Genomic DNA, 70,083 nt, shown 5'->3' with positions numbered 1-70,083 from the left:
TCTGGCATTCTGCAGTTCAGTCCACCGATATGGCCCTTTACACATATACCCATGCATATGTAGTGTAGCTCCTTGCTTGCGAGTACTTTGGATGAGTACTCACGGTTGCTTTTCTCCCTCTTTTCCCCCTTTCCCTTCTACCTGGTTGTCGCAACCAGATACTGGAGTCCAGGAGCTAGAGATCCCGAGGATGATTCTACGTGGAGTTCGGCTTAGTTAGGAGGTCCCATGCAGGAGGCCTTGCCTTTTCGATTGTTGCTACTTTTGTGCTAGCCTTCTTAAGGCAATCTTGTTTAACTTATGTCTGTACTCAATATTATTGCTTCCGCTGACTCTTGTGTTTTCGAGCTTATGTATTCGAGCCTTCGAGGCCCCTGGCTTGTAATATAAAGCTTGTTTTATTTTAATTTGTGTCTAGAGTTGTGTTGTGATATCTTCCCGTGAGTCCTCGATCTTGATCGTACACATTTGCGTGTATGATTAGTGTACGGTCAAATCGGGGGCGTCACAGCCACGTGACATTTTCCAAGTTCATTTAGCTGGGAGTGCCCCTCGGGTTGCATCATCCCCAGGACGCATGGGTCCGTCCCTGTGGCATGTATCCCTTTTTATGTCTTTAGCTTACCTTGTTGGGGGCGCCCCTCGGGCTGCATCATCCCCAAGCCGCTTGGGCCTGACCCAGCGGCATGTATCTCCCTTGCGTTTACTTAAGCCTGCTGCTTTCATGCTTAACCCATCTATGGCCATTACCTACTTGATCGCCACCCATCATGGGAGCCACGCTCCGGCTGTCTTTCTTCAGGATCCCTCGCGTGAGTCAGTTAAGCACGACGTCTATGCTCGGGCCCGTCCCTGCAGCGTTGATAAATCTAGCGACTAAGCTCTGTCTGGCGGGCCGGCCCCGTTCACGTCACCTCCTGGGGCCGTTGGTGCTTGGCTTTTTCACGCGATAACCTTAGGAGATTCGTTCGACACAGGTTGTCTGGCCATCTCGCAGGACTAACACAGCAAACAAGAGCCAAGACCAGCCGCAACCCGCCTTGAGGTAGGGCCTCGTGAGTCCCGCGCTAGCTCACGAGTGCCCAGATACACCTCGTCTAGCCCTGCCGTGCAAGCCACATGTCAGGGCGGGGCTGTACATGCCTCGGGGGCTCTGCGCAGAGGGAGCCCCCCTCCCACGCACAAGTGGAAGCACCATGCTCCGCGCTGGCCGTCGACACTGCCGAGGAGCGGCTATGCCCGTGCACAAGCGGAAGCACTATGCTCCGCGCTAGTGATAAACAACTGAGGGCGGCCTCACGGTCGTACCAACCTCAGGGAGCCCCAGAGCTCAGTGTTCGGCCCCGCCGCAACGCCTCCCCTCGGGAGAGCCGCGCGAGGGGGCTGGGCACGGGGGCTGCGCTCGGGTCACGCCCAAGCGTATGCCACCCAACCAGGTCTCCCGGACCTGGTCGTCGCACGCCCCTCCCGAGCAGAGCCTCGGTGAGGGAAAAGGTATGGAGATTGTTTGCACGTCAAGGGGGACTCCTGAGCATCGCGACTCAGGAGCCTAACTGGTCACGTAGCCCCTCACTCCTTGGTCCGTCCTGGTCTCCAGTCGGCCCAACGGCGGTTGAGGTATGCGAGAATACTTCTTATAAGCTGTTTGCGCGTCAAGGGGGACTCCTGTGCATCGCGACTCAGGAGCCTAACTGGTCACGTAGCCCCTCACTCCTTGGTCCGTCCTGGTCTCCGGTCGGCCCAATGGCGATTGAGGTATGCGCGGGGTCGAGCTCTGCCGACGCAGAACGCAAAGCAAATAGGAAGAAAAATCGCAAAATCTCGAAGCAACTATTACAAGACATATTGTTCTCACAATATCAAAAGAAAGTTTAACGCCTCCACGAGGCCTGATGCATACTACAGGGATAAAACAGGGACGCAGCCGCAAGAAATTCACCCCTGGACACCGCCATCGCCCACAGAAGGTGCTCCTCTCTTGGTAGCGTCGCCTTCACCAGCACCGCTAGCCGCAGGATCGGTGGCATCGCCGGTCGAGGGCGCGAGGATGAAGCCGCGGAACTTCTTCAGCAGGGCCTCCACCTGTCCTTTCACGGCTGCGGCGGCAGCCGCGCAGTGTTCATCAGCTACAGGCTCCAGCAGCTCGTCAGACGAGCATTGGGGTCGCGAAGGTACAGATGGCTGAAGACACGCGTCAGCGCAGCTGAAGAAAGGACACGAGCCTCTGCCTCTGCCATGGGACCGATGCCCTCCACGACTTCCTCAAGCGCCTTCACCAAGTGGGGAAGCAGCTGAGCAGGGCCATCCTCGTCGGTGGTCAGCGGCTTCTCCAAGCCCTTCTCGTACAGTGACTTCAGCGCCACGCTGGAACTCTTCTCAAGAAGCGAGAAGGCCACGCGGTCCTCAGCCAGGACCTTCGCCTTGGCGTCAAGATCGGCTTCCCTCGCCTTCGCCTCCCGCTCCAGCTCCTCCAGCCGGCCGCGCTCCACGGCTTGCGCCTTCGCCAGCTCCCCCAGCTCGGCGTTGCGGCCCTTGATGGCGTCCTCCCGAGCCTTCATCTCCTCCTCCCTCGCCTGGCGGCCACGTGTTTCTTCTCCGTGCTTGTCGCGCAGGCTCTTTAGCTCGTCCTCCAGCTCTCGGCAGCGGTCGCGGGCGGCCTCGGCGTCCTTCAGCGCCGCCTCGCGATCAGCCGCAGCTTTGGCGGCGGCCTACTTCTCCTTCTCGGAGGCCGCCGCGGCCTGGCTCAGCGACGCTCGAACTGCCGAGTCGGAGTGAAGCCAGCCAGAGGCCAACTCCAGGCGCCCGGCTACCAGGCGCAGATCCGCACCCACGAGGTCTTCCCGCAGCTGGGCCATCTCCGAAAGAACACGCTCCAAGACGGTGGAGGAAGCAGAAGAACTTGGGGCCAGAGGCGCAGCAGGATGAGGAAGCGACGTCGTTACTAGATCCTGGGAGATCAAGGGCTCCTGAGCCCTTGGGACCTCATCAGCCGAGCCAGGCATTGGCACTTCCGGAGCCAGCAGGGCCACGGGGGCTGACTCCCCTCGATGATGCTCCTCTTGGCCTCGCGAGGGCGACCGGGCTGGGGAGGTGCGGGTGCTGACGCCTCCTTTCTCTGCAGAGGGAGGCGCGGCCACTGCATCCTCCTTCCTCTTCTTTGTCGAAGGCATCAGCCTGACCAACCAAGGGTGAACGTCAGAAAATGGCAAGCACAAGCAGGAACAAGACGAAGTTCGAAGCACTTACTGATCCACCGCGACATAATCCACCCTCCGCTTGGGAAGCCTGAAGCCTGAAAGCGTCGAAGCATGAGGAGTGGGCACACGGGCTCTGGGAGCTGAAGACGGCGCGGCAGAAGGGCCAGAGGCAGCTCCGGGCGGCGTCACGGCGGAGGCAGCATCTTGGGAGACCAGCGATGATCTGCTCCTTGTCGGGATAACTGGCAGTTCTCCCTCCTCCTGGCGGGCGTCGATCTCAGCGTCGTCTGGTAGGGCGCGGAGGATGTCGGCCTTGCTCAAGGGAGAAGTCTCCCCCATTTCCTCTGGGGTCACCTCTGAGTCCACCTCCTCTTCTTCCTCCCCACGGGACTCGTCAGAAGACAGCTCCACCGGCTTCGGCGCCGCAGGGCCTCCAGGGGGCGTGGGCGGCACCAACCCGCGCGCGTCAAAGGTCAGTCTGGAGGCCACGATTGGCTCTCAGTCCTTGCGGTGGTACAAAGGGACGAAGGCGCTCGGCGGGTACTCCTAGTTATTCCCAACCAAGAGGCGCAGGACAGCAGTCAGCTCATCGTCAGGCAGGGCCTCCGGCCTCAGGCGAACCTTGTCTCCTTCATCACCAAGCTTCCACAAAGGGCGCGGGCGCGCCTGAAGTGGACCAACATGCAGCGTTAAGAATTCCCTCAGGAGCATGGCCCCCGTCACCTTGGCTGCCTTCGCGTTGCCCGGCTTCAAGTCGGTCTTCATCTGCTCCAACACCGGCAACGCCCGCTCGTCAGTGAGCTCTGCACGAGACCACCCCTTGTCAGACTGGGGCGCCTCCGTCGGCAGTACCAAGCGTGGATGGACGCACTTGGCACTCATCATGACCCATTTGGCCCTGAGATTGTCGACCCTCTTCCCGGTGTTCGAGATCGAGTTGGCCTTGCCGGACGCAATGAAATTGGCGCACCCGAAGATATGGCCATCGCTAAGGCGGAGGAAGAAGAAGTGGCATAGGAAAGCCACGGACGGCATCACGCCTAGATATGCCTCGCAATAGTAGGCAAAGATGGACAGGAGAAGGATGGAGTTGGGATGGAGATGCAGCGCCTGCAGCCCGTAGTGGTCGAGGACCTCATAGAAGAAATCGGAGAAGGGAGGAACCAACTCGGCGGCGATGCTGCTCGTGAAGAAGGGGAAGAACGTGCTCTCCTCGGGCTCCAGCTCGGCGGAGGCAACCCGAAGCTCCGTCTTCCCCCATTCGTTGCTCTCCCCCGCCGTCAGCAAGCACGTGGAGGCGAGGCTCTTCCCCGCGACGTTGGGCGCGTCGAGAGCAGGCTCGTACCAAGCCGGCGCTGAGGAGGACTTGACCTTGCACGGTGCCATTGGTCGCAGATGCGAAGCAAGGTTGGAGTAGATCTGGAGTTTTCGGCAGCAAGGAACGAGAAAGGGGATCTGGAGCAAGGCGAAGGGGAATAGTGAAGGCAAGCGTTGTCCGCGCCAGCCTTTTGTTAAGCCAGGCAGTTGCCGAGGCAGCATGGGGAAGCGGAGACGCTCACGTCCAATCAACCGCCACGCGTCAACCGAGGCCGCAGGCCTTTGGGGCCCGCGGCGCTCCGCGCTTGACCTTTGGCTTCGCCTCGAAGCCAAGCCCGAGCGCGCCTTGGGCCCGGGGGATACTGTCGTCGTTCTAGGAACGGGGGTCCCCAGACTTGCCTGCCTGCGGCCCACGGCGTGGCTGTGCAGGCAGGCCTGTACGACCCATCTTCATCGACAAGGCATTCAAGACCCTCGCGAGGGGCCAAGCCTCACGAGGCGGACGACGCAAGACCTCCTCAGGAGTGGCCTCGCCAGGCAGGCTCGCGAGGGGCGGAGAGATCAAGGCAAGGCAAGCCTCACGAGGTTCTCGTGACGTGAGCCATGACGATCGAGACCACGTAGGCGCCAGCGTGCGCAGCGTCCTTGTTTCCTCTTTGGTGCTAAAGGGACAAGCGTAGGCGCAGAGTACCGAGGCATCAAGCAAAGGTTTCCATATCGGTGCAACGAGACCAAGACCAGCAAGACGGCAAGACGGAGGTCACCTTGGACCCCAAGGCGGCGTCACCACCAGAGCCTTTTGCAGGCGAAGACTACTTTTGTCAGGATAAGCTGTACTAGCTGTCCCCTTTCAAATTAGCCGTTGTTGGCTCCCTTCCCGCTCAATATTTGGGAAGAGGACCAGGGGCCCTATAAATAGGACTAGCCACCACAGTAGGAGGTCAACAAGCCTGAGCTGATCGAATCCACACACACACAAGTTCGCCAAGCACAAGAACACCTCAACCTCAGGAGGCTGTTCTTCCCCTTGTATTGTTCATCATCAGCCCAAGAGGCAATCCACCACCACCACACTGGAGTAGGGTATTGCAATGCTAGGAAACAAGGCCTAAGGTTCATACTTTCACTAGTGCTAGTTCTCTCAACAATAATAACATAATTGGATCATATAACTATCCCTCAACATGCAACAAAGAGTCACTCCTAAGTCACTAATAGCAGAGAACAAACGAAGAGAGTATTGTAGGGTACGAAACCACCTCAAAATTATCCTTTCTGATCGATCTATTCAAGAGTCCGTAGTAAAATAACACGAAGTTATTCTTTTCGTTCGATCTATCCTAGAGTTCGTACTAGAATAACACCTTAAGACACAAATCAACCAAAACCCTAATGTCACCTAGATACTCCAATGTCACCTCAAGTATCTGTGGGTATGATTATACGATATGCATCACACAATCTCAGATTCATCTATTCAACCAACACAAAGAACTTCAAAGTGTGCCCCAAAGTTTCTACTGGAGAGTCAAGACGAAAACGTGTGCCAACCCCTATGCATAAGTTCACAAGGTCACTGAACCCGCAAGTTGATCACCAAAACATACATCAAGTAGATCACATGAATATCCCATTGTCACCACAGATAAGCACATGCAAGACATACATCAAGTGTTCTCAAATCCTTAAAGACTAAATCCGATAAGGTAACTTCAAAGGGAAAACTCAATCCATTACAAGAGAGTAGAGGGGGAGAAACATCATAAGATCCAACTATAATAGCAAAGCTCGTGATACATCAAGATCGTGCCAAATCAAGAACACGAGAGAAAGAGATCAAACACATAGCTACTAGTACATACCCTCACCCCCGAGGGTGAACTACTCCCTCCTCGTATGGAGAGCGCCAGGATGATGAAGATGGTCACCGGTGAGGGATCCCCCCTCCGGCAGGGTGCCGAAACAGGGTCCCGATTGGTTTTTGGTGGCTACAGAGGCTTGCGGCGGCGGAACTCCCGATCTAGGTTATGTTCTGGGGGTCTCTATATTTATAGGGATTTTTGGCGTCGGGAACAAGTCAGGGGGTCTCCGAGGTGGCCACGAGGTAGGGGCGCGCCCCCCACCCTCGTGGGTGCCTCGGGACTCTTCTGGCCCATCTTCGATACTCCGTGGGCTTCTTCTGGTCCAAAAATAATCTCCGTGAATTTTCAGGTCAATTGGACTCCGTGTGGTTTTTCTTTTCTGCGATACTCAAAAACAAGGAAAAAACAAAAACTGGCACTGGGCTCTAGGTTAATAGGTTAGTCCCAAAAATCATATAAATGCATATAAAACATCCTAGATGGACAATATAATAGCATGGAACAATAAAAAATTATAGATACGTTGGAGATGTATCAAGCATCCCCAAGCTTAATTCCTGCACGTCCTCGAGTAGGTAGATGATAAAAACAGAAAATTTTATGTGGAATGCTACCTAGCATAATTTTCAATGTAATTCTCTTTATTGTGGCATGAATGTTTAGATCCAAAAGATTCTAGACAAAGTTTTAATAATGACATAAAATAGTAATACTTCAAGCATGCTAACCAAGCAATTATGTCTTATCAAAATAACATAGCCAAATAAAGCTTATCCCTACAAAATTATATAGTTTGGCCATGCTTCATTTTCGTCACACAAAATGCTCCCATCATGCACAACCAGGATGACAAGCCAATCAATTGTTTCATACTTAGCCTTTTCAAACTCTTTCAACTTTTACGCAATATATGAGCGCAAGCCATGGACATAGCACTATGGGTGGAATAGCATATGATGATGATGGGGGTTATGTGAGAAGACAAAAAAGGAGAATGTCTCACATTGACGCGGCTAATCAACGAGCTATGGAGATTCCCATCAATTGATGTCAATGCGAGGAGTAGGGATTGCCATGCAACGGATGCACTAGAGCTATAAATATATGAAAGCTCATCAAAAGAAACTAAGTGGGTGTGCATCCAACTTGCTTGCTCACGAAGACCTAGGGCATTTTGAGGAAGCCCATCATTGGAATATACAAGCCAAGTTCTATAATGAAAGTTTCCCACTAGTATATGAAAGTGACAAAATAAGAAACTCTCTATCATGAAGATCATGGTGCTATTTTGAAGCACAAGTGTGGAAAAAGGATAGTAAGATTGTCCCTTCTCTCTTTTTCTCTCATTTCTTTTGGCTTCTTTGGCCTCTTTTATTTATTTAATTGGGCTTCTTTGGCCTCCTTTTATTTTATTTTTGTCCGGAGTCTCATCCCGACTTGTGGGGGAATCACAGTCTCCATCATCCTTTCCTTACATGGGACAATGCTCTAATAATGAAAATCATCACACTTCTATTTACTTACAACTCAAGAATTACAACTCGATACTTAGAACAAAATATGACTATGTGAATGCCTCCGGCGGTGTACTGGGATATGCAATGAATCAAGAGCGACATGTATGAAAGAAATATGAAGGTGGCTTTGCCACAAATACGATGTCAACTACATGATCATGCAAGGAAATATGACAATGATGAAGCGTGTCATAATAAACGGAACGGTGGAAAGTTGCATGCCAATATATCTCGGAATGGCTATGGAAATGCCATAATAGGTAGGTATGGTGGCTGTTTTGAGGAAAATATAAGGAGGCTTATGTGTAATAGAGTGTATCATATCACGGGGTTTGGATGCACCGGCGAAGTTTGCACCAACTCTTGAGGTGAGAAAGGGCAATGCACGGTACCGAAGAGGCTAGCAATGATGGAAGGGTGAGAGTGCGTATAATCCATGGACTCAACATTAGTCATAAAGAACTCACATACTTATTGCAAAAATCTACAAGTCATCAAAACCAAGCACCACGCACATGCTCCTAGGGGGATAGATTGGTAGGAAAAGACCATCGCTCGTCCCTGACCGCCACTCATAAGGAAAGCAATCAAAGAACACCTCATGCTTCAAATTTTTCATACAACGGTTACCATACGTGCATGCTACGGGACTTGCAAACCTCAACACAAGTATTTCTCAAATTCACAAATACTCAACTAGCATGACTCCAATATCACCATCTTCATATCTCAAAATGATCATCAAGTATCAAACTTCTCATAGTATTCAATGCACTCTATATGAAAGTTTTTATTATGTCCCTCTTGGATGCTCATCATATTAGGACTAAATTCATAACCTAAGCAAATTACCATGCTGTTCTAAAAGACTCTAAAAATAATATAAGTGAAGCATGAGAGTTCATCTATTTCTTCAAAATAAAACCACCGCCGTGCTCTAAAAAGATATAAGTGAAGCACTAGAGCAAATGACAAACTACTCCAAAAGATATAAGTGAAGATCAATGAGTAGTCGAATAATTATGCAACTATGTGAAGACTCTCTAACATTTAAGAATTTCAGATCTTTGGATATTATTCAAACAGCAAGCAAAACAAAATAAAACAAAATGACGCTCCAAGCAAAACACATATCATGTGGTGAATAAAAATATAGCTCCAAGTAAAGTTACCGATGAACGGAGAAGAAAGAGGGGATGCCGTCCGGGGCACCCCAAGCTTAGGCTCTTGGTTGTCCTTGAATATTACCTTGGGGTGCCTTGGGCATCCCCAAGCTTAGGCTCTTGCCACACCTTATTCCATAGTCCATCGAATCTTTACCCAAAACTTGAAAACTTCACAACACAAAACTTAACAGAAAACTCGTAAGCTCCGTTAGTATAAGAAAATAAATCACCACTTAGGTACTGTTGTGAACTCATTCTAAATTCATATTGGTGTAATATCTACTTTATTCCAACTTCTCTATGGTTCATACCCTCCGATACTACTCATAGATTCATCAAAATAAGCAAACAACACATAGAAAACAGAATCTGTCAAAAACAGAACAGTCTGTAGTAATCTGACTTAAACAAATACTTCTGGAACTCCAAAAATTCTACCAAATTAGGAAAACCTGAGAAATTTGTGTACCAATCCAGAGCAAAAAGAATCAGATCAAAATCACGTTTCTGTGAATTATCAAAACTAATTTAATGAGCGCAAAAGTTTCTGATTTTTAGCAGGATCAACACAACTATCACCGTAAGCTATCCTAAAGGTCTTACTTGGCACTTTATTGAAACAAAAGCTATAAAAACATGATTACTACAGTATCATAATCATGTGAACACACAAAAACAGTAAAGGTAAATATTGGGTTGTCTCCCAACAAGCGCTTTTCTTTATTGCCTTTCTAGCTAGGCATGATGATTTCAATGATGCTCACATAAAAGATAAGAATTGAAACATAAAGATAGCATCATGAATAATATGACTAGCACATTTAAGTCTAACCCACTTCCTATGCATAGGTATTTTGTGAGCAAACAACTTATGGGAACAATAATCAACTAGCATAGGAAGGCCAAACAAGCATAACTTTAAAACTTTAAGCACATAGAGAGGAAACTTGATATTATTGCAATTCCTACAAGCATATGTTCCTCCCTCATAATAATTTTCAGTAGCATCATGAATGAATTCAACAATATAACCATCACATAAAGCATTCTTTTCATGATGCACAAGCATAGAAATTTTACTACTCTCCACATAAGCAAATTTATTCTCATCAATAGTAGTGGGAGCAAACTCAACAAAATAACTATCATGTGAAGCATAATCCAATTGAAAATTAAAATCATGATGACAAGTTTCATGGTTATCTTTATTCTTTAGAGCATATGTGTCATCACAATAATCATCGTGAATAGGAGGCATGCTTTCATCATAATAAATTTGCTCAACCAAACTTGGGGGACTAAACATATCATCTTCATCAAACATAGCATCCCCAAGCTTGTGGCTTTGCATATCATTAGCATCATGGGTATTGAAAGAATTCATACTAACAACATTGCAATCATGCTCATCATTCACATATTTTATGCCAAGCATTCTATGTAATTCTTCTTCTAGTACTTGAGCATAATTTTCCTTCCCATAATTTTCACGAAAGACATTAAAAAGATGAAGCATATGAGGCAACCTTAATTCCATTTTTTTGTAGTTTTTCTTTTATAGACTAAACTAGTGATAAAACAAGAAACTAAAAGATTCGATTGCAAGATCTAAAGATATACCTTCAAGCACTCACCTCCCTGGCAATAGCGCCAGAAATTGCTTGATGTCTACACAACCATCTTCTTGTAGATGTTGTTGGGCCTCCAAGTGCACAGGTTTGTAGGACAGTAGCAAATTTCCCTCAAGTGTATGACCTAAGATTTATCAATCCGTGGGAGGCGTAGGATGAAGATGGTCTCTCTCAAACAACCCTGCAACCAAATAACAAAGAGTCTCTTGTGTCCCCAACACACCCAATACAATGGTAAATTGTATAGGTGCACTAGTTCGGCGAAGAGATGGTGATACAAGTGCAATATGGATGGTAGATATAGGTTTTTGTAATCTAAAAATATAAAAACAACAAGGTATCAAGTGGTAAAAGTGAGCGTAAATGGTATTGCAATGCTAGGAAACAAGGCCTAAGGTTCATACTTTCACTAGTGCAAGTTCTCTCAACAATAATAACATAATTGGATCATATAACTATCCCTCAACATGCAACAAAGAGTCACTCCAAAGTCACTAATAGAGGAGAACAAACGAAGAGATTATTGTAGGGTACGAAACCACCTCAAAATTATCCTTTCTGATCGATCTATTCAAGAGTCTGTAGTAAAATAACACGAAGTTATTCTTTCCGTTCGATCTATCCTAGAGTTCGTACTAGAATAACACCTTAAGACACAAATCAACCAAAACTCTAATGTCACCTAGATACTCCAATGTCACCACAAGTATCCGTGGGTATGATTATACGATATGCATCACACAATCTCAGATTCATCTATTCAACCAACACAAAGAACTTCAAAGAGTGCCCCAAAGTTTCTATCGGAGAGTCAAGACAAAAACGTGTGCCAACCCCTATGCATAAGTTCACAAGGTCACTGAACCCCCAAGTTGATCACCAAAACATACATCAAGTAGATCACATGAATATCCCATTGTCACCACAGATAAGCACATGCAAGACATACATCAAGTGTTCTCAAATCCTTAAAGACTCAATCCGATAAGATAACTTCAAATGGAAAACTCAATCCATTACAAAAGAGTAGAGGGGGAGAAACATCATAAGATCCAACTATAATAGCAAAGCTCGCGATACATCAAGATCGTGCCAAATCAAGAACACGAGAGAAAGAGATCAAACACATAGCTACTGGTACATACCCTCACCCCCGAGGGTAAACTACTCCCTCCTCATCATGGAGAGCGCCGGGATGATGAAGATGGCCACCGGTGAGGGATCCCCCCTCCGGCAGGGTGCTGTAACAGGGTCCCGATTGGTTTTTGGTGGCTAAAGAGGCTTGCGGCGGCGGAACTCCCGATCTAGGTTATGTTCTAGGGGTTTCTGTATGTATAGGGATTTTTGGCATCGGGAACAAGTCAGGGGGGTCTCCGAGGCGGCCACGAGGTAGGGGGCGCGCCCAGTGGGGTAGGGCGCGCCCCCACCCTCGTGGGTGCCTCGGGACTCTTCTGGCCCATCTCCGATACTCCGTGGGCTTCTTCTGGTCCAAAAATAATCTCCGTGAATTTTCAGGTCAATTGGACTCCGTTTGGTTTTCCTTTTCTGCGATACTCAAAAACAAGGGGAAAATAGAAACTGGCACTGGGCTCTAGGTTAATAGGTTAGTCCCAAAAATCATATAAATGCATATAAAACATCCTAGATGGATAATATAATAGCATGGAACAATCAAAAATTATAGATGCGTTGGAGACGTATGAGCGCCCCAATTGGTTCCGAATTGGACTAGGGGAAGGGGGCAACGCCCCCCTTTCCTTCCCTTCCCCTCTTCCTTCCTTCCCCCTCTCTCCCTCTTGGTGGATTCCTACTAGGACTTGGAGTCCTAGTAGGATTCCCCTCTTGGGGCGAGCCCTAGGGGCCGGCCGGCCCTCCCCTCCTCCCTCCTTTATATACGGGGGAGGGGGGCACCCCATAGACACACAAGTTGATCTTTAGCCGTGTGCGGTGGCCCACTCCACAGTTTTACACCTTGGTCATATCGTTGTAGTGCTTACGCGAAGCCCTGTGCCGGTAACTTCATCATCACCGTCACCATGTCGTCGTGCTGACGGAACTCTCCCTCGGCCTCAGCTGGATCTAGAGTTCGAGGGACGTCACCGAGCTGAACGTGTGCAGATCGCGGAGATGTCGTGCGTTCGGTACTTGGATCGGTTGAATCGCGAAGACATTCGACTACATCAACCGCGTTATTAAATGCTTCCGCTTTCGGTCTACGAGGGTACGTGGACACACTCTCCCCGCTCGTTGTTATGCTTCTCCTAGATAGATCTTGCGTGATCGTAGGATTTTTTTTTTGAAATACTACGTTCCCCAACAGTGTGATGTGATGTGAGGTTTCGGGCTCTGGTCGTCGATCACATTGCTTGAGTCGTCGATGATGAAGCAGGGGCAACTAGGACAAGGTGGGGGTCACTGATGGATCACTAACCAACCTATACTAAGCAGTTTAGGATAAGCCGGTAAGGTACAACAACAGGTACAAAAGCAGGCTATGCATCAGAATAGGAGCAAACAATAACAGTAGCAATATCTAATGCAAGCATGAGAGAATGGAATGGGCGATATCGGGATGATCAAAGGGGGGCTTGCCTGGAAGCTCCGATGAAAGGGAAGAAGGGTCGTCGTCGACGTAGTCGATCACAGGGGGATCAACAGCGGTCTCAGGGTCTACCAGAGAGAGCAAACAAGTGCAATACTATGCATGACAAGACAATAAGCAGCGCTAGGGGTGAACTAACGCAAGGCTACAAGGCTACACGATGCCAGTGAAGGGGGAAAACATCCGGGAAAGTTTTCCCGACGTTTGGCATTTTCAGATAGATGAATCGAAGGGGGATGGTTCCATGTTCGCTATGCTAGGGACGTGTGGCAGACGAACGAACCACGTATTCGGATACGTCTCGTTGTTCTGAGCAACTTTCATGTACAAAGTAGTTTCATTCGAGTTACAGATTATTTTATATTAATTTCTAAGTTTTAAATCATTTTTGGAATTAACAGAATTAATTTAAATGGAAAACAGGTTACGACATCATCATCATGCCAGCAGTCAACAGGGTTGTTGACTGGGTCAAACTTACATGTGGGTCCCGCTTTCATTGTCACCGTTTAACTAGCAGGTTAATTATTAGTATTAATTAAGTTAATTAATTCATTTAATTAATTAAATAATTATTTTAATTATTATTTACTATTATTTATTATTATTTTAAGAGTTCCTCGGGACTGGGCCCCACGTGTAAGTGGCCTAGAGGCCAACCGGGGCGGGCGCCCGTAGCCTGCCTGGGGCGGGGCGTGGTCGTGGCCATGGCGGGGCTTGCCGCAGCTGGGCGCAAGGGCCACGGCGGGCGGAGGCGGGGCGAGCGGCGAGCGCCGTGCGGGGCCGCGGTGGAGCAGCAGCAACGCATATGGCTACGGCAGCACGCGAAGGGGGCAGAAGCACGCATCAGCGGGAGCGGCGAGGCACGGCAACGGTCACGGCGGCCGGGCGACAGCAACAGGCGAGGTGGCCCGGTGCAGGCGGCAGCGAGCCGCAGCGGCAGAGGGAAGAGGAGGGGAGACGCCGGCCGCAGCGGAGCGGCGGTCGGGGTCAGAGAGGAAGAGGCCGGGCCTCACCGGCGTTGACGAGGAGTGGGTCGGCAAGGCTTGAGGGAGCGTATCGGGGGAGAGGCGGGCAGGCGACGCCGACGAGGTGGTGGTGAGCGGCGACGATGCGGCGTCGGGGCTCGGGGCGCCGCAGGGTCGAGCCCCCGATCCAGCTCGTGTCGAGGGGGCGGGCACCGTGCGGGAGGAGACGGAGAGGCGGGCGGTGGCGTCGGGCGGCGTTTTTGGGGCCGCGCCGGGGATGGGCGCCGGCGACGGAGGCGCGGGATCAGGCTCCTCCCCTATCCAGGCGAGTGGGAAGGGAGAGACGAGGGAGAGAGTGGGGGTCGTGGGGGATCTGGGGGAGATGGGATAGGGTTTGGTCGGGTGTGGCCTATAGGCCAGTGGAGCGGGGGAGTGGGCCGGCTTAGGTGGGCTGGCCAGTGGGAGTGGGCCGAGGCCCAGGGGTTCTTCTTCGTTTTGTTTTGTTTGTTTTCCCTTTTTTCTTTTATTTACTTTTGTTGTTTGACTTAATATTTAATTTTGAAATCGAAGGTGATTGAATCATCGCGAGGTTAACAACAGTAATCGCGGTGACGTGGCATCATTAGCATGGGATTTACTGTAGCTTAATTACCCGGGTGTTACACAAGGTATACATGTATTGAGAAATTATGCTTATGCTTATATTATGCTTGCACAAAATTGAGACATTATCTAGTGTCTAGTACTTGCACTATAGCTTGTCAAACCGATGTCATTAAATACATGTTGCATAGCCCAATTCTTAGTGGTAGAATTGGCAGGTGGGCTTATGCTTTAATTGAATATGATTTGGCTTATGAATCTTTGAAATCCATGAAAGGCCAAATCGTTGCTAATTTTATTGCTGAGCATCGGATTGATGGCAAGCATGATATTGATATAAACCTTGTCTAGTTAGTATCATGGAGATTATATTTTGATGGTTCAGTTTGTAGCAATGGCCAAGGTGTTGGTATTTTTTATATATCTACTCATGGTGCTATTTTTGAAGCCTCATGCCGCTTAGAATAGTTTTGCGCAAATAATCAAGCTGAATATGAAGCACTGTGCAACAAATATTGAGGCTTTTGGTGATTCGTTATTAGTGGTGCAACAAATATCCAAAGTACTTCAATGTTTTGATGAATCACTTAATGTTTATCTTGATAAATGTCTAGATATAATTTATACTTTGGATTATTTTAGTATTGCTGATATATCTAGACATGACAATTGGAGAGCAAATGAGTTGCCATAGCAAGCATCTGGCTATCATATTGATCATGGCATGTTTCATATTTCCCAAAAGCCGATGTCTAGTCTTGCCAACGTAGGGGAGGTTGAACCGGAGCCCACCGTTTCGGCCACTAATAAAAAATTTAATGCAGGAGAAAAATCAGGACTGAAGGAAACCCATTATTGATTATTTGCGTGATTCTATTAAAAGGGCGGACAGGACCGTTCGGCGTATGGCTTTCAAGTATACGATGAGAGATGATGATCTTTATCGATGAACGTTTGATGATGTTATTTTAAAATGCTTGGATAAGGACCCAGCATGAGTTTCTATGGGAGAGGTTCATGAAGGAATTAGTGGCACTCATCAATCGGCTCCCAAGATGAAATGGTTATTGTGACGGGCTGGGTTTTATTGGCTGGCGATGGTTAATGATTACTTCAGGTATTATAAAGGATGTGAAGCTTGTCAAAAGTTTGGCGATATTCAGCTGGCTCCTGCTGCTATGTTACATCTATTATCAAGCCGTGGCCTTTTAGAGGTTGGGGATTAGACTTTATTGGGGAGATTTATCCTTCTTCTTCAAAGGGGCATCGATTCGTATTGGTGACAACTGATTATTTTACTAAATGGTCTGAAGCAATACCACTCAAAAATATGACGCATACACAGGTAATTCAATTCATAACTGAGCGCATTATTTATAGATTCGGCATTCCACAAACATTAACTACGGACCAAGGTTCATCCTTTATGTCACATCAAGTTAGAGAATTTGCCGAATCATACAAGATAAAGTTGCTCAATTCCTCTCCATATTATGCCCAAGCCAATGGACAAGCTGAGTCTAGCAATAAAACATTAATCAAGCTCATCAAAAAGAAGATTGAGGATAATCCAAGGAGATGTCATGAGCTACTGTTCGAAGCTTTGTGGGCACACAGAATCTCAAGGCATGGCGCTACAAAGATAGCTCCATATGAGCTCGTATATGTTCAAGAGGCCGTTTTACCAGTTGAAGTGAATTTGAATGCTTTGAGAATAGCCAAACAAAATGATTTATCGGCGGTGGACTTTAATAACTTGATGATGGACAATATTGATGAAGTCACCGATAAACGTTTGGCTGCTTTGAAGGCCACGGAGAGAGATAAGTTGAGGGTGGCAAGAGCTTACAATAATAAGGTCAAGTTGAAGGGTTTCCAAGTTGGCGATCTCGTGTGGAAGGTGATTCTACCAATTGGTTTGAAAGACAGAAAATTCGGGAAGTGGTCTCCAAGTTGGGAAGGTCCTTTTAGGATTACAAGAGTAGTTCCTGGAAACTCATATTTGGTGGAATCTGTACAAGGGACATTGTTACCTCGAGCTCTCAATGAAAAATATTTAAAGAAGTACCACCCAAATGTGTGGCAAGAAGCCTAGATAGCCAACGGCCAATAAATAACTATCGCCCTTAGTATAGACATGGCCGATATATACTTATTGTCCTAAGAACATATAAATTACCGATGGAGTGTTGACATTGTCCTTAGAACAAACTTGATACAAGTTATTTTTCGGCACGCTAGCTATGCCGAAAAACAGGGAGGCATGTGTTGACGCTCAAAAGTGGCACAGTCATAAAATTAGCATAGGCTACATCAAGACTACTTCAAACTTATGATTGGAGGTCACCTCTGAATGGCTCTCTTTAAGAAGAACGAGATGGATATGAAGATGGTTTAAAACGGAGCTCGGAAACAATAGTTGTGACAAGTTCAGAGATGCTCATGTTGACACCAGATTAAAGAATGGCATGAAACTCAATTAATATGGCCTCTGATGGAAAATGTTTCAACACAAAAGTTGTGTGTCTCATCAAAACGGTTGATTTCGATATAAAAATTGTCTTAATCCGAGGTCGTATGCAACCTGTGGAGGAAAAACAAGGTCAGAAACAGAAGCTGCAGAGTCATTTCGGACCGACCGAGTTGACTTGACTCGGTGAGACCGAGTTGATCCGGGAGGATACAGAGAGTTGGCAACATTCACTCAGTGGGACTGAAGCAAACCAATCGGTGAGACCGAGTTGATCCGGGAAATAACAGAAGGACACAGAGAGTTGGCAACGTTCACTCGATGGGGCCGAAACAAACCAATAGGTGAGACCGAGTTGATCCGGGAAATTACACAAGGATACAGAGGGTTGGCAACGTTCACTCGGTGGGGCCGAAACGAACCAACCGGTGATACCGAGTTGATCCGGGAAATTACAGAAGGATACAGAGTTGGCAACGTTCACTCGATGGGGCCGAAACGAACCAATCGGTGAGACCGAGTTGATCCGGGAAATTACCAAAGATTCTTGTCTGAGTTAGGTTAGGGTTTTTGACGTTTTGGACGGAATTTTTGGTCCTTTTCTTGTACGGGAAGTCCAACTCCCTCATCATAAATAGATGAGAGGTAACGGCCAATTGAACAACACACAATCGCAAAAAACACATCTGCTACTTTTTCATCTACATTTTGTCCCTCCCCCGTTTTTGCTTCTCGTTCTTCGTCGTTCTTCGTGTTGGAGAGCTGCGAATCCCGAGGCTCTAGGGGCGGCTTGACCTGTTGGAAATATGCCCTAGAGGCAATAATAAAATGGTTATTATTGTATTTCCTTGTTCATGATAATTGTCTATTGTTCATGCTATAATTGTATTAACTGGAAACCGTAATACATGTGTGAATACATAGACCACAACATGTCCCTAATAAGCCTCTAGTTGACTAGCTCGTTGATCAATAGATGGTTATGGTTTCCTGACCATGGACATTGGATGTCATTGATAACGGGATCACATCATTAGGAGAATGATGTGATGGACAAGACCCAATCCTAAGCATAGCACAAGATCATGTAGTTCGTTTGCTAAGAGCTTTTCTAATGTCAAGTATCATTTCCTTAGACCATGAGATTGTGCAACTCCCGGATACCGTAGGAATGCTTTGGGTGTACCAAACGTCACAACGTAACTGGGTGGCTATAAAGGTGCACTACAGATATCTCCAAAAGTATATGTTGTGTTGGCACGAATCGAGACTGGGATTTGTCACTCCGTATGACGGAGAGGTATCTCTGGGCCCACTCGGTAATGCATCATCATAATGAGCTCAGTGTGACTAAGGAGTTAGTCACGGGATCATGCGTTGCGGAACGAGTAAAGAGACTTGCCGGTAACGAGATTGAACAAGGTATAGGGATACCGATGATCGAATCTCGGGCAAGTAACATACCGATAGACAAAGGGAATTGTATAGGGATTGACTGAATCCCCAACATTGTGGTTCATCCGATGAGATCATCGTGGAACATGTGGGAGCCAATATGGGTATCCAGATCCTGCTATTGGTTATTGGCCGGAGAGATGTCTCGGTCATGTCTGCATGGTTCCCGAACCCGTAGGGTCTACACACTTAAGGTTCGGTGACGCTAGAGTTGTTATGGGAAATAGTATGTGGTTACCGAAGGTTGTTCGGAGTCCAGGATGAGATCACGTACATGATGAGGAACTCCAGAATGGTCCGGAGGTGAAGATCGATATATTGGATGAAGGGTATTGGAGTCCAGAATTGTTCTTGGAGTACCGGGTGACGACCAGCGTGACCGAAAGGTGTTTCGGAGGCCCCGACAAGCGTTGGGGGGCCTTATGGGCCAAGGGGAGGGGCACACCAGCCCACTAAGGAGCTGTGCGCCCCTCCCAACCCCTCTCACGTAACCTGGAGAGGTGGGGGCGCCTCCCCTAGGGAAGCCACCCCTCCCGGCTTGGGGGGCAAGTTTCCTAGGGGTGGGGGCGCCCAAACCCATCTAGGGTTTCCCCTGTGGCCGCCGCCCCTCCCCTAGGGAACCCTAGGGCGCCTCCTCCACCCCCCTTCCCCCTATATATAGTTAGGGAGATAGAGGGCAGCCGCACCCTTTCCCTGGCGCAGCCCCTCCCTCCTCCAACTCTTCCTTCTCCTCCATAGAGCTTGGCGAAGCCCTGTAGGAATACCACAAGCTCCACCACCACGCCGTCGTGCTGCCGGAGTCCTCCCTCAACTTCTCCTCTCCCCTTGCTAGATCAATAAGGAGGAGACGTCCCCGGGCTGTACGTGTGTTGAACGCGGAGGCGCCGTCCATTCGGCGCTAGATCGGATCTTCCGCGATTTGAATTGCCGCGAGTACGACTCCATCAACCGCGTTCTTGTAATGCTTCCGCTTAGCGATCTTCAAGGGTATGAAGATGCACTCCCTCTCTCTCGTTGCTAGCATCTCCTAGATTGATCTTGGTGACACGTAGGAAAATTTTGAATTATTGCTACGTCCCCCCTACAGTGGCATCATGAGCTAGGTCTATGCGTAGATTCTATGCACGAGTAGAACACAAGTAGTTGTGGGCGATGATTTGTTCAATTTACTTGCCGTTACTAGTCTTATCTTGATTCGGCGGCATTGTGGGATGAAGCGGCCCGGACTGACCTTACACGTACACTTACGTGAGACAGGTTCCACCGACTGACATGCACTTGATGCATAAGGTGGCTAGCGGGTGTCTTTCTCTCCCACTTTAGTCGGATCGGATTCGATGAAGAGGGTCCTTATGAAGGGTAAATAGCAATTGGCATATCACCGTTGTGGCTTTTGTGTAGGTAAGAAACGTTCTTGCCAGAAACCCATAGCAGCCACGTAAAACATGCAACAGCAATTAGAGGACGTCTAACTTGTTTTTGCAGGGTATGCTATGTGATGTGATATGGCCAAAAGGATGTGATGAATTATATATATGTGTGTGTGTGTGTGTGTGTGTGATGTATGAGATTGATCATGTTCTTGTAATAGGAATCACGACTTGCATGTCGATGAGTATGACAACCTGCAGGAGCCATATGAGTTGTCTTAATTTATTGTATGACCTGCGTGTCAATGAAAAATGCCATGTAATTACTTTACTTTATTGCTAACCGTTAGCCATAGTAGTAGAAGTAATAGTTGGCGAGACAACTTCATGAAGACACGATGATGGAGATCATGGTGTCATGCCGGTGACGAAGGTGATCATGTCGCGCCTCGAAGATGGAGATCAAAGGCGCAAGATGATATTGGCCATATCATGTCACTTTATGATTTGCATGTGATGTTTATCATCTTTACATCTTATTTGCTTAGAACGACGGTAGCATAAATAAGATGATCCCTCACTAAAATTTCAAGAGAAGTGTTCCCCCTAACTGTGCACCTTGCGAAGGTTCGTTGTTTCGAAGCACCACGTGATGATTGGGTGTGATAGATTCTAACGTTCGCATACAACGGGTGTAAGCCAGATTTACACATGCGAAACACTTAGGTTGACTTGACGAGCCTAGCATGTACAGACATGGCCTCGGAACACAAGACACCGAAAGGTCGAACATGAGTCGTATAGTAGATACGATCAACATGAAGATGTTCACCGATGATGACTAGTCCGTCTCACGTGCTGATCGGACACGGCCTAGTTGACTCGGATCATGTATCACTTAGATGACTAGAGGGATGTCTATCTAAGTGGGAGTTCATTAAATAATCAGATGAACTTAATTATCATGAACATAGTCAAAAGGTCTTTGCAAATTATGTCGTAGCTTACGCATTAGTTCTACTGTTTAAGATATGTTCCTAGAGAAAATTTAGTTGAAAGTTGATAGTAGAAATTATGCGGACTGGGTCCCTAAATTGAGGATTATCCTCATTGCTGCGCAGAAGGCTTATGTCCTTAATGCACCGCTCGGTGTGCTGAACCTCGAGCGTCGTCTGTGGATGTTGCGAAACATCTGACATACACGTCTTGATAACTACGTGATAGTTCAGTGCGTAATGCTAACGGTTTAGAATTGTGGCACAAAAGATGGTTTTGAAACGTCGCAGAACATATGAGATGTTCCAAAGACTGAAATTGGGATTTCAGACTAGTGCCCACGTCAAGAGGTATGAGACCTCTGACAAGTTTCTTAAGCCTGCAAACTAAGGGAGAAAAGCTCAATCGTTGAGCATGTGCTCAGATTGTCTGAGTACTACAATCGCTTGAAACAAGTGGGAGTTAATCTTCCAGATGAGAAAGTGATGGTTCTCCATAGTCACTGCCACCAAGCTATTAGAGCTTCCTCATGAAGTATAACATATTAGGGATAGACATGATGATCCTTGAGCAATTCGCGATGTTTGACACCGCGATAGTAGAAATCAAGTAGGAGCATCAATTGTTGATGGTTAGTAAAACCACTAGTTTCAAGAAGGGCAAGGGAAAGAAGGGATACTTCATGAAATGGCAAATCAGTTGCTGCTCTAGTGAAGAAACCCAAGGTTGAACCCAAACCCGAGACTAAGTGCTTCTGTAATGAGGGGAACGATCACTGAAGCAGAACTACCCTAGATACTTGGTAGATGAGAAGGCTGGCAAGGTCGACAGAAGTATTTTGAATATAGGTTATATTATTGTGTACTTTACTAGTACTCCTAGTAGCACCAGGGTAATAAATACCGGTTCGGTTACTAAGTGTTAGTAACTCGAAATAAAGGGCTACGGAGACTAGCTAAAGGTGAGATGACGATATGTGTTGGAAGTGTTTCCAAGGTTGATGTGATCAAACATCGCACGCTCCCTCTACCATCGGGATTGGTGTTGAACCTAAATAATTTGGTGTTTGCGTTGAGCATAGACATGATTGGATTATGTTTATCGCAATACGGTTATTCATTTAAGGAGAATAATGGTTACTCTGTTTATTTGAATAATACCTTCAATGGTCTTGCACCTAAAATGAATGGTTTATTGAATCTCGATCGTAGTGATACACATGTTCATGCCAAAAGATATAAGATAGTAATGATAGTACCACATACTTGTGGCACTGCCATTTGAGTCATATTGGTATAAAACGCATGAAGAAGCTCCATGTTGATGGATTTTTGGACTCACTCGTTTTTGAAAAGATTGAGACATGCGAACCATGTCTATTGGTAGATATGCATGAAGAAACTCCATACAGATGGATCGTTTGGACTCACTTGATTTTGAATCACTTGAGACATGCAAATCATACCACATGGGCAAGATGACTGAAAGGTCTCGTTTTCAGTGAGATGGAACAAGAAAGCAACTTGTTGGAAGTAATACATTTTGATGTGTGTAGTCCAATGAGTGCAGAGGCACGCAGTGGATATCGTTATGTTCTTACATCACAGATGATTTGAGTAGATGCTAAGTATATTTACTTGATGAAACACAAGTCTGAATTATTGAAAGGTTTAAGTAATTTCAGAGTGAAGTTGAAGATCGTCGTGACAAGAGGATAAAATGTCTATGATATGATCATAGAGATGTATATCTTAGTTACGAGTTTGGCACACAATTAAGACATTGTGGAAATTGTTTCACAACTAATACCGCCTGGAACACCATAGTGTGATGGTGTGTCCGAACATCATAACGGCACCCTATTGGATATGGTGCATACCGTGATGTCTCTTATCGAATTACCACTATCGTTTATGGGTTAGGCATTAGAGACAACCGCATTCACTTTAAATAGGGCACCACGCAATTCTGTTGAGACGATACCGTATGAACTATGGTTTAGAGAAACCTAAGCTGTCGTTTCTTAAAAGTTTGGGGCTGCGACGCTTATGTGAAAAAGTTTCAGGCTGATAAGCTCGAACCCAAAGCAGATAAATGCATCTTCATAGAATACCCAAAACAGTTGGGTATACCTCCTATTTCAGATCCGGAAGCAAAAGTGATTGTTTCTAGAAATGGGTCCTTTCTCGAGGAAAAGTTTCTCTCGAAAGAATTGAGTGGGAGGATGGTGGAGACTTGATGAGGTTATTGAACCGTCACTTCAACTAGTGTGTAGCGGGGCACATGAAGTTGTTCCTGTGGCACCTACACCAATTGAAGTGGAAGCTTATGATAGTGATCATGAAACTTCAGATCAAGTCACTACCAAACCTCGTAGGTCGACAAGGATGCGTACTACTTCAGAGTGGTACGTAATCCTGTCTTGGAAGTCATGTTGCTAGACAACAATGAACCTACGAGCTATGGAGAAGCGATGGTTGGCCCGGATTCCGACGAATGGCTCGAGGCCATAAAATCCGAGAGAGGATCCATGTATAAAAACAAAGTATAGACTTTGGAAGAACTACTTGATGGTCGTAAGGCTGTTGGGTGCAGATGGATTTTAAAAGGAAGACGGACAATGATGGTAAGTGTCACCATTAAGAAAGCTCGACTTGTCGTTAAGATGTTTTCCGACAAGTTCAAGGAGTTGACTGCGATGAGACTTTCTCACTCGTAGCGATGCTAAGAGTCTGTCGGGATTATATTAGCAGTTACTGCATTATTTATGAAATCTTGCAGATAGGATGTCAAAACATTGTTTCCTCGACGATTTTCTTGAGGAAAGGTTGTATGTGATACAACCAGAAGGTTTTGTCAATCCTGAAAGATGCTAACAAGTATGCAAAGCTCCAGCAATCCTTCTAAGGACTGGAGTAAGCATCTCGGAGTTGGAATGTACGCTTTGATGAGATGATCAAAGATTTTGGGTTTATACAAAGTTTATGAGAAACTTGTATTTCCAAAGAAGTGAGTGGGAGCACTATAGAATTTTTGATGAGTATATGTTGTTAACATATTGTTGATCAGAAATGATGTAGAATTTCTGGAAAGCATATAGGGTTATTTGAAAAGTGTTTTTCAATGGAAAACCTGGATTAAGCTACTTGAACATTGAGCATCAAGATCTATAAGGATAGATCAAAAATGCTTAATAGTACTTTCAAATGAATACATACCGTGACAAGATTTTGAAGGAGTTCAAAATAGATCAGCAAAGAAGGAGTTCTTGGCTGTGTTACAAGGTGTGAGTATTGAGTAAGACTCAAGACCTGACCACGGCAGAAGAGAGAGAAAGGACGAAGGTCGTCCCCTATGCTTTAGACGTAGGCTCTACAGTATGCTATGCTGTGTACCGCACCTGAAGTGTGCCTTGCCATGAGTCAGTCAAGGGGTACAAGAGTGATCCAGGAATGGATCACATGACAGCGGTTGAACTTATCCTTAGTAACTAGTGGACTAAGGAATTTTCTCGATTATGGAGGTGGTAAAAGAGTTCGTCGTAAAGGGTTACGTCGATGCAAACTTTGACACTAATCCGGATGACTCTGAGTAGTAAACCGGATTCGTATAGTAGAGCAGTTATTTGGAATAGCTCCAAGTAGCGCGTGGTAGTTGCATCTACAAGATGACATAGAGATTTGTAAAGCACACACGGATCTGAAAGGTTCAGACCCGTTGACTAATAACCTCTCTCACCAACGAGATATGAACAAACCCCATGGGTGTTGGATTCATTACAATCACATAGTGATGTGAACTAGATTATTGACTCTAGTGCAAGTGGGAAACCGTTGGAAATATGCCCTAGAGGCAATAATAAAATGGTTATTATTGTATTTCCTTGTTCATGATAATTGTCAATTGTTCATGCTATTATTGTATTAACTGGAAACCGTAATACATGTGTGAATACATAGACCACAACATGTCCCTAGTAAGCCTCTAGTTGACTAGCTCGTTGATCAATAGATGGTTATGGTTTCCTGACCATGGACATTGGATGTCATTGATAACGGGATCACATCATTAGGAGAATGATGTGATGGACAAGACCCAATCCTAGGCATAGCACAAGATCGTGTAGTTCGTTTGCTAAGATCTTTTCTAATGTCAAGTATCATTTCCTTAGACCATGAGATTGTGCAACTTCCGGATACCGTAGGAATGCTTTGGGTGTACCAAACGTCACAACGTAACTGGGTGGCTATAAAGGTGCACTACAGGTATCTCCAAAAGTATCTGTTGAGTTGGCACAAATCGAGACTGGGATTTGTCACTCCGTATGACAGAGAGGTATCTCTGGGCCCACTCGGTAATGCATCATCATAATGAGCTCAGTGTGACTAAGGAGTTAGTCACGGGATCATGCGTTGCGGAACGAGTAAAGAGACTTGTCGGTAACGAGATTGAACAAGGTATAGGGATACCGACGATCGAATCTCGGGCAAGTAACATACCGATAGACAAAGGGAATTGTATACGGGATTGATTGAATCCCCGACATTGTGGTTCATCCGATGAGATCATCGTGGAACATGTGGGAGCCAATATGGGTATCCAGATCCCGCTATTGGTTATTGGCCGGAGAGGTGTCTCGGTCATGTCTGCATGGTTCCCGAACCCGTAGGGTCTACACACTTAAGGTTCGGTGACGCTAGAGTTGTTATGGGAAATAGTATGTGGTTACCGAAGGTTGTTCGGAGTCCCGGATGAGATCCCGGACGTGACGAGGAACTCTGGAATGGTCCGGAGGTGAAGATCGATATATTGGATGAAGGGTATTGGAGTCCAGAATTGTTCTGGGAGTACCGGGTGACGACCAGCGTGACCGAAAGGTGTTTCAGAGGCCCCGACAAGCGTTGGGGGCATTATGGGCCAAGGGGAGGGGCACACCAGCCCACTAAGGGGCTGTGCGCCCCTCCCAACCCCTCTCACGTAACCTGGAGAGGTGGGGGCGCCTCCCCTAGGGCAGCCATCCCTCCCGGCTTGGGGGGCAAGTTTCCTAGGGGTGGGGGCGCCCAAACCCATCTAGGGTTTCCCCTGTGGCCGCCGCCCCTCCCCTAGGGAACCCTAGGGCGCCTCCTCCACCCCTTCCCCCTATATATAGTGAGGGAGATAGAGGGCAGCCGCACCCTTTCCCTGGCGCAGCCCCTCCCTCCTCCAACTCTTCCTTCTCCTCCGTAGAGCTTGGCGAAGCCCTGCAGGAATACCACAAGCTCCACCACCACGCGTCGTGCTGCCGGAGTCCTCCCTCAACTTCTCCTCTCCCCTTGCTGGATCAAGAAGGAGGAGACGTCCCCGGACTGTACGTGTGTTGAACGCGGAGGCGCCGTCCATTCGGCGCTAGATCGGATCTTCCGCGATTTGAATCGCCGCGAGTACGACTCCATCAACCGCGTTCTTGTAACGCTTCCGCTTAGCGATCTTCAAGGGTATGAAGATGCACTCCCTCTCTCTCGTTGCTAGCATCTCCTAGATTGATCTTGGTGACACGTAGGAAAATTTTGAATTATTGCTATGTTCCCCTACATGACCGACCTAGGGCAGCCCATAGCCGCCGCACTCCCCGACGGGGTCCCTCCCGGGAGTGTAAGGTTTCGGGTCCTCAAAAGTTCTCTCCGGTTGTCTTGCGAATCGCGCTTCCGGTGAGGCTCCTTCGACGTGAGCTGCGGTGTATCAACCCCGGCGTCGAGGGTATACGTGACGTGTTAGTGTGCGAACACAAGACTGGACAATTCTCCGAGCTTGACACCGGCGTTCGTCACCTGCCTCTGGCACCACCACAACAGCCATCAAAGAAAAAAATGACGAATCACCTCCATACCCGAGCTCGATGCGGCTCCATCGTTGGTATGCAGTTTTGCGGACCTCTAAGATGACTCGCCAAAAATGAAACCATTATGTTAAACGAAGGGCGAAAGCCCGAACACGCCATCAAACTTCAAATCTAGCACCCCACACGACTAAGACGTGGGCGAGTCGCCTTTTCTTTCTTCGGAGGAAAGGAAAGCCAACCGGGTAGGCAGTCAAATCGTAGCTATGTTTTTTTTGGTCGAGATGATCTTGGAGCTTGTGTACATAACCTGAGCAAACTACGGTATGTGTAAATTGCGGCCAAGATCGGCTGGTGTCGCCGAAGCGCAGGCCGCGGGACTGCCGCGTGTGTCTTGGCAGCGGGCGTGCGGCTGCGGCTGTACCGCTGGAATGCTGATGCTGATAGACGCACACAGGCAGCATCGGAGCAGCGGGTACCCGTAACCCTGGCTGACCTCATTCACAGCGGTCCGCCTCCCCCTTCCCCCCTCCATGGCCGCCGCCACCGCCGCCTCTCGAACCGCCGGCCTCCTCCTTTCTCCCCGTCTCCTCATCGCCTCGCGCCATCTCCAAGCAAGTACGCGCGCTCTCCCCCTCTTCTCATCGTATCCTAACTAATCTCCATTAGCGTCACCCTCACTCGTGCGGGATTGCCTACCATGCCCGGCGGCCCGCAGGTGCCTCGGAGGGATCGGCGAGGGATGCGTCCACGAGCTTCATCCACCCTGCCGCCGTCGTCCACCCCGACGCCGCCATCGGCCAGGTGAAGACTCCCGCCTGCGCTCCATACACGCACACGGCACACACACCGGCACACGCACCGATCGCTCCCTCCCATCTCTCGCAGCTTTTGCTTCGGGGATGTCTGAGTGAGTTTATGGATACTCCTAGTGGTGCACGCATTACTTACTTCGGTATTACCCTCCGACCATCCCACCCATGAGCCGCTGTGCCTGAGCTGGTGGATCTGGCCCATGCGAGACTCGTGTTTACCTCTGCCTTCTAAATGCAATCCCCATAATTACTTTCTGCTTCCGTGGAAATATGCTGCTTTCTGGGATCTTCAGGCTGCTGGCATGCATTCTCTAGTTCGGCGTTGTATGGTAGAAAATCAGTGTTTTTTATGTGCTCTGAACTATTTTGTAGGGTGTCTCAATAGGCCCATTTTGCACCGTGGGGGCTTCAGCGAGGATTGGTGATTCTTGTCGGTTACACACAGGGAGTCATGTCACGGGACACACCGAGCTAGGAGAAGGATGTGTTGTTCACACGTATGATGACATCTCTCTCTATTTTCTGTTCCGGCTTTTCTCTCTTTTGGTAATACATAAAGGCTTGCACTGTATGATTTGAAAATTCAAATTGGCATTAAACCTGAAATAGACACGAGAAAGAACCTGTAAGCTTGTTCCAAGATAAACTACAAGCAAAAGTAAGTTAGGTATTGTCAACGGTACACTATAGCCAGCAGTACTCACATCTGAAATTTGCAAAGTTCCAGGATAGCCCATGTTGCAAATTCTAAGATATTTGAAACTATGACATGCCAGTAACATACTTTTACTCCTATTCATACTGTGGAATTTAGTTTCTGGCAGTGGTGCTATTCTTGGTGCAGATCTACCTGGACGAACAATTATTGGGGAAAACAATGTAATTGGGAACTATGCTGTGGTTGGTGTTAAGTGTCAAGATCTCAAATATAAGGTTAGCAGCAGCTTGACTTTGGTGTAATGATGTCAAATAGTGCAGTGTTTGATTAGCGTTTCCCGTTCATGCAATCTTATTCAAGACAACTTTGGTGTAATGATGTCAATCAGTTTTTTGCTGACACACGAACACTTACATTCAGAATGACGAGCATTTCATTTGGTTACTTGAAATCTTATGCTTTGTGCAGAACATTAATGCCCTTCTCCTCCTGTTCAGCCAGGAGATGAATGTTTTCTACGCATTGGTAACAACAATGAGATCAGAGAGTACTGCTCTATTCATCGATCTTCTAAATCTTGTGACTGCACGGTATTCAGGTTCCCTATGATTCAAATATATTTGCTGAGCTCATTTCTCCCTTTTTACGAGCAAGTATTCTTTTATAGGTTATTGGTGACAATAATCTCATAATGGGGTCCTGCCATGTAGCACATGACTGCAAGATTGGTAGCAATAACATCTTTGCTAATAATACTCTATTTGGTGGCCATGTTATTGTTGAAGTGAGTAATCATTTTACTGTAATAACCTCCACATTTTCTTAGTCGAGAGCCCACTTCTGCATCGTTAAGATTTTATTGTTTCAGGACTGCACTCATACTGCTGGGGCTGTCGTTGTCCATCAATTTTGTCACATTGGATCATTCTCATTTCTAGGCGGAGGCTCTGTGGTATGTTTGGTCTGCAAAGTATAAATATTCATGTGCTTTAGGTGTTCCCTTGTATTGGAATAATTCTTATGGAAAGAGTTCATATTGAGGTCATGTGGTTTAGTTGTTGATCAATCCTCTCCATTACCCACGGCCAAATTGTACTAATAGATAATGCAAATAGTAAATACAAAACGAGGTATGCGAGCTAAAGTCAGAGAATCAGTGTACATGGTACACTTTACCTGATGTTGCTTTTCTAGGCACAGGTGCATGATCATACAAAATTATGAAGTATTATATCTGCATGGAGGCACTCATGTCAAATGTCATTTTAGCATGATACAACCTCATCTATCTGCCAGCAGGGCCTAACCGCTGAGGTGGAAGTGGGGCTCTGTGGATTTCTGGAATATTTGATTAGCTCATTGCTTAATTGGAATCGATGCACCTGTTCTGCTTTATGTAGAGAGCAACCCTAATAATTAAACGGCCTTAGAACTGTTGTTACCACCACCTTTAAGTTGTAAGCAATTCACAATGTTTAAACTTTGAATATTTTGTCTGTAGATTATGTATTCATTCATTTCTATTTAAATCAGGTTGCACAAGATGTTCCAAGATACACGATGGTTGCAGGTGATAGAGCAGAGCTTCGTGGTCTAAATCTTGAAGGTCTCAGGCGCAACGGTTTCTCAGACCAAGAGGTTTGCTCATATTACTAAAATTTAGAGCCCTTATTGATATCATACCTGCAGTGCTTGTCTTTCGTCGTTTGATACTTGAATCAAAGAGTTGAACTAAAACCACGACGAGTAATTTGGAACGGAGGGAGTACTATTCACTTCTCATCTCCCATTTACTGATAGGTAATTGTATAGACATATGATGCCATTTATTGCGAATTCACAGTAAACTACTTCAATGCGTTATCGGGAGGATATTTTTTGTGACATATGCATCATCTGATAATTTCGCCCATTAAAACTAGTCATAGATTTTGCTAGTAGTCACGAAGAATTATGATGTGAAAATCATCGTTACTAGTACGTCTGTTCTTGAATACTTAGCATATTTACAAGGTCACGCATACTAAGCAATCACGATTTAGATATACATGGTTAGAATGTCCTTCCATAATAATATTCCTAAACAGGAGCAATGAGGCAATGCAAGCAGAGGGCCATGAGCAGAGTTGTATAGGTCATTAGGCCATACATGCATTAGGAAGCGGAGACTATCATGTATTTCTCTACACATAATTCTTAGTCAAAAGTGCCAAGCATTCATAAACAAAGGGTGTAGGATTTATTTTTTAAACTACCACCATAAGCATGAACTGTCGTTACTTTCTGCACCATTTTCTTAAGGACTCCTGGAGGGTTTGATTTTAGTTCCTAAACAGTACTAGCTAAATGTTTGCACACAAGTAAATTATCTTTCTCTCATAAGATTGTTATGGATTCTTCATAACATCAAAGGTACGGAGCCTAAGGAAAGCATATAGGAAAGTATTTATGCCAGCTAGTAGTTCCCAGAGTAACTTTGAAGACCGACTCGCTGAACTGGTAAGCACAGTTGGTCTTTTTGTGTGTGTTACTTGCATAGTTGCATTTTCTTTCTTCCGTGCATTTATACCATTCTGTAATAACAGGAACGGGAAATTGAGCTATTGGAATCTCCCTCTGTATCCTATATGGTGGAATCTATTCGCACCTCATTTGACCAAGGACGTCGTGGAATTTGCAAATTCAGAAGTTGGAACATCTCATAAGTTTGTAAGTTATCAAGCTCATTTGTGCACTGATTGAGTTGCAGGATACTATTGTTGGGAATATATGTGCTCATTTTATTTCCTATCAAGGAGATATGCCAAATCCCTATTAAGAAGAGACAATTCACAGTGAGCATATTGAAAATGCCTCAGGACTGTGACTGCTTTCAGGATGCTGCTGCCCCAGAAGTTGTTTTGTGCATCAATATATTTCTGGGATCTATATTTGGTGGCTACCATATTGATTTTAGTTTGTTATTTCTGTGCCAATGTTGATTTTATTATCTGCTTTACTGTAAGACCTAAATTGTGTTTTTTATTTCATTTTCTGTTTACAGACAGCCCACCCCACTCTATGGAATGTTCAGTTTCAATTCTCGTTCTTCCATTCCCGATGCATGGATACACCATACAGACAGCGAGTGACCGGGTGCCAGTCAATCCAGATGAAACCCGGGTTGTAGACAAGATGATTGCCGCACCGATTATAGGGAGATAGCACTAGTTTTCTTGCCTCTTGGATGTACAATACTTGTATTATAGCTCATAGTTGTACACAACAACTCGACATGGGCACATGGCCGATTTTGTTCAGATCTGAGGCTCTAAGCTGTAAGATCCGGATGACATTATATTGTTGAGAGATGCAGTCACTATTTTGTATCTGCTGTGAGCCTGTGAGTCGACCTTAACTCGAGTCGTTCGTGCTCGTTTTGAAACAAATTCGAACAACCGAAATACTACTCGGCAGTGTTTCAGAAAGATTCAGCTATGTCAATGGTGGAAGCAGTTCAAGTCTTCCAGGCAATCATTGCCAAGCAATCCAAGGGCGCCCAAGAAATACGTCTGAAGGCTCAGAGCAATTTTAGTAGTAGTAGTAGTTTGTGTTATTCTGTTGGTATAATTATTCATATAATTAACCAACAACCCACCATACAACTCTAAAGAAATGAAGTGTGTCTAAATTGTTCGGTATGATGTGAGGGAAGCTATAAGTTTGCTCTCGGTTTGCATCTCGAAACTAATTATTAGCTTCCTTACTCTTTCTCTATTTATTTTCTTGCCATAGCATTCGTGTCTTGTGTGACAAATTTACTAACAACTAGTACTCCATTTGAGCTGCTTAAACGTCATATATTTTTCTAACGGAGGGAGTACTAGTATTATCGTATAAATGTTGAAGATGCCCCTCTTAAGCTTAAGGGAACAAGTGTGTAGCATCTTTTCCGAACCCTACAAAATGCGATACTTCGAAGGTGAAGCTGCATGGATCGGAGCATACAGGACATGTGATTTCTGGGAAGAGGACAATTACGCATAATTACTTATAAGTTAAATCAGTAAAACATAAACAACAGTTGCTGTGGTGTAGTGGTTATCACGTCAGTCTTACACACTGAAGGTCTCCAGTTCGATCCTGGGCAGCAACACATTTTTTCTCTTTCTTTTTTATCAACGTATCCCTATTTACTCGATCCTGAGCAGCAACAATTTGTTTTCTCTTTTATCAACGTATCCGTATTTTGTACATGGAAAAGAGAACATTTTTCTCCAATCTAACGAAGTCATTCCGTAGTCCCATGTTTTTAAGTTAAATTTTAATCACTAAAATATATAATACCGAGAAATAAACCATTGCAACATCTCTTTGTTGTCATCTTTAGATGACGTGGAGGGATGAATGTGCGTTACATGCCCTTGATCCTAGGCATTTACAAAAAAAGCAATATCCTTTGATTGGTTATTAGCAAAAATGTCCGTGCGTTGCAACGGGATAAAAAGTTAACACACCATCTAGCCTCAGTAAGCATTGCTAAGACCACCTCCCCCCCTCCCCACCCATACACAGGTCAATGTCCTATATTTTAACCCCCACTCGTGTGGCCGCCTATATTTCTTTTCACCATGATCGCGACAGATATATGTTAATAAATTTGTATGAAAATATATTTTTGTACTCTATGCTTATTTGTATTAAAAAAATATTGACATCTAAATGAATGGTAAAAGTATGCTGAAAAGGTCTATATCTTGGGACAACTACTTCTCAACTATCCCCAAGGCGTAAGTTGTGCCATCTATGATCATATCACTAAGGAAAATAATGGAAGATTCTTATCAATGATTTATGCTCAGACATGATACACTTCTTCGACACTTATTATAAGTACACGGCATAGTAAATCTTTGTGATGTAGCACCTGTTAGCATATGAGTTGACCTTGAGGCTTATTGTTTCTCTACATCAGTTGTCTTAAATCCACCATCTGTAACTACAATTATGATATCATTGTGCAACTTATAAGTACAAATTTATTTAATAACTTATTATATGCATCTGCAAGCTAAGCATGGAATTAAACTCCGCTTGTACATGCTAATGATCATAAAGGATGCCAATAAGCCAGTAATTTACTCAAACAACCATGACCGGAGAAAAAAACCATGACCAAGATGCAGACTCATCACATTCACACTCGTTTCAGCCATAAACCACCCCAAACAAAAGATCAAGGTACTGTACGGGGGATAGAGATCGCCGGCAAAGGCAGGGATCACATGGATGCCGACGCCGCGGTTCGAAGGGCCTGAAACACCTCACCCACCATTACCACATCCGGGCAGGATCCCAACGGGGCGGAGATTTTCACCTCACCACACCTGACCTATAAATTGTACGAGCAGGAAAAAACAGCAGAGCATCGAGAAATCCACCAATGGTTTTGATCTAGGGTTGATGTTAGCCAACAATATGAACTCACGTGTTTTCAGCAACCATCCTCTGCATCGCCGGCGTCGCGTACACCCCAGCCGCTCCAAAACCAAGAATCGACGGCGCTGCGCCAGGAGCCACCCCGGCTGGCTGGGGACAACCGTACCCCTCGGCACCGGCCACGAAGGCCGACGCGGCGCGCTGCTGCGCGTGGGAGCTGTAGCCGGTCAGGATGCACGCGCGCCCCGACTTCTCGTACTCCCGCCGGCTTACCACGCGGGTGCTCAGCTCCCGCAGCTCCTCCACCAGCGCCCTGCACCTCGCGTCGTCGGGCCTCCCGCCTGCGCTCCAGTATCCTCGCGGCCTCCGCGTACTCGCCGCGCTCCGCAGCCGCGCGCGCCGCCGCGATGTCCTTCGTCGCCTCCACGCAGAATGTCTCCCGCGCCACGTCCATGGACGGCTGCTGGTCCTTGGCCAGCTCCACCGGCCTGTGCACCGCCACGTCCTCGCCGGCCACGTCCAGCACCAGTCCGGTCGCCGTGTCGCGATAGGTGCAGGTCACCTTCACGAGCCGCGTCACGTCGTCCGCGTTGCCGGCCCTCGGCACGTCCACCAGGAGCAGGAAGCGCCTTTCCTCGTCACGTCCACCAAGGCGGAGCGCCCGTACGCGTCGATGCTGGTGTTGTAGCGGCCGGACTTGACTGCACGGACGCGCACCGGGTGCACGCACTTGACGGTGATCAGCGCCTCCTGACCACGGAGAGGAGCCCGCCGATGCCGTATGCTGGTCGGAAACGGATCGAGCGGGATCGAGCGATAGCCGTATGCTGGTCGAGATAGATCGGTTTTTTTTTGGAACGGATTGGGTTGATACGTGCGATATCGAGATAGATCGGTTTTTTTTTGGAACGGATTGGGTTGATACGTGCGATATACGAACCAGGTCGGACGGACGGACGAACATGCTATTAGTACCACCTTGTTTATATTATGATTTTGTCCATACAAATTGTAAAAGCGTATTATAACATGAGAAGAAAGCGTATTGTGACGGTAAACCCGATAAAGTCAATCCATGCTTTATTATTAGGGAGAGATACAATATTTTTGTAGGCAATTAATCACCTGACCAAGTCGTTAAATTGATACTGACGCACATGAAAATGACCATCTATTTGTCTTCCTTATCTTAGTTCACCCAACAGTTCAGTCTGCTAACATTCGGGAATCCTTGTCATTCATTCTTCCGTGCTTCTTAGCAATCATATTTTATACATGTAACTTAACTTGCACGAACTGATAACCCTTGACCCATATTCTATTTTGTAGTGTCCTTAATCACAGTTACATAATAGACAACTACATGGATGTCTGAAACTACCATGGCAGAAAAATACATTTTGAGGGGTGTTAACAACACTACAATACACATCAAATTTAACCAACCTGTACAGGCATGCACCTCCTGGTCCCGGGTGATCTTTGGCTCTGCCATAGTAGATAGTACACATGAACAATATCCTACTTTCTATGAACTTGTTTCAATAAATAAGGTGTTTTCAGTTTTGGGTTAACGATAGTAAATCAGTATCTTTTCCTGAAAGGAAACAATTGGGCATCTACAATATAATTTCCTTATGCAGAGTCCTAACACAAACAAGTGGGATAGCTGAGAGCTCCACCATTTTTAAGCACTGAACCATTAAACCAAACATAGTACTCCCTCCTTCCATCTATATAGGGCCTAATACATTTTTCGTGGCTAACTTTGACCAAATGTTAGAGCAATAATATATGACATGCAACTTACACAAAGCATACCACCAAATTCGTATGTGAAAGGAGCTTCCAATGATATAATTGCCATATTATGCATCTCATGTACTATTAAACTTGTCAATAGTCAAAGGCGGTCTTGAAAAACGCATTAGTCCCTATATAAATGTAAGGAGGGAGTAAGTATTCTATATATTTATATGGCTGTACCAGTTCAGTGCATGCTGCCTTAATGTTCAACTAAGTAAATACAAGACCACATATTAACAAGTACAGTAGCAAATAGAAGGTAAACAATAACAAGATATAACACTAGTAGAAAAATGGGCTTTTGTCCCGGTTGGTAAAGCCCTTTAGTCTCGGTTTTTGAACCGGGACTAAAGGGTCGTTACTAATGCCTCTCCCCTTTAGTCCCGGTTGGTTACCAACCGGGACTAAAGGAAATTTTATGATTTTTTTTTGAATTTTTTTGAATTTTTTTTATTTCCAAATTTCTGAATTATTTTAATCTCTAATCTCTAATCATCACCCCTCATCACTGCTCAATTTATCCTCTAATCTCTAATCACCCCTCATCATTCCAAATCATCTAACTTCCCGAACGGTCACCCATCCTCCCACTCCCTCAGCCTGAGAACGCTTAACTTCCGGGTTCTATTCTCCCTCGTTTCCATGTCTGCACTTGTTGTTTTCCTGACAATAGTAAGATGTCAATCCTATTAACCCTCAGGAATTTTGCTTGAGCATGAAGTCACACATTTCACTGTTTGAGTTTGAAACTATTGTTTTAAAAAACAATAATTATTTAGTAACACTAATATTTCTTGAATAATTAGTTTGACCATTGTTTGACCACAGTTTGACCAGATTTGACCAAAATTCAAAATAACTGAAATAATTATTTAGTAACACTAATATTCTAGAATAATTAGTTTGACCATTGTTTGACCACAGTTTGACCAGATTTGACCAAAATTCAAAATAACTGAAATAATTATTTAGTAACACTAATATTCTAGAATAATTAGTTTGACTATTGTTTGACCACAGTTTGAATTTTTTTTTTGATTTTTTCCACTCTAGATCTTAAAAGCCCCATAATTTTTTTGTTAGGTTTTTGAGGATTTTGAAAATGTTTAACGGGGTTCCCCCAGTTAAATTCGGATGTAACTTTTCGAGTAGATGATTTTTCATATAAAAAACTTTTTCATCCAAGTTCGTATGCAAAAGTTATGCCATTTTACAAATTCCAGAGAGATTTTGCAAATAAAGTCAAAATTCATATTTGTTAATTTTCCCAACAACTAGACCACATATCACATGGGAAACTTATTTTATTTTATTTTTTTGACATTTCCATCATTTTCTTTTGTTTTTCCTAAAACTGAAAAGGTGGTCCGGGGGGGGGGGGGGGTGGTGGTGGTAGAGTTTGAAAATGGGACCTTTAATACCGGTTCGTGCCATGAACCGGTACTAATGCCTCAGAGCCCATTAGTACCGGTTGGTGGCACCAACCGGGACTAAAGGGCCCAGGTGAACCGGGACTAATGCCTTAGCCGCACGAACCGGGACGAATGCTCACATTAGTCCCGGTTCGTGACTGAACCGGGACTAATATGAATACTGCCCTGTGACCAAAGCCCTGTTTTCTACTAGTGTAACGACCTTATCTCATGGCCAAAAGATGCTTAAGTAAAAAATTCTGACATCTATAAACAACTACCTTCATATATACATATTCTTTTCTTGCTCATTGATGAAATGCAAGTGGATTTGTATGAAACTCAATGGTGATCCATAATGCTCAATTACCATACTTGTTCAGTTGTTAATACAAGTCTAAATAAACCTCAAGTCTAGTGAAGTGCTTGCTAAGTGCTAAAGTACACAATGTTGTTTTTGTACACCCGAGATCAGATGCTCTCTATTTCTCAGAATGAAGATTCAAAGAACGAGACTATAATAAATAAAAAATCCGAAACAAACCTGGCATGTAGATAGCAGTGCGTGAAAAGCATTGTTGATTTGTAGTCTGTATAAAAAAAACTAGAATTAGAGCAAGAAAATAAATCATTTCTAGTTTTTTTTACAGAAAATCATTTTTTGGTTGTGAAAAGGACCTTGGGTTTTTGCACAACAACATAATAAGGCGATTTTTTTTTCTGGAAATTTGGAACTTGAATACAATGATGAGTCATCTAATGCGATTTTCTTGGAACTGTTTGGAAGAGTGAAATGTATATTTTTTTCTCTAAAAAAGGAGCAACCGCTCCCCAACTCACTTAGGCTTTACCAGTGTCGTATTTTCCTCTCTTCCTACAAGTCCAAATCAACCCATCCAAAACAATTCTTCTGTTTCAACATACCAAGAGTTTGAAACACAGGACGACCATCACAGAATAATTATGTGAATCAACATATAAGGATAAGAAAACCGAATCTAGTAATCTTGGCCATCAAAACCTTGAATCTACTATGTAGTTGCATTTTAACTAAACGGAACATAGTGATGTACATGGAGCCAACGATATCAGATTTGTTTAGATAATGCAAGAGGATATCTCCCTCGTAAGTGTTGATCTAATTTTCAGCACAAACTGCTAAGTGCTAACATTCGCCTGTAAGTCTCAAAATACATATTTCACAGAGAAATTTATCAATTGCCCTTTAAGGCTAGACATTAGTTGCTAAAGGTGCACATGACCTCATGAGTTTCTAACTGGGTGTGAGCCTTGTGTTTGCTCGTTGACAATGCGATAGTGATTCGCTTTACTTAACCAACTTTGTGTTGAAATATATAGCATAATCTCTCTGAGCATTGTCTGAATGATCGGTGCTCGCAGTACAATATGGTATTAGAACCAATATGTGTCGAATTCAAAGCCGTGCAATTAGTTCAACCCTACTATTTTTCGGGGAGAATATTTAGCTAGTTGTGATATGATTATTAACTTCTATGAGTTTTTATTATCCATTGGATATGATTAAGACAGTTGATATGTTATATTTGGGAAGGTAACCTTCAACTTTTATTGAAACTCACGTACTCCCTCTTTTCTTTTTTGCAGAAAGAACGTGCATTACTCAACCATAAGGATTACAATCAACGATGCATCTGTCCTCAACATCTTCAGGACCAGAGCTTAGCCAAAGAGCTATACAACCACTATGTCTAGCATAATTTGCTAAGACATGACTAATAGCATTTTGGTCACGACTAATATGAGTAATACAAGCTTGACGGGACGTCAAGTTTGACTTGGAATAGAGCTAATATGCAGAGTAAAAAAGTCAGGGAGTAAACCTAGCTAGCTATAGTGTTATCCTCGACATAGCGGGATAATCCTGACAAACTTATTGGGATGGACGAAAGTGCATGGTTTACAACATTATACATGAATAGGTTAATTATTCCTTTTTAGGGAAAGTAGGTAATTCGAAGCTCTTCCTTAAGACAATGGTTTTGTGATAATTTTGATTATGTAATTTTGTGTATTTTAATCAAATATAATACAACCTAATTAAGAACGACACAATTTGTGCTGCTATAAATTATGCAACTCTGCAATTGTGCATCGAGGACGTATGTGTGATGCTACACTACATCATGATCATTCAACTAACACGGTGTCGTTTCATTTCCGAAATAAACTTTCACCCAACTTTATATATATATTCCATGCAGTCGAATAATACTAGATGATGAAGAAATCCTCATACAAACAGGTCAAGAGAAAATAAAACATCATCCAACCGAGTGGCATAAGTGATACTAACCCCGAAGCATGAAAACATGAGAGCCACATCTAACAAGAGACAACCCTGACTAATCGAACACATCAAGCCATCTCTGGAAAAGGCATACATGCCGTTGAGGCCGCCCCTCGCTCTAGGCCATGGAGCGTCGCTCCCGTCGTTTCAAGTATGTTGAGGCGCTTATCTTCTTAAGCTCTTGGGGCGCCGGACCTATCAGCCGTTCATTATATGCGCCATGTACAAGGCTAGCCTATTTTTAAGCCGTCCTGATCTTGGCTAATACATTTCCCGGTAGTGTCCTAATAACTACTCTTCTAAATATTTGTCTTTCTAAAGATTTCAAATGGACTATCACATACGGATGTATATAGACATATTTTAGAGCGTAGATTCACTCATTTTGCTCCGTACGTAGTCACTTGTTGAAATCTCTAAAAAGACAAATATTTAGGAACGGAGGGAGTAGTATTATACTTAGTACTCTACAAGGTCGACGGGCATAAGCTAAAGAACTGCTAATAGTACAAGACTCCTGGTAGTACCAAAAGTACAAGGTGCACCGTACACACCAGGTTTTAGAGCTTTGACCTGGTACGTGCTTTGATCATGCGGATTTTGACAGAAAATAAAATACTAATCACGACAATTCTACTTCCATAGATTCTCTTATCTATCGGAAACTAACAGATTACTACATCATCTAATGTAGTATGTGTTAGTCCCTTTCTTGAAAAGGACGAGGCAATGGTGTGTTCATGTCAGCTACAACATCTACACATGTAGAGAACTAACTTATGATTGGATTCTTTGGTGTGATCTTGTTATTACCATGCCAAGCCTATCAGACAGTTCTTACATCTCAAGTGCATACAATCGACTGAACCGAGCGTACCAAAAAAGCCTCTTGCTGCTCCAATTCTCAAAAACTTTCTATCCTCGACATTTGATTCTTTAAAAGTACTCCGGTTCAAACACCTTCATTATGACAGCGACAAATCTCACCATTTGGTCAATGCATGTGCTCTATCCCATCCAGGCATACTCTGTAATGGCATTTGCACTGTACCATACGCAAGCATCCTCAAAGCAATAATGCTTTTTCAGAGATGAGAGAATAACGGTGCTCCGGTGCAATCCTTTCTCAGTGTGAAGTAAGGATCATATTCCTTTACACCCTCGGTTATACGGAATAACAAATGCTTGCACGTACCTTAGCGACGCTGAAAGAAGCCCTCGTGATGTACCCGGTTGGCTTTGATGTAGTCATGGCAGACATATTACCCTTTATCCTATTCTGAGTAACAGTTATCTCGCCCGGTGTTGAGTCCTGAAGTTGAAAGATGCTCATCTTCCTTCTTGCTTCGAGGATCATCATCAGCATCATCATCTTACTCTTGCACTGAGTAAATTGCATAAAACACCACTTTAAGGGCTAGGTTTGCGAAAATCACTAGGATACAGTTTCTCTGCAGAAGGCACCACGTCTTGCGTAATTCTTTTGCAAAAACCATTGATCGGCGGATCTGGGTCGTTTAAGAGCGTTTATGACAGATGGGGCCCGTTTTCTGCCTACGTGGCGTAACTTTTTGTGCCGGATGGTTTTCAATCTAAAATTACAAACTAGGCCCTACAATTTTACATAGACACCCCTAAGTCAAAATTGAAAAACGCAATTAGACCCAGCGCTCCTCCTCCGCGGTGGACCACTACTCCCCGGCGAGGATCTGGATCAGGGCCACCATCCTCCTCGCGCGCCTGGCCGGCCTTCTCGCGTGTCTGGCCAGCCTCCTAGCGACCACCCTTGCGGACGCCGTGCCCGCACTCGCCGCCGGGCACGGGGACGGGATGGACACCGTCGTCGTCGCCGCGCACCTAGATGCCGGCGTCGCACTCCTGGACGCCTGCAACACCATCGTCGCCCGCGTCGACCTCCTCCACCGGCGCCGCCTCCTCTCCCGCCTCGTGGTCCACCATGTCTCGTCGTCGCCCCAGTCACCGTCGTCCCTCAGCCGCTCGCGCGCCGCGCTTGACGACCGAGACGGCCGCGGCGTGGGGGGCACTTCCTCCCCTGCCTTGCCAGCGCTCCTTCCAACTCGTTCGTCGACCCGCCCCGCGGCGGCCACGGCCATCAGCTCACCGTCGTCATGCGCGTCGTCCTCGCCTTCAACGCCGTCTCCTCCCTCGCCGCGACAGCCGCGACCACCATCCTCACAGGCGGGGTCGCGCTCAACGCCACCTTGCCCCTGGTCTCCGGCCTGCTCAAAATCGGGAACGAGCTCTCGTGAGTGTTGGGGGGGGGGGGGGGGGGGGGGGCACGACGGCGGCGGCCCGGGGAGGGAGGGGCGGCGCCGAGCTCGTCTCCCGGCTGCGGATGGAGCGAGGGCGTGGTTGGAGGGCCTAAGATGTAGTAGGGAGAATGTAGGAGGGCTTTTTTGCATTAAACCTAAACAATTATGCCACGTAAGCAGAAAACGGGCCCCATCTGCCATAAACGCTCTTAAACGACCCAGATCCGCCGATCAGTGGTTTTTGCAAAAGAATTACGCAAGACGTGGTGCCTTCTGCGAGAAACTGTATCCTAGTGATTTTCGCAAACCTAGCCCTTAAAGTGGTGGTTTTATGCAATTTACTCCTCTTGCACTACATATGGTTGAGTTCCATACGATGTCCAGGATCCTTGGAAACACCATATAATCCTTACAGGTGTTATGCCTTCACCTCGTGCTTGTGTTGCATCGGGAAAGGCAGCGTGGTGCATGCATAACTGTAGCGGGTTGCCTGATGTTTGTCCCAAATCTTGTTTGTAACCTAGCCATATGTTGCCATTTATGATTTCAAGAGCTGGCCATTTAAGAAAGTGATTGAAAAAATGAGTTGGGCTTACTAAGTTGAATTGTTCTTTTCAAACAGATGGCTGTTGTTAGTGGCACTGCACAAAAGATTTACTTACATGTAGGATATCTCGTGATAGAGATTTTGGCATATGCGGAGCATCAATTTAACCAAGAAAAAAACATTGTGTTTTCCGCCGTTGTCCATCAATTATGCATATTCAGCATGCTCGCTACTTCAGGTTGCTAAACTTGACAGAAAAAGACCTATGATGATATATGCTATTAGCACCAATATGATTTTTTTTTCATTTTGTGCAAACATGGAGGTTGATTTTACCCTTTTCTCTATTGTGATATTTTGGTGTACTGCTATTTGGTACTGTAAATTTTAATGTCTTCAAAAGATAAAATACCTAACCAACTACTTTATGAATAAAATCATAACTTATTTGTGTGCTAAAACCTCGACTTGATATTGCAGCACTAGCACGGCAAGAGATGATAGTAGAAGATAGTGATATGAGTCTTATCAAACATTGATGGGGAGAGAAATGATTTTTTAAAAGTATATACAAGGTGAGATGGAGGAAATAATGAGAGAGACAGCGCACTATAAAAGAATCATCAATGGACCATAACTATCAATAAAACATACACCCACAAATAAAAGCATCTTCATTATTTCAATGAAAAATGATAGCGAAGAACAACTTAAGTTCATTTCAACTACTAACTATTGCAAAACAATAGAATTAATTCAACTTTGATGATAATAAGATGACCCCCATAGGATAATAACTTGCCCTTCCAAGCTTTTTCTGAAAGCAGTCCTCAATGCCCTTCTATTCTGCATTGGGAGGCCAAGGAATCAAAACAGAAGTGAGGTAGTCTCACAACCAAAGTCATTTGTACCAGTTCTTGTCTTCTTTGGCCTTACTAAAGCAGAAGATCTCACTCTTGTGAAAATTATTTTGGGGCTATATAGTTGCTCGAATAGCCAAAGAATTAGCTTCATATTAATTGCGCCCTTTCCATGCCATGCTCCATAAAAACGATAGTGTCGTTCGCATACTGTAGTACGTACACACCACAATCCACCAAATGTGGTATAAGGCCTGACCATCCCATTTGGCTCTTGCACGTTATAAGCACTACCGCCATATCATCAATGATGTTGAAAAGGATTGGTGATAAAGGATCACCCAACAGCAATCCCTTCATTGCTTGAAATAGTGATCAATGTCATTATGCTCTTAACCTTAACACCAACATTGCCTTTCTGTTTGAATGATAACATTTGGGCGTAAAGCCTCTCATGCACATGACCTGCTTAAGAAGGGCCCCTTGTCCTTGTTATAGATTTTAAAACGTGCACCTTTAATATAACTACATCAAGTTTCTTGGTATGTAACTCATAGAAAGTCTCACACAAGAAGACTCCTTCTAAGATGTGCCACCCATGCATAAAAGCGGGTTAGGTTTGTCTCACGGCTTTGTGCGGAATTGATGCAATGTGATTAGTGGCTACTTTGGTGGTCGTGGCCTCATGGGAAACTACCAGCAACACCAGCTACATGTATGTACTACCATCTATATACAATCTTTTGAAGCGGAAGTAATCAAGCTATCACCAAGCTAGGTCATGAGATTAGCGGCTAAAACGAAATAGATTATCGTCTGGTAGTTGCCAAGTTATCATCAAGCTTTTCTAGGTATATGGAATACGGGCCAATGCAAGTGCCTATAGACTAGAGGCCGGGGCCGCCTGACCAAAGCATATATGTCGAGTCTCTTTTGAGCATCTCGGCAAGAACTGACACTTATTGAACTTCTATACATATAATGTTGCAGCGCGTCATACAAAAGAGAATAGTGGTTATCTTGGTATTTTGTTTTTGCGAGGATCGGTTATGTATATATGCAAGTTGTAGCTAGTACAGTATGAGTTAAACTGACCGGTAGTGGTTGAACTCTTCTGGATGAGACTATGAGGGTGTTTGTTTTCAGGGACTTATTTGGTTTAGGGACTTAAAAAAGTCCCTATAAGTCTCATCTAAATCAAACATGAGGGACTTATAGGGACTTAAAGTGGGCATTTGGGACTTATGAAATAAGACTCTCAAGAAGAGTCTTATAGGGACTTATAGTTACAAGTCCCAGAACCAAACAGGTAGGGACTTTTTAGGGACTTGGGACTAAAAAAGTCTTAGGACTTACTATGAACCAAACAGGGCCTATATATGCTTGGTCAACTTGCTCAGTGCAGGGCCGTTGCTGCTCTACATAACCCCTTCCTAACCGTCGGGAGGATTACTCGACCGGAATCGGCGATCCCGCTCCCTCTCCTTCCCACATCTGCATTCTGCGGCCTGAACTGTTGGACTGATCCATGGGGAGGTCTCCCTGCTGCGACAAGGCGAGCGTGAAGCGAGGGCCGTGGTCGCGGGAGGAGGACGCCATTCTCAGGAACTTCGTCAGAAGGTTCGCCAATGCCGGCAACTGGATCACGCTGCCACAGAAAGCAGGTACCGTATACGTGTTACGTGCTACGGCCGGCCGCCGGCGTATATAGTTCATCCGAGACGAAAGGAAGAACGCGCCTGCCGGAGCTAGGAATTCATTCGTCAGCCGTACGCACTTAGGTTCATTTTTGCTTCCACCGTACTACGTACGTACGTGCCTTGAGGATGGTGCTAACAGTGGTCAAAAGAAACTCGTGTGAGCTAGGTTCGTCTGCTAGCAGTGGAATGCATGTGTGAGTTGCGACGTCTCTGTCTAGCAAGGCTGGTTGGTTGACAATTGACACAGTTTACGTAGTTAGTTTACGCAAGCTTATCATCGCTGCGTAATTAATTTACTCACCTAGCCAGGACTCCAGTTAGCGTGTGGCACACGTCAGAGTGCTTGTCCACTCTGCAAAGCACTTTACCTTCTCTATAGCTAGTTCTGTTTCTACTAGTAGTAATTTGCATATGCATCATCAGGGCTTAACCGCTGTGGCAAGAGCTGCCGGCTGCGGTGGCTCAACTACCTCCGCCCCGCGCTCCGGCACGGCGGCTTCACCGACGAGGAGGACAGCCTCATATTGTCCCTCTACGGCGACATCGGAAGCAGGTATATATACACGGATACATGACTACCTAGTTCTTTGTTGAACATATATACGTTTGACGGCTGAATTAATGTCACTACTTGAAACTATATATGTGGTGGTTTGGTTTGTAACCAGGTGGTCGGTGATCGCGGCCAAGCTCCCCGGCCGAACAGACAACGACGTCAAGAACCACTGGAACACCAAGCTCAAGAAGAGGTACTACTCGCTGACCGCGGCGCCATCAACTCCCCCTACAGGCGGCGACGCCGTCGCGTCCGCCGACAGCCCTCACGGGGTCGATCAATCGTCCCTCCCCCCTCCTCCACCGGCCATGGTGAACCTCGGCGCGGCCCTCGCCACGCTCGACGACGGCGGAGAGCTCACGCGTGAATCGGAGCAGCTGTACGCCGAGCTCATGGGGCTCATCGAGCCGCAGTCCACGACCCGTGAATCCACCGGGGAGGTGATGTCGTCGCCGTCGTCATTTGGAACAAGTCCGACGGCCAGTAGTTTTGCAGCGGGGAGCAGCGCTACGTGGCCAGTGGACGTGCATGACACAATACTGTGGCCGGAGTCTAGCGGGAGCGGCACGGTTGAATTTGATGATCCTTGCGTTGCTCACACTTTCGGTCCGGCGTCCACGCCCGACTCTTTCCAAGATTTGTTGGCCTCATCTTACGACGAGGTCATAGCGACTCAAGAGTTGCTGTACCTAGGAATGAATTGGTCTGAATTCTGAATTAGCGTGGTTACTTTTGTATATATTTAGATCTACTGTTTTTAAGTTATACTCCCTCCGGTCGTTTTTAGTTTGCATATAAGTTTTTGTCCGAAGACAAAGTATCTCTACTTTAACCAAACTTATAAAAAATATCGACATTCTCAATGTCAAATTAATATTGTTAGATTCATTATGAAATATAGTTTCATAATACATATATATTTGGTTTTGTAGATGTTAATATTTTTTAATATAAAATTGGTCAAACTTTGCATAGTTTGACTTGAGACAAATATAATACTCAGAGTAAAAATGACCAGAGGGAGCGAGTATTACCACACATCATGAAAAGCTTGTCTTAGATCTGTCTACCATCTTTTTGGGACGGAGTATAAAACATTTTGATTCGTAACTAGAATACCCATGACATGAAATCTTTTTTTAGAAACGGGAACAAAAAATTTGTCTCATCTTATTAATTAAGAAGAAGAATGACAAGGTTTGAGAGTTTCATGACCACAAATGTCAATACACAAGGGGAGCACTCTCCCGAAATTTTTTAGCCCCGGCAATGATCCAAATCTTCGCCTCAATGTTGATCGAGAAAATCACGTGGGTTGGTAAAGATGACTTGTTTCGAAAAACTCTCGCATTTCTTCATTCCAGATTGGCCAACAAACCAGCATCTTCATAAAATTGAACGCCCTCCCGCCATTCCGAGTTGTCCGTCGCTAGCATTCCACCAATATCTTACCCAATGTAGGTCAGACCCATCGCTAGCCTGAGATTACATCCCAAGCCAGTTATAGATCATGTTCCAAAGACGAATAGAGTAGGGATATTTGAAAATAAGGTGTACTGCCGATTCCGTTCCGTTTTGCACAACTGGCAAAGACTACAGTTTGGCCAACCCCTCTATGCAAATATTTCCGCCGTCCAAATTATGTTTCGGAGAATGAGCCATGAGAAAAAACATAATCTTTGGTGACGCAAAAAACATTCCACACCATCCTAGACATGTACGACTTGACCAAGCTGGCGAACTGCATCCGATAATTAGAGGTGGTGGAGTAGCACCCGTCAGCAGTGAATTTCCATCGAATGTCGTCTTTGGTGCCTGGAGTGAGTTGCACCTATTGGATCTTGCACCAAAGATTGAAGAACGGGATTCTCAGGGGTCCATGATGCTAAGCTTTGGTTAGGCGATCCACATATATATATTTCGACACCCCCGGAAGTATGGTTCAAGAGGCCTATACGTGGACGGACAGAGAGGGGTTAACACCATTTTTGGATAATTTGCGAACGCTAGGACTTAAACTCAAGACCTTAGAACCTGATACCATGTTAAGCTTCATGCACTACCCAACGCAACCAAAAGTCTGAATTGATGAAAAGGCATAAGCAATTCATATATACACTTCAACACATGACAACTGGGCAACGGGCGCACTCGGGGCCAGCTTTCTGTAGTGTTTTTCGTTGCGCCTACGTATGTCATCTCATGCGTTGGTCCACATGCGCCAGGTGAGCCTGGGTCGTCATGTTAGCGTCGTTCGTTCCCTGCCGCGTTGTTTGGTTCGCGCCAGCCAGGTACACGTGACTTTTTTTTGAGCATCAGTACAAACATAAGCGCTCATATACACGCGCATACACTCACCCCTATGAACGCACACACGCACACCCTATCCCTATGAGCACCTCCGAGAAACTGAGCCGGCATATCATCTTGAGACTTGGTACACGTGACTTGTTCGTTGAATATTGCATTGTCAGCCTTGTCGTGTAGGGTTCTGAGGGGCTTGTCTGGCCAGCCTTGTTTGCGTATGCTCGGATGGTGGATGTTGTTTGGCTTGTGAGGGGCTTGCCTGGCCAGCCTTGTTTGTGTATGCTCGGATGGTGGATGTTGTTTGGCTGGTACCGTTTCGCCCTGCAGGTAGGTGTGCGCGTGGGGTTGTGAGGGACCTGTCCGGTCGGCCTTGTTTGCGTGTGCCCGGATGGTGGATGTTGTCGGAGCTGCTGCGCCTCCTGGTATCCTTTCATCTGCTTGGATGCATTGACGAGTGTGCGAGGTGCCGTCTTGCCCGGTTTATTTGTGTCTCTTTGATCCTTTGGTAGTTCGGCGATGCTGGGTCTACCGCAGCGCTTGTGCGTGTCATGTACCCTGTCGATGTTGTTCGCCGTCATATGCAACGTCGCGCCGCCGCTTTTGCGGTGATTTGGACGTTTGCGCGTCATATGTTGGGTCGGTATAGTGCATGTTTCCTTCTTGTGTGTAGTTCGACGGCATGTAGCCTTGCAACGCTTCGCTGCATTTGCTACGAAATAGGTATGTTATGTGCTGTGTCAGTGCAACAATTTTTTGTGTTTGATGTATTGTACATTGCATTCAACATGGCATCATTGCATTTGCGGTGCGTGAGAAGTGGGTGTGTCGGTCACTTGCTTGGGCCCGCCACACAAGCATCGTAGCCCATCAATCAAGCCCAACCAAAGGACAACACAAACTTATACCAGGGTTTGGGCCCTCACCTCCCAAAATACTAGCCAGCTTAGAGGAGACATCCTCAACCTTGTAAGTTGTGCTCTATCTCCTTCTACAACTGATGTGTGACTAAAGCTCAGAAATCTCTCCATGACACATTGATCACCATGGGCCGCTAACACGAGTCTTTCTAACCCACCAACCACCCGCGAGTCCATCACGATTTATTTTCTAGGTACCTAGACTCTGATACCACTTGTTAGAATAATCTGACGTACAACTGATCCATCGAGGAACAAGCAATCACAGCACAATGACGACAGCGAGATTTCGTAACGAGGTTCGAAGAACTTGCCTATTCCCGGGGCAATGGCTAGTTGACTACGAGCAGTCCTCCGTGAGAACGACAACACCGAATGCACTAGGTACTGGCACATGCCGCCGGCTCCTCCCGCGTGCATGTCGTTATCTAGTCATCGTTGGTTACAACATGGGGTACCTCTCATTATATAAGAGGCTAAGGGTATAAACTGTTCGACTCCAACATTACATGTATTCTGCCCACTCTACAACATAAGTCCAATCTAACCTGACCTTGTACATACTATTCGACACAAACACATTAGTGTTGAAAAAGGCACGACAGCGACACACGATTGGTCTAGCTTGCGGGAGGCTTTACCACAGACGCTTCCGGAATATCCTAACACCGTGTCATGGAGAATCACCCCGACGACAGAGTTCTCGGTGAGCTCGGCATATCATGCTCTGTGCTAGGCACCAAACACACCTTGGTTAGCTCCAATGTGGAAAGCCCCCGTCCCCCTGATGATTAAGATATTCGTTTGGCAGCTACTGCGAAATCGCCTCCCCTCGGGGACAGAGGTTCTTAAGCGACACGGCCCCGGGAACGGCCTGTGCCCCTATCGGAGACGGAGGCACATATCCTCTTCGCTTGTACTTTTGCAAGGGTGACGTGGACGTTCGTTTACGAGGCGCTGGGACCTGAATGGGAGGCCCTGGACCTTGCGGACTTCCTTAACCATAGGACTACCCATCCGCCGCAACATTGCCGCCTTTTCTGGCTAGTTTTTGCGGCGATGACATCGACACTTTGGACGAGTCGTAATAAGATGGTGGTTGAGAAGGTCTTTCCGGCAAAGGCATCTGACTCCTTCAAATTCCTTGCTTTTATGCAGCACTGGCACCCGCTCTCGAGGCAGCGTGAGCATACCCGCCTCGGCCACATGATGAATGCGCTTCTAGCTACAGTGCGTCGGCTCGCAGCATCGTAGTGTCGCTTTGCGACTGCCACTAGGTGGCCTTTTTTCATATTTCTTTTATGTTTTCTTGGGCATTGTTGTGTTGTGGCCCCAGCCGTTGGTTTGTAGTTTGGGATTTGCTTGATTGTTGTACGGAACTTTGCTTTATTTATAAAACGGGGCGAAAGCCTATTTCGAGAAAGCGACACACAATCAAAAGCCTATTTAGAGGAAGCGACACACCCTCAAAGAAGGGGGAGCTCAATGGAGAAGAGGGAATAGATACCGTTTGTTCTTATTGTGGGGACATGTTATGAGGTTGAAGCTCACAGCTAAACAGAAACTCGGATAAATCACAACGACATTCTCAGACTTATCTAGCTGCGGGGCCACTCACCAGGTCTAGCACCCTCCCACTCTGCGTACTCTGGCTTGCAGCGTCACTGCTTTCCGCATACTCGTCGGCGTCGCCACTTCCGGTGTAGGAACCGTGCACCCTCTCAGAGCCTTCTTCCAGCTCCAAGCTCTCCTTGAGCTGGACGACGACGTCGGCCATGGTGGGCCTCTGGCTGGCCGCCTGCTCCGTGCACCTCAGGGCAAGGTCGGCGACCTTCCAGACGGAGTTGAGGTCGTACCGCCCCCGCATGTTGTCGTCCACGACGCTCTCGATGTCGCCCTTGGCGAGCCTCTGCCTCGCCCACTGCACGATGTGCACGCTCTCCGGGAGGATCGGGGGCTGGCCGGTGACCACCTCCAGCAGCACGATCCCGAAGCTGTACACGTCGCTCTTCTCGCTGAGCTGGAACGAAGTGTAGTACCTGCAGAGCTCGTGCTGTCAGAGAGCACTTCAGTTTGCTTCTCTCTGGTTTTGGTTAGTGGGGAGGAACGTACTCGGGGTCGAGATATCCTGGGGTTCCCACTACTCGCGTGGAGACATGGGACTGGAGGTCGTTGTTGAAGGCCTTGGACAGCCCAAAGTCGGCGATCTTGGCCTCCAGGTTGCTCCCGTTCAGGAGTATGTTGGCCGTCTTCACGTCCCTGTGGATCAGCGGCGGCGTGCACGCCTTGTGCAGGTACTCCAGGCCTGTACACATCGTCAGAAAATGAAAATTCAGTTAGGTTGTTTTCTGACAGAGAAGAGAAGAGAAGCTGGTGTGTCCAAAGAAGTTAGCCTAGTAGCTAGCAAACCTTGAGCGGAGTCGAGCGAAATCCTTAGTCTTTGGCGCCATGTTAGGGACTCAGATGATTTTTCTGAAGGATACATACAAGTAATCAATAGGAGTTTCAGGGGTGAGAGTAGACGCTACTACTTTTTTTTTTTTGACGCGTAAGACGCTACTACTTGTCCGTTGGTACCTCTTAGCTTCTCTTGTAAAGTTCCTTCAGACATGTACTCGTACACAAGAGCTGAGTGTTGCCCATCCTTGCAGTGGCCAACCAGATTCACCAAGTTCCTGTGATGAACTCTAATCAAATGTAGAGCCTGAAATGCAATTCAGAGTACTTCTGTCAACGAGTGACCAAGTGTTTTTTTTTTTTGCAGTATATGATTTGGCGAAACTGACAAATTCTTGTTACTAAAGTAGTTGGGTAAAATTGATTTGATTAATTTTATGCACACGATGGAAGAAAAAAAGCAGGTATAGGTAATTAGGAATGAGAGGAAAAGAGCTGGAGGAAGCCTAACCTCTGCCAAGAACTCATTAACCCCTTGAGATGACGATTCTGAGCGTGTTTTGACTGCAACTGGGGTTCCATCTTCCAAGTAGCCAAGATAGACTACTCCGAACCCACCTTTGCCAATGGACTTCTCGAAGCTATTTGTGATTGTCTTTAGCTCTTTGTAACTGAACTGGCGGTTATCGAATTGCATTGAGACAGCGTCGCCATTGTCTTCTTTTGATTTACCTCCATTCAGCGGTCTGACAGAAAGATCTGCATAGGTACTAGTGCTTTATTAGCAACCAAGAACACAGTACACTATATTTTTCCTTAACAGTAATTAGACAAGTACTTGGTTTACAGTCAATAGAAATCACCATTTTCAGTTCTTCTCCTGCGAAGGCACAGCGTAAGAGTTACCACCACAACCACCATTACAGAAAGTACGACGGCAGCCACAGCGACAGTTACGGCAGTGCTCCTGTTAGGTTTTTTTCCTTGTGGCTGGTCATTGCTGATGCTGCTTATGTTCGCTTCAATCCTAACATTCACCAAAAAAATAAGGGTCACAAATCATAGTGAAAATAGAACAGTGTTAAAGGATATGTTGGATAAAGGAGCATTCTACTTTTCTCTGATCTTCACAGGCTATTGCTAAAACCCTATTAAAATGTTCAGATTTTTAATCCTTTGTTTGCTAATGCACAATAGGATTGTGAGTTGTGACAATGAGCAGGTTCGTGATTATATTTATTTTCTTCTGAGCTACGATATAGTATATATATAGGAAGATAATATACTACTCCTTCTGTATACTACTCCTTCTCTAAATAAGATCTTTTAGATCACTACTTATCTAAAAGATCTTATATTAGTTTACAGAGGGAGTACCTTTCAGCGCACAAAAAAAAGGGATAATATACTACCTTAAAGAAAGTGCACCTTCTTGCGACCTTTTTAGAAGACTTTCTGGAACAGATCCATTGAACTTGTTGCCGGTCAAATCTCTGAGGGGAAACAGGGGACGGGATTAATGTTGGGCGAGTGTAACAGTGACAATGTATGATCAAAGTAGTACAAATCTCATAGTCATTGATCCTACAGGACAGCAAGCGACGGTAGTTGTGCAAGAAATTCAGGAATGTTCCCTGTCAAACTGTTGTGAGATAAATCCCTGAAAGATCAAAAAAATTCCAACTATTAGCACTGAATATGCAGCACAAAAATACTGACGGAGAACTAGAGTAGTAAAATAGATGATGCATATTTACAGGTTCTGAAGAGCAGTGAGATTGCTTAAAAGAGTGGTGATTTCTCCAGCCAACCCATTGGAGGACAAGTTTCTGCATTCCAAAGGTTACATGTTTCTCAGTTATTTTACTATGTAACATAGTACGTACTCCCTCCGTCCGATGTAAGACGTTTTTTGACACTACACTAGTGTAAAAAAAATGTCTTGCATTATGGGACAGAGGGAGTAGTATTTAGGACTGAATTTGCATCTTGCAGGAACTCACAGTGAGGTGATCCTTGGTGCGCTAGAGATTGCATAGTTGCAACCTACACCGTCCCACAAATATACCTTGGGGCCACACGGATCACCCATCCAGTTCCTCTTGATCTCATACTTGGCCTTGATAGCCATAATGGCACTCACTAGGTTCCCCCAAATTAATTAAATAAAACAACAAAATGTCAGCTTCATTTCAGTAAAAATCACTGTGCATAACGAAATTCAGTTCAGAGACACCAATTTGCATGTATAGAGACCATACCATCTCCTCCATCGGTTGCACGCTCTGCAGTAGGCACCATGACATAGATCTCCAGCGCATTGAGCAATGGCGGCAGCGTGGAGTTGGCGGTCGGTTCGATCCTGAAGCTGTACTCCACGCTCCCTGTCACCATCCCGAACATTGAGCTGGAGTAGCGGAACTCCGGGGAGAAGGGCTTGCTGTACCAGAGGCCGTTGTTGAGGTAGACCTCGCAGATCCTCGCCTCGCTGCTGTTGAGCCGCCGGAGCTCGGCCATGTGAAGCACGGCGAAGTAGTCGAGCTCCTTGTTCGACTCGTACGCGTCCCAGTAGAACCGCAGGCTGAAGCCGTCGTCCACGGTGGCGGCCGTCTGCATCACCGCCGACGGCACCTCGAACTGGTCCCCGGCGACGTAGCGCACGTTGCCCGTCGTGTTGGCCGGGTTCCATGACCGCAGGTTCGCCAGCACCTTCCAGACGCGGTCGTGGGGGTCCGACGGGTACCTTACGACCAGCTTCTCGTCGTCGGGGCCGAGGTTGTACCGGCCGTGGACGGCCATGGACAGGGAGGCGTTCGCCACGACGGTGTAGAGGGTGTCCGGGAGCGGGCGCAGCTCGAGGCCGGAGATGAAGGGCGTGCCGAGCCCCTTCTTGCCGACGAGGCAGACCTGGACGTAGTCGTCGGGCACGACGGCGATGATCTCCGCCTGGAAGGGGTCGGAGACGCTGGAGACGTTCACGGTCTGCCAGAAGTTGACGCCGAGGTGGAGGTCGAACACGGCGAGGCCGCCGGGGCCCAGCCCGTCGTAGTTCCCGTGCAGGAAGGTGGCGCGGACCAGGTACTTGGTGCCCGGCGTCAGGGGGCGCACGGTGTAGCAGTTCCGGGCGCCGGTGGGGAAGCTCCGGAGGTCGTTGTAGAGCCTCGGCAGCTTCAGGTCGATCATGTCGGCGTGCTCGGCGGAGATGTTGTGGCTGACGCCCGCGTCCACGAACTGCGCGTCGGAGACGTACGGCAGCCAGGTGACGGCGTCGACGTAGCCGGCGCTCGGAGGGCTGCCGCAGTCGATGCTGATGAAACCTGGAACCGAACAGTTCGAGGGTGCCACGAGTGTGTAATGTATCGGACTCCGGGGAGAAATGTGTGGATTGCAGGCAGCTTACCGCGAGTGTTTGCTTGAGCGCGAGCATGGAGCACGGCATGGGCGACGCAGATGGAGATGATCGACAAGACGGCGGCCGTCGTCCGCACGGAGCCCTGGCGCGACATGGCTAGCTGATGATGACCTCCAGCTCAAGGTGCCTCCGTGATCTTGGAAAGAGAACATCAACGGATGGAGCTAATGCACTGATTTATTTTGGGTTAATGCACGTCTTTGCGACTGTATTTTATTCTGGCGTATTTCGATCAATCGCGACGAACAGGGTGCCACGTTGTGGGCATTCAAATCAGTGCGTATTGGTCCGAACTCGGATACAAAATTCGCCCTCGTGTCAACACGCGATGGTCTTTTCTAGATTTGTTGTGCGTAAAACATGCGTCATGGCCGTCTACTACCCCTACCACTACCACACAGCGAGCCGAACACTGCTTTTCTTTACAATCAGCCGAACACTCTGCTGACAGCGAGCTCCTAAGTGCATCTAAGCAACTCTAGCAGATCTCGCAAATCAACCCCTCGCGTAAAATAACCGTCTACACAGGACCGGGACAAAAAACCGTCTCGATCAAGTTCGGCCGTAAATATTTTTGCGGACACCTTCATATTTCGGCCCATAGCCGTCAAACCTAATCCTCCCATTCCGCGCCGCCTGTCTGCATCGCCGCTGTCGTAAATCCCTCCGGCCCCAAGCCATCTCGCCTCGTTGCGCCCCAAATCGCCGTGATGGGGCCGCCACAACCCCTGAACGGCGTTTCCATGCGCTGACGGCCCCATCGGCGCCACCTAGCCCACCCCCTCCCGTCGTCACTCACACGGCCGTGTTCCTCGCCGCCGCGCCTACTCCTTTCGCCGCCAGCGTGAAGCGGAAGCAGCAGGGCAACCACGTCGTCCATGGAGTTGTAGCTGCCGCAGTCGTGAATCCTCCCGTCGCGGTCCCCGCCTCGCGGACGTTTTTTTTAAGAAAAGGCATGCGCCCGACTTTATAAATAAAGCCATACGGCAGGTAGCGAACACAGAGATGTCCAAACACACGACCAGCAAGACCCCAACCATGGGGCAGTTGAAGGAAAGTTAAAGGGGTACACGGCTCCCTAGCCAGTACACGGCACGCAGGCCGGAATAGTTCACAGCCAAAGAGAAACTAGCCAACCAAGCGCAAAACCAACTAAGCATCCTGCTCTTGTCTGCAAAGATTAGACGCCGAGGCCCGAACTTTAGAGATCAGCACAGACAGTGCATCTTGGTCCTCCACCTTAGTCAGTGATTTCCATTGCTGCAAGAGAGCACACGATTTATATAAGCAATCAACAGGTTTAGCGGGAAACACATGCTCAATGGTAAATTTGTTCCTAGTCGTCCAGAGGGACCAACAAATCGCTCCCAGGCCCATCCAAAAAATCGTGTGGACATTCGCCTCCTCCATCCCCTTCGGTGGACGGCCAAAGACCCAAGCGAAGGGGCCGAAGAAGAAGGCCGTGGCGGCGCGAGGACAGGCCCCGCCTCCACCCCTCCAGTGAGCAATATGTCACGCAATCCCGTCGACTCCACCAGCGCCAACGTGCTCGATGAAACGCCGGAGAGGTAAAAAAATTATCTTTGCTCCAGTGAACTTTGATTGAAATTTGCTTCGGTTTCTTAGTGTTTCAGCCGTCAGATTTTGTAGCTACCCCGTTGATACATCATATACCGAGTTATTGCAGGAGAACAAGGTGGACTTGAGTGCTCCACTTGATGATTTTGATCCGGGCACCAATCCGGAGGTTCAAGCCGAGGTTGAGGAGGCGGATGACAACAATGATGAAGTGAAAGAGCTTGAGGTGGAGGGGTTTGATGCTAGTCAAGCCAATTTTAAAAAAAGAACCGGCAATTACACGAAGTTGGAGGACGTTTGCTTGATTCGAGCATGGGAGAGCCGTCACTCACCAAAACGAGCAACACGGCAGGCTTCCTGTACGACCCCACACGCGCCTCGGGAAGCCCATCCAGGGGTACTTTTAGCGTAATCGCTATATGTCGCATGTACTTATTCTTATTACCGCTCGCCTACTGCATGGCGCTATTTAAACCGGCCTAATACTGTAGCTTCGCACGTGTTTTTTTTACTCCCTCCGTCCCAAATAAATGTTGTCCTTTTAGTTCAATTTTGGAGGAAGTAGTTTTTTACTGGCCTTTTCACTATTTTTATTTGTTTTTTCGGTTTTCTTTTTTTCCTTATTATTTTCTTTTCTCTGGTTCACTTTGTTTCTTTCCTTGGTTTTTACCAGTTTTCTTTTTTTCATTTTTCTTTATTTTCAACACACATCTAATATTGTCATAGACATTTTACATTTTTCGTAAACATCAGAAACATTTCTCTATTCACGTTTAACATTTTTCTAAATACATGATTTTCTAAAGTATATATTTTGATGTCTATTTTTTCTCATATACATCTAAAACATATTTTACGTATGTTTAACTTTTTATTACATGATTAAGATATTTTCAAATACTTGTTTTAAACTTTTTTTGAGTACCTGTTAACATTTTTCAAATACATGTTGGAGCGTTTCGTTTGTATGATACGTGCCATTTATATAAACTATGCAAATTTTTTTTTGCAATATATAAAATATTTTTAAATAAAGTCTCAAACATTTTATTTGAAACGTATGTATATTCTTGTATATGTAATGTACATTCTTTTGAATAGTATGAAACATATTTTTCATTTGACAAACATTTTTTAAATTGTATAATATTTTTAAAATATGCAATATACATTTTTTGATACACTTGGACATTTTTGAAATTTCACAAACAATTTTTTATGAATGGTACAATTTTTTTTAAGAACTCAGCAAACATTTTTTTACACCGCATTATATTTTTAATTGTGCGTTGAACACGTTTGAAAAAGTAACTATTTTTCATAATATTCGTATTTATTATTTTTCTAAACTTTTAGAAAAGTAAAAAGAAACATGCATGCAACGTCAGCGGGATGAGACCACGTGGTTATTGCGCCGGCCCACTACTGGCTCGTTGTAGGTGACCTGGTCATCGCGCTCGGCCTACTAATTTTTTTTTATTTTTTTTTGCGAAACCTCGGCCTACTAATTCAATACGTTATTTGTCTCAAAGAAAAAAAAGGAAACAGTCGGATTGCTCAGGAAACTTGGACCCCAAGTTGCCGACCACACGACAAGAACTGACGAACCCGAACACTAACCCGTGTCCGCCAAGGAAGGGAAGCCCCCGGTGTGTATAAATTGTCCATCTGGCCTCGACGCACAGAACCACGAAAAGCAAACCAAAGGAACCGAGCAAACATGCGTCGCGAGGGACGGCAGCGAGGGTGGGTGCGCGTGTACGACCGCGAGCTGGTCGACCCGGAGGGCAAGCGCCGCGCCGTGCACGCCGTGGAGGGCCCGGCGGTGGCCAACGGCGGGTTCATCAGGGCGCCGCGGAAGCCGACCAACCAGTCCAAGTCCGGCGGCCTCCGCGCGCTCGGCAGGAGCGGCATCGCGCAAGAGGAGAAGGAGGAGGAGCCGCAGGCCCTTCCGCCGACGATGGCCGCGCGCTTCGGGTACTACTACTCGACGGGATTGCAGTCGCCGTTCAAGTTCGAGTCCGCCATGTACAACTACAAGAAAGTGGAGATCCGTCCGCCGGCGGCAGCGCGCTTCGGGGGAAGATCGTCGTGCAAGGCGGGGCGCAAGTTCAGGCACGACGAGGTCAAGAAGTACTACCTCGACGCGGCCGACGTCCTCGATGGGCAGCTCGATTATCTTCATGACTTCGATTCGTGAGCGCTCGGAACGGAGGTGCATTGTCCGGTCCCTATGCCAACAGAAGGATTTTTGTTTTTGCTCCTCAAGTTCGACATGAGGAATGGGGAGTTGTATACTGGATCCAGTGGTGTATCTAATAAAAATGAGACTTTTTTGTGTGTGAATGTAATAAAAATGAGACTTCAGTTCGTCTTTTTGTTTTTTGAACACAGTACAGACACGAGCGCTCATACATATGCGCATACACTCGTCCCTATGAACACACACGCACAGCCTACCCCTATGAGCACTTCCGAGAGATTGAGCCGACATATCATCTTGAGATGAAGTCACAGTAGGCGACTCGTCGTCGACGGAAACATCTCCTCCAACTAAAAGTGCATCGCCAGAAATCCTGAAATAGATCCAGGAATGATGTGAGCACCAGGACTTGAAGCCTGGTGGGCTGGGGATACCACTGTCCCTCTAACCTTGCAAGCACAGGTTGGTTCGCGGCTTCAGTTCGTCTTAAAATGACACTCCAAGATAGTGCCTCCGTATGACGACGTGTATGTATTCAACTTTCTATGTTTGATCAAATTTATAAAAATACCAACATCTACGATACCTATGTATTAGATCTATCATGACATCTATTTTCATGTTTTACAGTTAATACCGTAGATATTGATAGTTTTTCTATGAACTTAGCCAAACTTTACATCCAAAGGGAACAAATGTCTTACATTTGAAACACATTAGTTATTGTACTCTAAGTCTCTCATCCTTCAAGTAAGAAATAGTCCGTCAGTGCCTCACCGGAGAAGCAACAACCTGTGGGTCACTTAGAATGGCAGACTCGCCGGGTGTTTGGAGGTTTGCTGTGGTTAGAGGGATGGCTGAAGGCGGCCCCAGCACGACAGTGGGCGACAGTTGGGGGTGGGGGGGTGAGGCCGGCGGGGAAGCGTCGTGGGCGTCGACAGCAGGCGGTTGGACCAATGGTATGTCTGGTGGCTCAGGGTAAAAGATGAAGAGGAAAACCGATTGGAAGTACAAGAAGGCATCTAGCCCGTCGGTTCTGCATTGGAAGGTTGGAAACTATTCGACTCATTTTCAGTCGACTGGCCTCTAGCCAGTCCCAATTTTCAGTAGTAACGTCTTGAAACTCGTTTTTTTAAGTAGAGAAACATATTTTTATCCCTTTCTTTTGAGGGTATAATTTAAATTCCATTTAGTAGTTTTTTGCATGAATTTTATACTAGATATCATGATAAGATGATAACAACTACTCTGGTTTGATTATATACAATGGTTATATATACTAAATAGATCAAAAGTGTAAGTTTCTCTGTTTTAGCTTTTCTTATATATTTATATGTATTCGTCTTTGTTCCTTTAGGCTGGTCATAGTGGGGAGTAACTTAGACTAGTAACATGCATATATTACTAGTCAATGTTACTACCTCTATAGTGCATAGTATCATAGATTAGTATCATAGGTGGTCTCATTTATTGCCATGCATGACACATAGTAGCATCACATTTATTATGTTACGATATCTACCTATGTTACTATAACCATCTCTCTCTTCTTTAATTGCCTGCCACATAAGCATATTTACGGGTCCCAAGAGCATGATACTACTTAGACTAACCACAGTGGGAGTAACATAGATAGTAACATCACACATATCTAGGTTAAATAGATGATGTGGCATGCAATAAATGAAGAAAGAGATAAAAATGGCAACATAGCTAGTTACTACTAGTATGAGTAACATCACACATATCAAGGCAAGATGTGTCTATAGCCTAATAAATGAAGTGCTCCATGTTACCACACATATGTTACTCCCCACTATAGAGGTAGTAACATAGACTAGTAACATGGGCATGTTACTACTCTATGTTACTATCCATTGTGGCTAGTCTTATGTTACCCCCACTATGGCCAACCTTAGATAGTACTCCCTCCGTTCTTAAATATAAGTCTTTGGAGAGATTCCACTATGGACCATATACGGAGCAAAATGAGTGAATCCATACTCTAAAATGCATCTAGATACATCCGTATATGGACTATAGCAAAATCTCTACAAAGACTTATATTTAGGAACGGGGGGAGTAGTAGTAATAATTGCAAAAAAAATTCAGCTTTCCCGCCCCAACAATGTCGTCACAACTGTTTTTCGCGTATACACAAGAGGTTGCGTAACATTGCGGTGATAGATAGAGTAGAGTAGCAAGAATACGGATATACGGTATGAACCCACGTTCACTAGGTCGGTGTGGGGGCTACCGTGAGCACAATAGCGAGAGGGCTTGCTTAGCCCCTCAAATTAGATTTTAGGTTACATCGGAAGGATTCTAAGCAATCCATTGGCCCCAGCCTTGGCCCAGCTCCGCGCGTCCTCCTTGATGGTGGCGGCGATGTCCGAGAGATGGACGTCGTCCGTGAAGGACACATGCATTCTAGTACTCTAAATTGACCAGGCACACAAAATGACGAGCGACGCAAACCCTTTCCTAAGGCTGGCCATGTAGGTGGCGTGGGAGGCAGCCCACCAGTCGAGGAATTGGACGTTCACGTCCGGTGGTTGGACAGTTGGACGACACCAAGAGAGGATGGCGTACCAGACTTGACGCAAGAAGGGACAATCGGATAGCAGATGGTGCATGGACTCGGACTCCTTGTCGCATAGAAGGCATGTCGACTCGTGGGGCAGGCCATGCCTCTCGAGACGTTGAGTCGTCCAGCAACAATCTTGAAGTGCTAGCTAGACGAAGATCTTGATGCATAGAGGCACCCAGGATCGCCAAGCAAGCTCCCAGTGGGGCTCGGAGGTAGAGCTGTGGAATAGACAAGATAGCAGGACTGCGCTAAGTAGGTGACGTCCGCGGTCAAGTGCCAACGGAGAACATCCGGAGTGTCAGAGAGATGGATGCCACGAAGCCGTCGCCAGAGATCAACGTATTCGACTAGAGTTGCCGAGCCGAGCGCGCCCTGGATGCCCCGATCCATGCACAAAGCTCGAGGCCCTCATGGACTGTGCGGGACTTACGCCGGCGACAAGGCACCAACGCCATGAGGGAAGGGGCATTGTCCAAGATGACCTGCCCGTCGAGCTAGTGATCATCCCCGAGACGGCAAGCCTTGCCATTATCGAGAGTCCAAGCCGTGGATGCTCGAAACACCGTCCACACCTTAGGGGTGCCAGGTAGATGCAGATGGTGCCATGCCCTGGATGCATCCGTCCGTTGGAAACCACATCCAGCGCATACGCAGAGCCACTCCGATGCGCTGTAGGTCCGGAATCCCTAGCCCTTCGAGCGATAGAGGGCGGCATACCTTCTGCCAATTAACCAGGCATTGACTTCCATTCACGTCGCGCCGCCCGTGCCAAAGAGAATCGCGCATGATGCGGGTCACTTGCTTGGGGATCGCAGGCCATAGTGACATGGTCATGAGAAGGTGCAGGGGCATTGTGGCCTTTTGCCAAACTTAATCCCAATGCAGGAGCTCTTCTTCGTGCTGAAATAGCCTTGCTTCCAGATCACGGGGGTGAATTAAATAAAGCTGATCATGTGGAAAATTTCAAAGAAAACTGTAATTCTGCAGATTGTGGGCGTCATTTTATGTGTGCAGATCCGGACGAAACAGGCACGAGATCCCATGCTGATTCGGTTGGCAGCGGTGCTGGATCCCGTGCAGATCCTCGCGTCAGCCCGTCTGTCTCTGGTGGCGCGCGATCCCAGGAGGATCTCCCTCCCCTGCATGCGTCCACTGGCGCCCGGGTGGGCGACCAAGCGGACCCCGCCTGTCTCGCCTCGCGATTGGGTGAGACCGTCCGCCCAGCGCGTGGCCGACAGCCGCCACCAGGAGGAGCCCACCAGCCCAAGCGTGGGCCAAGGCGCGGGCGCCGATACGCATGTGGTCGACAGCCGCTCCCGGGTGGAGCCCGCCAGCCCAGGCGCGGGCGGGGACGACGCGGCGATTGGCGCGACTGCTGACAGGGGGACACCCGCGTCTGCAGCGTCAGGATCAACTACAGGGGCAGAATCCGCCTCGGATCCGGTACCAGGATTCTCTGTGGAGGTGTCTACTGCTTCTGGATCTCCTGTGGCTACATCAGTAGCACTACCTCAGCCTCCTCGTCGACATACTCAGTCACAATCAGGTATTATCAAAGAAAAGGAGTATACTGATGGTACGGTACGCTATGACACAGTCAAACGTGCTTTTCTTAGTAGTGTTGGAGAACCAAATAATTTGCATGATGCTCTAGCTCATAAAGAATGGAAGGAGGCTATGGATAATGAATACGATGCTCTGATGAAAAATAGAACTTGGCACTTAGTACCTCCAAAGAAAGGTAGCAATGTTATAGATTGCAAATGGGTATATAAAATAAAAAGAAAACCTGATGGAAGCATAGACAGATACAAGGCTAGATTAGTTGCCAAAGGTTTTAAGAAGAGATTTGGTATTGATTATGAAGATACATTTAATCCCGTTGTTAAGGCAGCCACTATTCGACTTGTATTGTCTATTACTATTTCCAGAGGTTGGAGTTTACGCCAGCTAGATGTTCAGAACGCGTTTCTTCATGGTGTTCTTGAGGAAGAAGTGTTTATGCGGCAGCCACCTGGATATGAAAACCAAAGCACACCTCATCATGTCTGTAAGTTGGATAAGGCTTTATATGATTTGAAACAGGCCCCTAGAGCCTGGTACTCAAGGTTGAGCATGCAGTTACAACAACTTAGGTTCACACCATCCAAAGTAGATACTCAATGTTCTTTTATCATAAAGACAATATTACTATATTTGTGCTTGTTTATGTTGATGATATAATTGTTGCAAGCTCAAGTTCAGATGCTACCACTTGTTTGCTTAAAGATTTAAAGTTAGAGTTTGCTCTCAAGGACTTGGGAGATCTTCACTATTTTCTTGGCATAGAAGTGAAGTAGATCAAGGATGGTATACTTCTTACACAGGAAAAATATACAACTGATATACTCAGGAGAGTAGGTTTGTACAATTGTAAACCTGTGAGTACACCAATTTCAACTTCTGAAAAACTTACAATTGAGAGTGGAGAAGCACTTGAACCAGAGGATGCAACTAATTACAGAAGTGTTGTGGGTGCCTTGCAGTATCTGACTCTTACACGTCCTGATATTTCTTACTCTGTGAATAAGGTATGTCAGTATTTACATGCACCTAGAACAACTCACTGGACTGCGGTCAAGAGGATTTTAAGGTATCTGAAATTTTCTGAAGGACTTGGGCTTCAGATTACCAAGTCTCCTTCTCTACTTGTTACTGCCTACTCTGATGCAGACTGGGCAGGGTGTGCTGATGATAGAAGATCTACAGTAGTTTTGCTGTGTTTCTGGGAACTAATCTTGTGTCATGAAGTGCAAGAAAACAGGCTACTGTCTCAAGGTCAAGTACAGAGGCTGAATATAAAGCTTTGGCTAATGCTACAGCAAAAGTAATGTGGATACAAACATTGCTCTATGAACTTAGAATCAAGGCTCCACAAGCTGCTAGATTATGGTGGGATAATATTGGTGCAACCTATCTGTCAGCTAATCCTATTTTTCATGCACGTACCAAGCATATTGAGGTTGATTTCCACTTTGTTCGAGAAAGGGTAGCTCGAAGGCTACTTGACATTCGGTTTATACCTACTAGAGATCAACTTGCTGATGGCTTCACAAAACCCCTTACTATGAGGAGGTTGAATGAGTTCAAGTACAATCTTAATCTCGCGAAAGTTTCTTGAGGTTTAGATTGAGGGGGAGTGTTAGATGATATTGTATAGAGGTAGGGGAGGTGTTTTAAACTTGTATCCTCCTATCTCTTCTTCTGTTGTAACCTCCCTGATCTCCTGTAACGATCGATCACGATCTCTCTCGATCTCTTGTAAGCCACGGCACACATGTGATATAAATAGAGATGCGGCCCGAGCAAAGGGTTCAACGCTTCCATCAAAGTTTACAGGACAAGCGCCAATCATTCCCCACGAGAGAGCAGGATGCTCGCCAGGTGGGAAGTCTGCTCTTCATACGCTCCACCAGGGGTAGTAGAGAGGAGTCCGAGCCCTTGCACATAAAGAGCGGCAAGCCTAGATAGAATATCGGGAAAGTTAAGACAGGTGAGGCGAGCTCCATGGAGATACCATCGATTTCGGACTACAATCAGCCTTTTAAAAGCCGCAGCCCAACCAAACACTCAATAAACACAAAGAAGGAAAGTACGTCAATACAATGTTTGATTGAAAGTAACGATGTACTTCTCTGTATCAAAGTATAAAATGTCTTTTCACATTAATAACGTCTTATTTTTTGATGCAGAGGAAGTATTTTGCAACGAAGGTACAATGTGCAAATCAATTATCTTTGTCACTGCAATTTTTTGTATCTTTGTCTGAAAAATACATTAAGCGAACCAAGCGACAAAAGGTCCCAAGTCTCGTCGTCGTTGTTTAGACATCAGAGTTCAGGCCGAACGACGAATTGGACCAACTTTCAGTTTACTGTAAAAGTCGCCGGTTGACTCTCAGTCTTTCACGAGTAGTCACAAACTCACAACTCACGAATACCACCGAGGGTGAAGCCAGCGGCATCGATGCGGAAGGCAGCGGCGTTAGCGGCTGCGGCGGTGGTCGCGACCGCAGCCGCCATCGCCGTGCGCCAGAGGCTGCGGGAGGCGAAGCGGTGGGCGCGCGTGGCCGCCGTGCTGTCGGACCTGCAGGAGCGGTGCGCGGCGCCGGCGGCGCAGCTGCTGCAGGTGTCGGACGCGATGGACGTGGAGATGCGCGCGGGGCTCGCCTCCGAGGACGGGAGCAAGCTCAAGATGCTCGTCACCTACGTTGACTCCCTCCCCTCCGGGTAAAACCCCCCACCTCTTCGGTTAAGATTAATAGCGATTAGCCGATTATTATGAATTAATAAGAAATGCTAGCATGTGTGGTTTTCTTGTGCTTGTAATTATATAGAATGGTTTTTTTGAAAGGAGGATGACCACCTGCCTCTGCATCCGGGCGATGCATGCGGTCATTTTATTAATTATTCACAAAGACCTTTTAAAATAATACAGTAAATCTGAAGCCATCATCTTGGCAACATCTGTCGCTACTCCTATCCACTTGATGAAGGGGTGCTGAATGTCCGAGCTGAATACCAAACAGACATCGCACCAAAGTCTAACATCTAAAGCTAGATGCCCCAACCAAGCTGCATTGCCGGGTCTGGGTCACGCACCGGTCCGGCGCACTCTCAGAGGCCGCCGCCGTCGTCTTCCATCAATCCATCTCCAGAGCAGGTACTGACGCGCCGACCTTGCCAGGCCTGCCATCGTGCCACCACGGCACGGCGCCAGACAACGCCACCATCCTGCACGTATCCATCCACACGCGCTCATCACCGAAACTCCGCAGCGCCATGCCGCCAAGATCTGTCGTCGGCCTTGCGTTAGATGTAACACCGCTCCTCCTCTTGTCCCCTCCAGCCAGCACTTGCTCCAAAACGATGCCCCGAAGAGGGAGAACGGCACTGAAGGCGCTGTCATCATCCGATCCGGTAGACCCAGATCTAGGGTTTTCCGCGGAACATCCCAATCGAGTTGACATGACCTTAGTTATACAGAATGGTGAAAGAGAACTATATCAAGAAATTTAATTGTGCAATTGCAGCATATGCATCCTCCAATATTGTATAGCATATGTACTTATGTGACTGTCCTATATTGCAACTGTTGAATTGAGCTGCATTTGAACTCAAAAAAAAAGAGAGAATTGAGCTGCATTTTCAGTACATCATCTAACCTCACTTATGCAACCACTGAAGGGATGAGAAAGGGCTATTTTATGCACTTGACCTCGGAGGAACAAACTTCCGCGTTTTACGAGTTCAACTAGGGGGCAAGGAACAGGGAGTTATCAAGCAAGAATCTGTAGGGGTATCCATTCCACAGGATTTAATGTCCAGAAGCTCACATGTAGTGATCATGCCCATTGCTCATAATGTTCATTTCATTCATGTTTCTATATTTTTTATTTATTTTTGCTAATATTGCATACTTGGCATAAATTTTCAGGAACTATTTGATTTTATCGCCGCTGCTTTAGCAGAGTTTGTTGCCTCTGGGGGTGTGGATTATCACCTTCCGGAGGGCACTCATAGAGAACTCGGTTTTACATTCTCCTTTCCAGTGAAGCAAACTTCAATTTCATCTGGCACACTTATAAAGTGGACAAAGGGTTTTGCAATTGAGGAAATGGTCAGTTTGTTGCACCTTGCTTGTGGAAACCAAATTAAAGATGTTATCACAAGAACATGATTTTTTTCTGAAGGAATACAAAGCAATGTCTAGTATTATCCCATATCAATTTATATTTCTGGAAAAAATCCTGTAGTTTCCTTAGAATTTCAGTTCGGTGATATGCTTATATGGTTGTCATTGTATAATTAGCTATGAATAATGTACTTGCATGTTTGCTTTGAAGTCAGGCTGGCAAGGATATCGTGGCTGAATTAAACGAGGCTATAAAACGTCAAGGACTTGTTATGAAAGTCTCAACATTGGTTAGTTTCTACTTATAATGTATATTATGCTTACTGGGGGTGATACTGTTGGAAAAGAGTCCTGGGGTTAAATGCCAGGTTTGTCTGTCAATAGAGACTGAAATATTGGACTATTTTGAAGGTAAATGATACCGTTGGGACTCTGGCTGCTGGGAGGTATGTGGATAATGATACTGTGGTTGCTGTAATACTGGGAACTGGTACTAATGCAGCGTACATAGAGCATGCACATGCAATTCCTAAATGGCATGGCCCCCTGCCCATGTCCGGAGATATGGTGAGTGTCTCTTCTGCACCCATGAATGCAACTTTTACCCCATGTTTCTTCTGCCCAATTCCTAAATGGCATGGCCACCTGCGCATGTCCGGAGTATGGCTGCAAAAATCGCGCAAACTATTTTGCTTCTATTACTTACAATATCACAAAAACAACAAATGGTGATAATAAGTGAAGAAAGGCTATTTACCCCATTGATATGATGATTTTAATTAGTTTGGTTTGTAACAGGTAATAAACATGGAGTGGGGAAATTTCAAGTCCGCTCATCTTCCACTCACTGAATTTGATCAAGCTTTGGATGCAGAAAGTTTGAACCCTGGAGAACAGGTATGTGGTTTTGCCCTCAATATACAATAATGGGACTTCCCTGTTTCGTGGTTGATGAGTGTGGATAAGAATATCTCCTTCCAGATTTATGAGAAGTTGACCTCTGGTATGTATATGGGGGAAATCGTCCGAAGAATCTTGTTACAGATGGCTCAAGAAGCTGCTCTTTTTGGTGATAATATACCTCCAAAACTAGAGATCCCATACATTCTAAAGTATGTTGTTCTAGTTATCGTTCACTGCTTTATCATGCAAAGAAAAATCCTCTACTGAATTGCTTAGCTGTAGTTATTGATGAGAAAAACTGAAAATTCAACAAAAAGAGCACCTTAAATAAGAAAATCATGTGACCTTATACTCCCTCCGTTCCTGAATATAAGTCTTTTTAGAGATTCCAATGCGGACTACATACGGAGTAAAATGAGTGAATCTACACTCTAAAATATGTCTATACATTCCTATGTAGTCCTTATTGAAATCTCTAAAAAGACTTATATTTATGAACGGAGGGAGTACTTATATGCTACTAGTAAAACTACAGTCACTGCATTTTTGTCCATGCCAATGGCTAAACTAGGAGACCTCTGACCAAAAAATATCTTGCTAGCCAATCCCTATCAGAGTATATCTTCAGTTTTTGATTCAGCCTGCAGTGCAAACTTTTCAGAGTTCTAAGCGGCCTTAATTAAAAAAATGTAAGCCAATGAAAATGAATGGAATGGTTCTTCACTTAGCGTTCTTTGACTAATTTTCCATCTCACTTTGCGTTTAAACATGAGCTGCAAGCTATTCAAATTAAACGTAACTGCTTAGTATTCCCACAACTGTCATTAAACGGCTTGATTTGTGCTGTGTTCCAGGACATTTCACATGCTGGTGATGCATCATGATGCATCTCCTGATCTGGAAACAGTCGGTATCAAGCTAAAAGAAATCTTCGAGGTACCCTCGGCAATGAAAATTTAGTAAAACTGTCATCTACCGCCAAACAACTCCTTTTCTGACTTGTATGCTTTCAGATCGAGAGCACCTCAAGAAAAACAAGAAAACTGGTCGTGGATGTTTGCAAGGTCATTGCCACGCGTGGCGCGCGGCTTGCTGCTGCCGGGATACATGGCATCCTCAAAAAGCTCGGTCGGGCTACTGACAGCCCCGATAAGCGAAGGACAGTAATTGCGGTGGATGGCGGAGTCTACAAGTACTATACTTTCTTCAGTAAGTGCATGGAAAGGACTCTGAGTGATATGCTTGGGGAGGAGCTGGCACCCTCGGTTGTGATCAAACCGGCCAATGACGGCTCGGGCCTTGGGGCCGCTCTCTTGGCGGCTTCCTATTCTCAGTACCTCCAGGCTGATGAAGATTATTAGCTCAATCTGATAGTTCCTTTGATTCAGAAGCCATGGCAGCAGTATACCACAACATTCATCAAACTGCGCAGTGCGATGTTAATTCAGTTATGAAGCTGAAAATAGACATTGCATATGGAATTCGGGGACAATTTGCTCATGTCAGCATTGCTTCTGGGCGCTCTGGCCATGGAGAAAAAGTTTCCTGTTGTGGTAGAGAAGACGAGGAATCGACGGAGTGCACTCTGACGGCTTGCATCCGTTCTTCATTCACGTCGGCGAAAATTGCGACCCTCATTCCGTTTTGTTGCTCGCTCTCGCCTGTCGACTCCTCGCCTTTGGTGGGAGTGCAACTGTTGATGCGATAGCTATCTTCATGCTTTTATTATTCCCTTTTCTTGTCAGATATTATTGTGTACATATATGTGTGTGGCCTGTGTAGACAAAGAATGTGTGTCCAAGGTGTCCCCGAATGTATTAACCCTGAAGGATGGAATAAAGGCGCGGCCGCAAAGGAGTGAGAAAGTTGCAGAAAGATTTATTCCGTGCGCGTCCTGTTCGTTCTTTCTCCTGGCCGACATGATATATATGCATCCCAAAGCCAATGCGTCCCGGGCAGCCAGCTTTGCTACCAGTTCTTCACGACCGAATCGCTCGTCTTAATCTGTAGCAGCTACTTAGATAGTGGTTCATGGGCTGCTGCGGTGGGGGCGCCATGTCATCGTCGTCGTCGTCGAGGCCGAGGGGCGGCATCCGGGAGGAGACGCTGCTCCGCGTCCCGGGCGCGGCGGTGCACCTCGTGGCCGGTTCCGAGGGGCCCCTCGAGCTCGGCCGCGGCGAACTCTCCGTCGTGAGGATCTTCAAGGACGACGTGGCCGTGACCACCGTGGTGCGCGTCGGCCGCGACCTTGGCTGGCCGCTGGCGAGGGACGAGCCTGTGGTCAAGCTCGACCGCCTGCACTACCTCTTCACGCTGCCGGACAAGGACGGCGGGCTCCTCAACTACGGCGTCTCCTTCGCCGACGCCGCGCTGCTGCCGTCCTTCGACTCGCTCCTCAAGTCCAACTCCTGCTTCTCCACGCCCTCGGCGCCGTCGAGGGGCTCGAGGCCGCCGCCGCCGGCGTCGGCGTCGCCCGACGCGTACTGGAACGACTTCTCGTCGAAGGTGGAGAGCTACAACAACGTGCTCGCCAAGGCCATCGGCGCGGGCACCGGTCACCTCGTCAAAGGCATCTTCATGTGCAGCGAGGCCTACGCCAGCCAGGTACGTACTCCGCTCTGCTTCGCCCCTTAAGTTTTTTCACGACAAGGCCACTGCTCTGAATCCACTGCCGTGTAGGTTCAAAAGGGAGCCAACCTGATAAACCCTCAAGCAGCCGGCGGCGCGAGCAAACGCTTCGGCGGCGCCGGTGGAGCTGAC

At 46.3% G+C, this 70,083-nt stretch overlaps 6 protein-coding genes and 1 non-coding gene across 8 annotated transcripts in view; 6 read left to right on the top strand and 1 right to left on the bottom strand.

Moving 5' to 3' along the window:
- The first annotated feature begins 27,317 nt into the window (after positions 1-27,317).
- LOC109742407 (probable acyl-[acyl-carrier-protein]--UDP-N-acetylglucosamine O-acyltransferase, mitochondrial) lies at positions 27,318-31,810 on the top strand. 2 transcript variants are annotated; one of them, XM_020301493.4, is made up of 11 exons: positions 27,318-27,587; positions 27,688-27,773; positions 28,157-28,281; positions 28,609-28,717; positions 28,940-29,032; positions 29,110-29,226; positions 29,311-29,394; positions 29,976-30,080; positions 30,855-30,941; positions 31,028-31,151; positions 31,486-31,810. In XM_020301493.4, the coding sequence occupies exons 1-10, from the start codon at positions 27,503-27,505 to the stop codon at positions 31,145-31,147; spliced, it is 1,011 nt and encodes a 336-aa protein (XP_020157082.1). In that variant the 5' UTR covers positions 27,318-27,502; the 3' UTR covers positions 31,148-31,151; positions 31,486-31,810. The 2 variants fall into 2 exon arrangements, with proteins under 2 accessions (XP_020157082.1, XP_040260138.1); XM_040404204.3 differs by having other exon boundaries at positions 31,238-31,525.
- A 694-nt stretch (positions 31,811-32,504) lies between these two features.
- TRNAV-UAC (transfer RNA valine (anticodon UAC)) lies at positions 32,505-32,577 on the top strand. Its single transcript has one exon. It is a non-coding gene; the product is annotated as a tRNA-Val (tRNA).
- A 12,038-nt stretch (positions 32,578-44,615) lies between these two features.
- On the top strand, positions 44,616-46,059 carry LOC109742411 (transcription factor MYB58-like). Its single transcript, XM_020301497.1, has 3 exons — positions 44,616-44,751; positions 45,211-45,340; positions 45,456-46,059. Exons 1-3 carry the CDS (start codon positions 44,616-44,618, stop codon positions 46,057-46,059), a joined length of 870 nt encoding a protein of 289 aa, XP_020157086.1.
- Positions 46,060-49,869: 3,810 nt separating this feature from the next.
- LOC109742406 (LRR receptor-like serine/threonine-protein kinase IOS1) lies at positions 49,870-54,228 on the bottom strand. The gene is made up of 11 exons (XM_045234907.2): positions 53,226-54,228; positions 52,968-53,106; positions 52,722-52,793; positions 52,553-52,624; positions 52,377-52,457; positions 51,828-51,991; positions 51,476-51,723; positions 51,145-51,271; positions 50,977-51,039; positions 50,680-50,872; positions 49,870-50,606 (listed from the first exon to the last, which is right to left on the bottom strand). Exons 1-11 carry the CDS (start codon positions 54,145-54,147, stop codon positions 50,162-50,164), a joined length of 2,526 nt encoding a protein of 841 aa, XP_045090842.2. The 5' UTR covers positions 54,148-54,228; the 3' UTR covers positions 49,870-50,161.
- Positions 54,229-57,419: 3,191 nt separating this feature from the next.
- On the top strand, positions 57,420-58,346 carry LOC109742408 (uncharacterized). Its single transcript, XM_020301494.4, has one exon. It carries the CDS (start codon positions 57,675-57,677, stop codon positions 58,152-58,154), a length of 480 nt encoding a protein of 159 aa, XP_020157083.3. The 5' UTR covers positions 57,420-57,674; the 3' UTR covers positions 58,155-58,346.
- A 6,296-nt stretch (positions 58,347-64,642) lies between these two features.
- LOC109742409 (hexokinase-9) lies at positions 64,643-69,204 on the top strand. Its single transcript, XM_020301495.4, has 9 exons — positions 64,643-65,015; positions 65,973-66,123; positions 66,223-66,405; positions 66,636-66,710; positions 66,832-66,987; positions 67,219-67,317; positions 67,402-67,532; positions 68,178-68,259; positions 68,337-69,204. The coding sequence occupies exons 1-9, from the start codon at positions 64,753-64,755 to the stop codon at positions 68,682-68,684; spliced, it is 1,488 nt and encodes a 495-aa protein (XP_020157084.1). The 5' UTR covers positions 64,643-64,752; the 3' UTR covers positions 68,685-69,204.
- An 84-nt stretch (positions 69,205-69,288) lies between these two features.
- Positions 69,289-70,083, top strand: part of LOC109742415 (senescence/dehydration-associated protein At4g35985, chloroplastic) — a 1,745-nt gene continuing 950 nt past the window's right edge. Inside the window, exons 1-2 of the mRNA XM_020301501.4 lie at positions 69,289-69,927; positions 70,003-70,083. The exon at positions 70,003-70,083 is cut by the window's right edge and continues 56 nt beyond it. Coding sequence (XP_020157090.1) covers positions 69,355-69,927; positions 70,003-70,083 — 654 coding nt within the window. The 5' untranslated portion in view covers positions 69,289-69,354. The remainder of the gene's footprint in view (positions 69,928-70,002) is intronic.

This window comes from Aegilops tauschii, chromosome 3 (assembly GCF_002575655.3).
Source record: "Aegilops tauschii subsp. strangulata cultivar AL8/78 chromosome 3, Aet v6.0, whole genome shotgun sequence".
Lineage (NCBI taxonomy): Eukaryota > Viridiplantae > Streptophyta > Magnoliopsida > Poales > Poaceae > Aegilops > Aegilops tauschii.
This window is presented reverse-complemented; position numbering and strand designations above follow the sequence as displayed.

Bases quoted from the DNA above. Each gene is read 5' to 3' on its own strand.
- LOC109742407 (XM_020301493.4), top strand. From the start codon at position 27,503: ATGGCCGCCGCCACCGCCGCCTCTCGAACCGCCGGCCTCCTCCTTTCT. The intron at 28,282-28,608 runs GTATGATGACAT...AGTTTCTGGCAG, and splicing joins GAAGGATGTGTTGTTCACAC to TGGTGCTATTCTTGGTGCAG. The intron at 30,081-30,854 runs GTTTGCTCATAT...ATAACATCAAAG, and splicing joins ACGGTTTCTCAGACCAAGAG to GTACGGAGCCTAAGGAAAGC.
- LOC109742411 (XM_020301497.1), top strand. From the start codon at position 44,616: ATGGGGAGGTCTCCCTGCTGCGACAAGGCGAGCGTGAAGCGAGGGCCG. The intron at 44,752-45,210 runs GTACCGTATACG...ATGCATCATCAG, and splicing joins CACGCTGCCACAGAAAGCAG to GGCTTAACCGCTGTGGCAAG. The intron at 45,341-45,455 runs GTATATATACAC...GTTTGTAACCAG, and splicing joins TACGGCGACATCGGAAGCAG to GTGGTCGGTGATCGCGGCCA.
- LOC109742406 (XM_045234907.2), bottom strand. From the start codon at position 54,147: ATGATCGACCTGAAGCTGCCGAGGCTCTACAACGACCTCCGGAGCTTC. The intron at 52,794-52,967 runs GTGAGTTCCTGC...TTTGGAATGCAG, and splicing joins GCACCAAGGATCACCTCACT to AAACTTGTCCTCCAATGGGT. The intron at 52,625-52,721 runs GTAAATATGCAT...TTGATCTTTCAG, and splicing joins CTCACTGCTCTTCAGAACCT to GGATTTATCTCACAACAGTT.
- LOC109742408 (XM_020301494.4), top strand. From the start codon at position 57,675: ATGCGTCGCGAGGGACGGCAGCGAGGGTGGGTGCGCGTGTACGACCGC.
- LOC109742409 (XM_020301495.4), top strand. From the start codon at position 64,753: ATGCGGAAGGCAGCGGCGTTAGCGGCTGCGGCGGTGGTCGCGACCGCA. The intron at 66,406-66,635 runs GTCAGTTTGTTG...CTTTGAAGTCAG, and splicing joins GTTTTGCAATTGAGGAAATG to GCTGGCAAGGATATCGTGGC. The intron at 67,318-67,401 runs GTATGTGGTTTT...ATCTCCTTCCAG, and splicing joins GTTTGAACCCTGGAGAACAG to ATTTATGAGAAGTTGACCTC.